The sequence below is a fragment of the Lycium barbarum genome, chromosome 8 (genome assembly GCF_019175385.1).
Source record: "Lycium barbarum isolate Lr01 chromosome 8, ASM1917538v2, whole genome shotgun sequence".
Taxonomy (NCBI): Eukaryota; Viridiplantae; Streptophyta; class Magnoliopsida; order Solanales; family Solanaceae; genus Lycium; species Lycium barbarum.
The window spans coordinates 28,162,011-28,234,099 of NC_083344.1; positions in this window are offsets into that span (position 1 = coordinate 28,162,011).

Consider the following 72,089-nt stretch of genomic DNA (forward strand, 5'->3'; position numbering starts at 1 on the left):
CATCTGTCCATTGAAACTTAGCTGACTTCTGAGTCAACTTGGTGAGTGGTGCAGAAATGGAAGAGAAATCCTCAAAAAATCTTCGGTAATAACCTGCTAAGCCCAAAAAGCTACGAACCTCCGTAGGGGTCGTGGGCCTTGGCCAAGTCTTCACTGCCTCAATCTTTTGGATATCTACTCGAATACCGTCAGCTGCAACAATGTGGCCCAGAAATGCCACTTAGTTCAACCAAAACTCGCATTTGGAAAACTTCGCGAATAACTCTCGAGTTCGAAGAACTCCAAGGACAATACGCAAGTGATCCGCATGTTCTACCTCGGATCTAGAATACACTAGGATATCATCGATGAATACAATCACGAATAGATCCAGAAAAGGCCTGAATACATTGTTCATTAAGTCCATAAACCCTGCCGGTGCATTAGTTAGCCCAAACGACATTACTCGGAACTCGAAATGGCCATATCTTGTTCTGAAAGCTGTCTTAGGGATATCTTTCTCCCTAAATCTTACTTGGTGATACCCGGACCTCAAATCAATCTTTGAAAACCATTTGGCACCTTGCAATTGATCAAATAAATCATCAATCCTCGGGAGGGGATACTTGTTCTTAATCGTCACTTTATTCAATTGCCGATAATCAATACACATTCTCAAGGAGCCATCTTTCTTCCGGACGAACAATACGGGTGCTCCCCACGGGGATGAACTAGGCCTAATGAAGCCTTTTTCAAGCAAGTCTTTTAATTGCTCCTTCAACACTTTCAACTCTGCGGGTGCCATCCTATAAGGAGGAGTAGATATGAGTTTAGTGTCTGGCAACACGTCAATAGGAAAATCAATCTCCAGCTCGGGAGGAAGGCCTGGAAGCTCTTCTGGGAACACATCCGGAAATTCATTCACTACCGGAACTGACTGAAGAGTCGGCGACTCAGCTTCTACATCTTGAACTCGCACTAGGTGATAAATGCACCCTTTCGTGATCATCTTCCTTGCCTTTAGATAGGAAATAAACCTACCTTTTGATGACGCCGTATTTCCTTTCCATTCTAAGACTGGTTCTCCCAGAAATTGGAAACAAACCATCTTCATTCTACAATCAACATTGGCATAACAAGAAGCCAACCAATCCATGCCCATAATGACATCAAAATCTACCATCTCTAGCTCATGCAAATCAAGCATGGTACGACGATCACAAATCACAATCACACAATTCCTATATACTCGGCTAGCTATTACCGATTCACCCACGGGTGTAGACACCTTGAAAGGTTTGATAGACTCCGGCTCAATTATAAATCGACCCGCAATATTTGGAGTAACATATGATAATGTGGAGCCCGGATCAATCAAAGCATATACATCATGAGAGAATACCGATAATATACCTATGACCACATCAAGAGAAGACTCAAGATCTTGGCGTCCAGCCAAAGCATAAATACGGTGCTGAGGACCGCTAGTACTGGGAGCTCTGCCTCTACCTCTACCATGGCCGACTGGCGTATGTGAACCTGGCCCCGTAGGGCGTACAGATGCTGATGATCCGGCTGCTGACCCTGCTGGCTGGGTCCTACCTCTACCCTGTACTGAAGGGCAATCACGCATGATATGGCCTGGTTGACCACATGAATAACAACCATCCGAGCCCAATCGGCATCGACCCCAATGCAACCTCCCACACTGGGAACATCGTGGTACATGTGGCCTTGACTGGCCTGAATCACCTCTAAACTGAGACCCCGAATAACCATGACTCGGCTCGGAACGAGTAGATCTGTCAAATATCTGCCCCGTGAACTGTGTTAATGGAGGAAGAAAATGGGTTGAATGTGTGTGTGTTAATGGAGAAAGAAAATGGGTTGATGGATTTCTTGAAATTAAGAAGAAAAAGGGTTTAGTGATGAAGAAGACAAAATTAATGGAGGGTTTAATGGTTAATTAGAGTTTAATTAGTGTAAATATAATTAATAAAAGAAAAAATCAAATGAAAAAAAAAAGGAAAAGTGGCACTGACGTGGCACTGACGTGGCGCCAATGTGGCGGAGAGTGTGCAACACTCTGCACTGTGCAATTGGACATCAAATTTTGATTGTGCCACATCAGCCGAAAAATGGTACAAAAATACAGAAAAAATAAGGCCAGGGAGGTAATAGGTCGCCCGCAAAGGTTGGGTGCGTCATAATTAATCCGAGTATACGTTGGCGGGTTTTTATGTATTTTCCCGAAGTATTTTGAAGATTACAAAAGATATTAGCGATAAACTCGTAAAATGTTTGTTAAAACCTAAAGTGTTTATAAGCTGTAAAAGAATAATTTAGGGTGACCAATTTACAACTTTTGGTTGATTTTAGCTTATAAGAACTTTCAGCAATTACCTAACGCATAAATAAGCCAAACAACACTCACAAGCTAGTTAGAGCAGCTTATAAGCTTAGTCAAACATCTTCTTACATTCTTAGAAACTCATACCTTTGAGATTTCATTACTTTTTGTTCATTGTTATTGTTGTATATAAACCTCAATTGCTTAGCGTAACTAACTTGTCACACCATATTTATTTGGGAAAAGGGTCAAATTTGCTCCTATACTATGGGAAAAGGATCGATTTTATCCTTTGTTATACTATCAATTCAAAAATACATTCATAGTTATCTAAATGTTTAAATGTATCCCTCCTCCATTGGGGCTGTCTTAGATAGACACCCAAGATAATATAGCACTAACATTTTGACGAGGCGGATGCCACGCGCATGCCACCACAATGCCCAAATTAAACAGAATGATGCTTAAAAAATGTTAGTCTCAATTTTATAATTCTTTATGCATTAATATGCTGTGCCACTGAAAACAGAAAGCTTTAACTTTGAAATTGTTAACAGCGTTGAGGAAAGCCTTTCAAAAGGTACTCTGATTTGGAAGTGAACTAACGGGACAAAATTATGGTAATGCATTTTACCCTTCTTAACTAGCTTAAAGGAGTAGCTTGTTTCAAAGTCATCAGTTGTTCGATTTTTATCCAGAGAGCTTCTGGCTGTAATTTGCTCAGCGGAACAATGGCTAGAAAGAGAAACCAATCACCTAAACTACATATCTTGTCAAAGCCTTCAATTTTAATCCAATTTCAGCCATCAATTGGTATATCCCCGCTCTATTTTTGCTCTAAATAAACTACACCCTTCTGAGGTAATCAAGAATAGAACATTGACCAAGTCAGTATCGTCTAAAAAGAAGTTCAAATTTGAAGCAAGAAATCAAGATGGCTTGGAGAGCTGAGGTGGCATGCCATGTGGGATCCATCTCATCAAAATGAACCCGAAACTTTTTTAACCCAAAAAATAACTTTTGGAACCAAACTAACACTTTAAAAAAAAAAACAACTAGCCTTCACGCACATAATCTATACGTGAAAGAGGGTAACAAAAACCCACCAAAAGCCTCCCATTTCTAGCATACTCTTCTCCTTCATTTCCTCCATTTTCACCCTTTCAACACACTTTTGCACCCCTTCAAAGTTTGCTATACAACCCGATATCTGTGAATGCAGTTATTACACATAAAGGACCGATTTGACAAGACGCCATGCATGCCAATTTCAGCTTTTTTATGACACATAAAGGACCAATTTGACAATACAATGCTGCATTATTTGACCATTTTATTAGACATTAATTCATATTGCGCAACATTAAATGCACAATACAAGTGTATTTACACCCCATGCTTGATTTGACTACACGCCATGCATGCCAATTTCAGCTTTTTTATCACACATAAAGGACCGATTTGACAATACATCATGCATGCCAATTTCAGCTTTTTTATGACACATAACAGACTGATTTGAAAATACAATGCTGCATTATTTGACCGTTTTATTAGACATTAATTCATATTGCGCAATACAAGTGTATTTACACCCCATGCTTGATTTGACTACACGCCATGCATGCCAATTTCAGCTTTTTTATCACACATAAAGGACTGATTTGACAATACAATGCATGAAATGACGAAAATAATGACTATTGCGCAACATTTCAATGCGCAATAGCGATCAATATGAATCTATTTAAGAAGAATGTTGGACGACGTAAAAACTCATCCATTTCATATGTTTAAGTCTATTAAGTCATTCAAAAAAACCTCTCTTAAGTCATTCAAAAAAAGAATCAAACTTCATACATAAAATGGCTCAAGATATTTATCAGTTAGGGTTTCACTATATTGGGATGGTATTATCCTTGATGAAAATAGTTCTTACGGGGCATTTTGAGTGGCCTAGTGCCGCTGGAGAATCTAACCCAACAATTTAATCAAACTTGGTAAATATGCATTCTTATATTATTATTTTGTGTAGTAGCACGTGTTTATTCCATGTATTGGTAAATAACCATTTTTAAATCTTTGTAGGGGTTATTGACCTAATACGAGTAATATTAGGCAATCATCTCAATTTAGTGGAGCAGCTCATTATTATCAAAACTCTCAGTTCAGTGGAGCTGATTATTATGATAATTCTCAGTTCGGTGCAGCTGATTATTATCAAAACATGCCAGTGGTACCAACTGTGGATGTTGGGCAATCCTCTCGGTTTGGTGGAGTTGATCATTATCCACACCATGCTCATTCTCAATATGTATAGGCTCATCACCTTGATGTTAAATAATTAATATGTATATATATATATTTGAATTTGGAATTTAACATATGCTTTTTATAGTGTAGGAGGAAGCCTTTCTTAGATGGCGCTGATTGTCCAAGTTATGTGGATACATCAAAGAGTGATGGCGATGAACCAGCTAATAATGTAGAGGTAACCGATGATGAAGATAGTGAAGGGGATGAAAAAGATACGCATTTTAGTCCCCCGAACCAACCAGAACCAACTCACCACCACGTACCACCTCCGATGGCAGAAAACCCAATTCCTGACAGCCCAATGCAGTGGCATTGTGACTATATTCCATATCTTGACAGTCTACAAGGTCATGAGGATGCATTTGTCTTCACAAGAGATGATTATCAAAGTCGCCAAAAAAGGTGCATTGAACCAAAAAATCTCATGACTGATAAATGCGTCCTTGTAAAAGGAATGATGTTTGCATCAAAAATGGCATTGCAATGGGCTGTCAAAATTTATTTTATACAGGATATGAGGGAGTTTAAGGTTGATGACTCAAACAAATCGGTATAGAGGCTGGTTTGTAAGCGAAAGTCTCAAGGCTGTCGGTGGTTGTTTCGGGGAATTGTTAAGCCTGATGGTCCGTGGGAAATCACAAAATTCCACCCAAAACACGCTTGTAATATGGGAAAAAGTCGAGCAGATCATTTTAATTTAGATATAAACCTGATTGCTAATGTGTTACTTAAAGACATGGAGGACTCCAAGGTAACTTATCTGACCTAGTACATTATACATCTTATAGAAATTAAAATATCATTGCTAAATGTTGTTTGTTTAAACTTATGCAGGATGCCCATCATAACTTGTATTAGCATGGTCCACTCCAATTATGGTAAAATCATAAGGAAGAGAAAGGGATTTCTCGGGTGTAAATGTGCTTTTGATATAATCTTTGGAACTTGGGAATCCTCTTTTCAGGCGTTGTCGAGTTATATGCTGACTCTATAACATGCTAATCCTGGCACTGTTGTACAGTGACGGCTTTTAGAGGGCAGAATTTTCGACTTCTTCTTTTGGGCATTCAAACCAAGTATTGATGGTTTTGCTCACTGCCGGAATGTGATATCGATAGATGGGACACATGTATATGGCCGATATGATATCAAGCTCCTAATTTCAGTAGGTATGGATGCCATTGGATCATTATTCCTTCTTGCTTTCGCAATTGCTGCCAACGAGAGCAACGAGACATGGGGGATGTTCTTGACTCATCTGAAGACTCATGTTATTAAGGTTTGTCAGGGAATATGTGTCCTATTGGATCGTCATAAAGGCATATTGCACAATATGCATACTCTGGAAGGGTGGCAGCCTCCACATGCTTACCATCAATATTGTTTAAGGCACTTAAAGGCTAATTTGCAAACAAAGTTTGGAAATGACACTGTAAACAAATTAATGTGGAGGGTTGCGATGCAGCATCAACAAAGAAAATGTGTTGCAAAAATGGAGCTGCTAAGAAAAGTGAGTGAAGAGGCATATGTTTGGTTGATGAAATTAGAAGTTGAAAAATGGACGATTTATGCTGATGGAGGAAGGAGATGGGGCATGCTCACAACGAACAGCTCGGAGTCTTTCAATGGACTCCTCAAATCTACTAGAGGACTACCTGTCACCGCAATGGTAAGACTAACTTTCAGGTAGGTCGTGGAGCGATTTGCGTATAAGACAAGGCAGGCCAGAGCCATATTAGCCGAGGCCGGAACATGGATGCCAAAGCCCTACAAAAAGATGGAGCACCATAGAAGAAAGGCAGAGGGTCACCAAATGACCGAGTATGATGTCGTTCAACGAGTGTGTGAAGTTATAACGAGTTATTACGACGGTAAAAAAGGAAACAAACATATCGTTACTGAACGTACAAGATCATGCACTTGTGGTAAGTGGCAAACCTACCACATGCCATGTTCTCATGCAGTTCTTTGAGAGAAAGGCCAGAAATGTAACTGATTATGTGGCGGGGGAAGATAAGGTCGTAAATTAGCTTAAAGCATATTCCGGCCACTTCCATCCCCTTGGTAATCAAGCTTATTGGCCAGTAGCGCGGTTTACTATGGTTGTGAACAAGAAGCATATCCGTAAATTAGGAAAAAACAAGCTAACCCGTTATTCCAATCAAATGGATATTAGCGAAAAAATATACTCTCGCAAGTGCTCGACATGTAAGAAATTTGGCCATGATAAGCGTTCATGTGGGAAAACCTCCCATGGTGCCAGCACATCTGGAAGTAGAAGAGTATCTAGAACTTGATTTTTTTAAAAAAATCTATTGTAATTTAATGATGTATTTCGTTGTTAATGGAATGAAATATTTTTCAATTATTATGAGCCTCTCGTATTGGATGAATTATTTTTAAATATTATATTTATTTTTGCACTTTCAAAAGGTGCGGATTACACAATACAATAACAAAATAAAAAAGACAAAAAAGAAAAAAACAACCTAATACAAAGCAGAGTAATTTTTTATTTTCTATCTTTCTTGAACCAGAAAAGTGCTTTCATAGCTTTGGGAGTAAAACAAAAGAGATTAATCAAAATCCTATAAAATATGACACTTAAACCTAAACATAAAAAGTTTTCAAACTTACGTCGGAACACTTTACAACCCCTAAAACGAAGATCCAAATATATATGTATACTTGATGTAATGAGCCGATATTATTGTACGCTAAAAAAATATTAAGTTCTATATAAAATATTTATATTCCGACGTTTTGAAACATGACTAATCTTCGGTCAAAGTAAGAAAAAAAACGTAAAGATAACAAGTTTCCAAACTTACTTCGAGGCACTTTACAACTCCTAAAGCGACGATCCAAACATGTATGTATACTTGATGTAATGAGTTGACATTATTTTACGCTAAAAAATATATTAAGTTCTATATAAAATATTTATATTCCGGTGTTTTGAAACGTTACTAATCTTCGGTCAAAGTACGGAAAAAAGCTTAATTTTGAGTTTGATTTCCAAACAACAAAGGTTGGGCTAGGGGAAAAGAAGATTACCCTCTTTCACGCACAGATTTTGTGTGTGAAGCCTAGCTTGGTTCTTTTTTTTTTAAAGGTTAGTTTGGTTCCAAAAGTTATTTTTTGGAACTACTATGATTTGAACTCTCATCATCACTGCTATTTGGTTCTTTTGTAAGGAGTAAAGACCAAGCTAAGTTTCTACTACTCGACATTGATACGTTGTAGTCTAACAACAAAAAAATGGCTACTTATATAGTTGCAAACCCCTAAGTAACCTCGGGGGGGGGGGGGGGGGGGGGGTATTTATGACCCTACCTTATTATAAGAAAAATATTAATCTTCATCGAACATTTCACAGTCCGAATCCCACTTGGATCTAAATCTTGTGCTACCATGTATACCATATTCTACCTTATGGTAACGTATTCGCATCCGATTCTTCTCTTCGCGAAAATGATTACGAGCAAAATTAAACTCTTGTGGAGTTCCACAAGGCATTGACATAGCACATTTTTTTAAGTGTTTAAGCCCTACTGAAGTTAACTTTTGCTCTAGTGCTTCAGCCTCCCTAACACGCCAACTCCACTCCTCTCTCATTGTTTTATTGTATTCTCGACTGAATCTTTTGTTAGGGTTATTTGAGTAATGAAAATCATCATCATCTAGTTCCCATGTCGTACCCATTGCTTCAAATATGTTTGCTGGGTAAAACATGTAATAGAATCAAGATTACCAAATTGGGTGTAGAATGTCATGATAACTCGTTTTAAAGTGAATACTAGTTGTTTGTCAATCATGTTATATATAGTACTACATTTTTTGACCGTTTTATTTGAATTTAATTCATATTACGCAACATTTCAATGCACAATAAAACATGATTTGACAACACATCATGCATGCCAATTTCAGCTTTTTTATGACACATAAAGGACCGATTTGACAATACAATGATGCATTTTTTGACCGTTTATTTGAATTTAATTCATATTACGCAACGTTTCAATGCGCAATAGAACATGATTTGACAACACATCATGCATGCTAATTTCAGCTTTTTTATGACACATAAAGGATCGATTTGACAATACAATGCTGCATTTTTTGACCGTTTATTTGAATTTAATTCATATTACGCAACGTTTCAGTGCGCAATAGGTGTCAATATGAATCTATTTAAGAAGAATGTTAGATGAGGTAAAAACTCATCCATTTCATAAGTTTAAGTCATTCAAAAAAACCTCTCTTAAGTCATTCAAAAAATAATAATAATCAAACTTCCTACAAAAAATGGCTCAAGATATTCCACCAGTTAAGGTTTCAATACATTGGGATGGTATTATCTTTGATGACAATAGTACAATTTATTACAATAAAAGACCAAACGTTCATGCTAAATGTCCACTTGAAATGTCTTATGAATCACTAGTCACTTACATATATGAAAAAATGAAGGTTAGTCCAGATGAGTATGAAATCTCTATAGCAGACAAATATCCACAATTAGTTTCCCATGGTATGGTACCTCCGGTGGTAGAGGTTAGGAAAGACAATCTTTCTCTCTCCTTTGCCCTCCAACACTCCACCCCACCCGCCACCCCGTCAGGCGACCAGACCGCATCACTGGTCAGGTAACTCCGACGACCAGGTAACGTTGGCCACTTTTCCAGCCAGACCTACTTTTTTCCGGCCAGATCTACTTTTTTCTCTCTTTCCTTTTCTTCTTCTCCTCTTCTTCTTCTCTTCTCCTTTTTTCATTTTTTTAGCTGCTTCTGCCACTGCCAAAACACAGCTGCGTCATCGCCGGAGACTTTTTCCGGCACCATTTTCCGGCCAGCCCTCTCTCTCTCTCTCCTTTTTTCCTTTTCTTTTCTTGTTCTTTTTTTTCTTTCCACCCCCCCCTCTCTTCTCCCGTTTCAGGTCTCTGTGACCAGAATTACGGCAGTGAACAGTAACTCAACAGTGAATAGTGTGAACAGTACTCGGACGTTGAACAGTGTTTTCCGGCGGCGACCAGGTTCAGTTAAACTGGAGTTAGTACCTCCGGTTGCCACATCCATTATTTGTCCATACACTTGTAGTTACATTTTGCTAAATTTAGACTTTTGAATAATTTATTAGTTCATACTCATTTTCGTGGCTTTGCTTAGTGATGGTAGACTAGGGTCATGTTCTCGTTCGGGGATGGAGGCGAGGGTTAGGAGGGGTAAGTGGGTTAGAGGAGCGTCTAGGTTGAGAGTAGGATCTTGGAACATTGGGACGTTAACGGGGAAGTCCATAGAGCTAGTTAAGATTCTTAAGAAGAGGAAGATTAATATAGCTTGTATCAAAGAGACCAAATGGGTAGGTCCTAAAGCTAAGGAGGTAGACGGGTATAAGCTGTGGTTCTCTGGTAGGTCGAAGTATAGAAATGGGGTGGGCATTTTAGTAGATGGTGAATTAAGGGATAAAGTGGTAGAGGTTAGGAGAGCCACTGATAGGATGATGTCGATTAAGGTGGTCGTTGAAGGACTCACTGTGAACATTATTAATGCATATGCGCCGCAAGCGGGTTTAGGTGACGAGGAGAAGAGGCGCTTTTGGGAGGATTTGGACGAATTAGTGGGAGGCATACCGCCTACTGAGAAGCTATTTGTGGGAGGTGATTTCAATGGACACATCGGGCCTATTTCGGGAGGTTATGATGTTGTGCATGGAGGCTTTGGCTTCGGGGACATGAATGGAGGAGGAGTCTCACTTTTGGATTTTGCAAGAGCTTCTGGGTTGGTGATAGCCAATTCAAGTTTCCCAAAGAAGGAGGAACACTTGGTAACCTTCCGTAGTTCGGTGGCTAAGACTCAGATAGACTTTTTACTCCTTAGGAAGGATGATAAAGGTCTGTGCAAATATTGTAAGGTCATTCCGAGCAAATATCTTACAACCCGACATAAGCTCTTGGTGATTGATTTAACGATCAAGATGACGAGAAAGAAGAGGTTCGTGGAGGACCGACCTAGGATCAGATGGGGGAGTTTGACCACGATTAGTGCCCTGGAGATGGGAGAGAAATTGAAGGATATGGGTGCCTGGGATAGTAGTGGGGATGCGACCAGTATGTGGGATAAGACGGCTAGTTGCATTAGGGTGGTAGCAAGGGAAGTGTTGGGGGTCTCGACAGGTAGTCGTGGTTAGCATCGAGGGGACTGGTGGTGGAATGGAGAAGTTCAAGGGAAGGTGGAAGCAAAGAAGTTGGTGTATGCGAAGTTGATAGAAAGAAAGGATGAGGTGGAGAAGTGGACAAATACAGAAGTTTATAAGATGGCGAGGAAGGAGGCGAAGTTGGTGGTTTCGATGGCAAAAACGGCAGCTTTTGAACGCATGTATGCTGAACTAGAAGAGAAAGGAGGGAACCAGAAATTGTTCAGGATAGCCAAGGCGAGGGAGAGAAAGGAACGTGATGTGGATCAAGTAAAGTGCATCATGGACGAGCATGTCAAAGTATTGGTAGAGGAGACTCTCATTAGACGGAGATGGCAGTCATACTTCTGCAAACTCTTGAATGAAGAAGTGGACAGAGACATTATGTTGGGAGAATTAGAACATACAGGAAGGCGTCACGATTTTGGGTATTGCAGGAGTATTAAGGTTGACGAGGTTAAGGGTGATGTTCGTAGGATGCGCAGGGGAAGAGCGACCGGACCTGACGAGATTCCTCGGGAATTCTGGAAGAGTGTGGGCCCGGCAGGTTTGGAGTTGCTGACTAGGTTGTTTAATGTCATCTTTAAGACGGAATTGATGCCCGAAGAATGGAGGGAGAGTGTAATGATCCCTCTATACAAGAATAAGGGAGATATCCAGAGTTGCAACAACTATAGAGGTATCAAGCTGCTAAGCCATACTATGAAAGTGTGTGAAAGGGTGGTGGAGGTGAGGGTGAGGAGAGGTGTGTCTATTTCAGAGAACCAGTTCGGATTCATGTCGGGACGCTCAACTACAGAAGCCATCCATATTGTGAAAAGGTTGGTGGAGCAGTATAGGGAGAGGAAGAAGGACTTACACATGGTATTCATCGACCTAGAAAAGGCTTATGACAAAGTTCCAAGACAGATCCTATGGAAATGCTTGGAGGCTAAAAGTGTACCTGTGGCGTACATTAGGGTGATCAAGGACATGTATGAGGGAGCCAAAACCAGGGTAAGGACAGTAGGAGGAGACTCAGAGCACTTTCCAGTTGTGATGGGGTTGCATCAAGGATCAGCTCTTAGTCCGTTTTTATTTTCCTTGGTGATGGATGAATTGACACGGCAAATTCAAGGTGAGGTGCCATGGTGTATGTTGTTCGCGGACGACATAGTCCTGATCGACGAGACCCGTAGTGGAGTTAACGCTAAGCTGGAGAGTTGGAGACATACTCTGGAGTCTAAAGGGTTTAAGCTGACTAGGATCAAGACAGAGTACTTCGAGTGTAAGTTCAGTGAAGCACCTCAGGAGGCTGGCTTGGAAGTGAGACTTGGTACCCAGACCATCCAGAAGAAAAGTAGTTTCAAGTACCTTGGGTCTATTCTGCAAAGCTGCGGGGAGATTGACGATGATGTCACACATCGTATTGGGGCAGGGTGGATGAAATGGAGGCTTGCTTCCGGAGTGCTATGTGACAAGAAGGTTCCACCAAAACTTAAGGAAAAGTTCTACAAAGTAGTGGTTAGACCAACTATGTTGTATGGGGCGGAGTGTTGGCTGGTTAAGATCTCTCACGTTTAAAAGATGAAATTTTCCGAGATGAGAATGTTAAGATGGATGTGTGGCCACACCAGGAGTGACAGTATTAGGAATGAGCATATTCGGGATAAGGTGGGGGTGGCCTCGGTGGAAGATAAGATGCGAGAAGCGAGATTGAGATGGTTTGGGCATGTGAAGAGGAGAGACACAGATGCCCCAGTGTGAAGGTGTGAGAGGTTGTCCATGGATGGTTTCAGACGAGGTAGGGGTAGACCGAAGAAGTATTGGGGAGAGGTAATTATACATGACATGGCGCAACTACAGCTTACCGAGGACATGACCTTAGATAGGAGGGTTTGGAGGACCCAAATTAGGGTAGAAGGCTAGTAGATAGTCTCATTTTCCGTTCTTATTAGTAGTCGCATTATCGCAATATAATTTCTTCTGCTCAGATTTCTGCTATTATTTGTTATTTCATGTGCTTTGATTATCCTGTGTTATGTGTGTCGCTTGCATTATTTCATTTCATATCGCTTTGATTCTATTAACCTTATCTGACTTCTTTTTTTGCTTTTATTGAGCCAAGGGTCTTTCGGAAACAGCCGTCCTACCTTGGTAAGAGTAAGGTCTGCATACACTCTACCCTCCCCAGACCCCAAGATGTGGGATTTCACTGGGTTGTTGTTGTTGTTGTTTTTGTAGTTTCCCATGGTATAGTACTTTATGGTAGGCATTATATCAATAATGATGATTCTTTGAGGGATTATTTGAATGCGCCAGAAGAATTAAAACATTTAGTCGCCCCTAATGTTCTTGAGATGTATGTTGAAAAGATACCCCGAGAGGTCCCGCAAGGATAGCCCAGTCAAGTTAACACGTATGGAGATATTAGTTCTTACGGGGACATTTTGAGTGGCGAGATGCCGCTGGAAAATCTTACCCAACAATTTAATCAAACTTGGTAAATATGCATTCTTATATTATTATTTTGTGTAGTAGCACGTGTTTACTATATGTATTGGTAAATAAGCTTTTTTAAATCTTTGTAGGGGTTATAGACCTGATACGAGTAATATTGGGCAATCATCTCAATTTAGTGGAACAGCTCAAATTATTATCAAAACTCTCAGTTAAGTGAAGTTGATTATTATAATAATTCTCAATTTGGTGGAGCTGATTATTATAATAATTCTCAATTCAGTGGAGCTGATTATTATAATAATTCTCAGTTCGATGCAGCTGATTATTATCAAAACTCGCCAGTGGTACCACCTATGGATGAAAGGTAGTCCTCTTAGTTTGGTGGAGTTGATCATTCTCCACACCATGCTCATTCTCAATATGTGTAGGTTCATCACCTTGATGTTAAATAATTAATATATATATTTGAATTTGGAATTTAACATATGCCTTTTATCGTGTAGGAGGAGGCCTTTCTTAGATGGCACTGATTGTCCAAGTTATGTGGATACATCAGAGAGTGATGGCGATGAACCAGCTAATAATGCAGAGGTAACCGTTGATGAAGATAGTGAAGGGGATGAAGAAGTTACGCATTTTAGTCCCCAGAACCAACTCACCACCTCCGATGGCGAAAAACCCAATTCCTGACAACCCAATGTAGTGACATTTTGACTATATTCCATATCTTGACAGTCTACAAGGTCGTGAGGATGCATTTGTCTTCACAAGAGATGATGAACAAAGTCGCCAAAAAACGTGGATTGAACCAAAAATCCCATGACTGATGAATGCGTCCTTACAAAAGGAATGCAGTTCACATAAAAAAAAGATGTTGCAACGGGCTGTCAGAACGTATTGTATAAAGGATATGGGGGAGTTTAAGGTTAATGACTCAAACAAATTGGTATGGAGGCTGGTTTGTGAGCGACATACTCAAGGTTGTCGGTGGTTGCTTCGGGGAATTGTTAAGCCGGATGGTCTGTGGGAAATCACAAAATTCTACCCAAAGCACAGTTGTGATATGGGACAAAGTCGAGCAGTTCATTTTAATTTAGATATAAACATTATTACTTATGTGTTACTTAAATACATTGAGGAAACTCCAAGGTAACTTATCTGACCTAGTACATTATATATCTTATAGCAATTAAAATATCATTGCTAAATGTTATTTGTTTAAACTTATGCAGGATGCCCATTAAAACTTGTATTAGCATGGTCCACTCCAAATATGGTAAAATCATAAGCATGAGAAAGGGATTTCTCGGGCGTAGACGTGCTTTTGAGATGATCTTTAGAACTTGGGAATCCACTTTTCGGGCGTTGCCGGGATATAAGGCGGCTCTACAACATGCTAATCTTGGCACTGTTGTACAGTGGCGGCTTTTAGAGGGCAGAATTTTCGACTTCGGCTTTTGGGCATTCAAACCATGTATATGGCCAATATGACATTAAGCTCCTAACTGCCGTAGGTATGGATGCCAATGGGTCAATATTCCCTCTTGCTTTCGCAATTGCCGCCAACGAGAGCAACGAGACATGGGGGATGTTCTTGACTCATCTGAAGACTCATGTTATTAAGGGTCGTCAGGGCATATGTGTCCTATCGGATCGTCATAAAGGCATATTACACAATATGCGTACTCTGGAAGGGTGGAAGCCTCCACATGCTTACCATCGATATTGTTTAAGGCACATAAAAGATAATTTGCAAACAAAGTTTAGAAAATGGCATTGTAAACAAATTAATGTGGGGGGCTGCGATGCAGCATCAACAAAGAAAATGGACTACAAAAATGGAGCTACTAAAGGAAGTGAGTGCAGAGGCATATGTTTGGTTGATGAAATTAGAAGTTTAAAAATGGACGCTTTATGCTGATAGAGGAAGGAGATGGGGCTTGCTCACAACGAAAAGCTCGGAGTCTTTCAATGGACTCCTCAAATCTACTTGAGGACTACCTGTCACCGTAATGGTAAGACTAACTTTCAAGTAGGTCGTGGAGCGATTTGCTTATAGGAAAAGTCAGGCCAGAGCCATATTAGTCGAGGACGGAACATGGATGCCAAAGCCCTACAAAAAGATGGAGCACCATAGAAGAAAGACAGAGGGTCACCAAATGACCGAGTATGATGTCGTTCAACAAGTGTATGAAGTTAGAACGGGTTATTGCAATGGCAAAGGAGGAAAAAAAACATATCGTTACTGAGAGTACAAAATCATGCACTTGTGGTAAGTGGCAAACTAACCACATGCCATTTTATCATGCAGTCAAGTGCTTTAAGAGAATGGACAGAAATGTAACTGATTATGTGGCGGAGGAATATAAGGTCGTAAAATACCTTAAAGCATATTCTGGCCACTTCCATCCCCTTGGTGATCAAGCTTATTGGCCAGCCGCGCCATTTTCTATGGTTGCGAACAATGAGCATATCCGTAAATTGGAAAAAAAACAAGATAACCCCTTATCACAATCAAATGGATGTTAGCAAAAAGACTTACTCTCACAAGTGCTCGACATGTAAGCAATTTGGGCATGATAAGCGTTTATGTGGGCAAAACTCCCGTGGCGACAACACATCTGGAAGTAGAAGAGTGTCTAGAACTTGATATTTTTTTTAAGTCTATTGTAAATGAAATATTTTTCAATTATTATGAACCTCTCGTATTGGATGAATTATTTTTAAATATTATATTTATTTTTGCACATTAAAAGGTGCGGATTACAAAATACAATAACAAAATAAAAAGGACCTAAAAGAAAAAAAAACTAATACAAAGCAGAGTAATTTTTTCTTTTCTATCTATTTTAAACCAAAAAAGTAATTTCATAGCTTTTGGAGTAAAACAAAAGAGATTAATCAAAACCCTATAAAATATGACACTTAAACCTAAATATAGCAAGTTTTCAAACGTACTTCGGAGCACTTTACAATCCCTAAAACGAAGATCCAAATGTATATGTATACTTGTTGTAATGAGCCGATATTATTGTACACTAAAAAAAATATTAAGTTCTATATAAAATATTTATATTCTGGTGTTTTGAAACGTGACTAATCTTCAGTCAAAGTACGAAAAAAAAGCTTATTTTGAGTTTGATTTCCAAGAATAAAGGTTGGGATCGCGGGGGGGGGGGGGGGGGGGGGGGGGGGGGAGAAAGAGTCTTCACGCACAGAATCTGTGCGTGAAAGGACCAAAGTGTACAGATTATGTGCGTAAAGCCTACTTTTGGTTCTTTTTTTTGGGTTAAAAAAGTTCCGGGTCCGTTCAGAAGGGGATAATAAATGCACTCTGCCTTCACAAAGTTAAAGTGTCTTTTTCAAAAAAAAGTTATAATTTAGGGGGTTCTTATGTATTTTTCTCTTATAAAAACAGGGGGGGAATATGGTGACAGAGTGTTATATCCCGTATTTTTGAACCTCGGAGTATCTGCTGGGGTGGGGCCCACACACCGAGATTTTTTTTGGAACATCTGAAAAGTCATATGAATCACATATGTAAAGTTAAACACAACTCATGAAGTACCCTTGGACCAAATCAAAGTGGAAACCCTCCAAACGAATATTTTTAAGAAAACGTTTTCGGGTGACCTGACTTTGGGGGGCAAAAACTGTATTATAAGTTTGGAATTTCGAAAATACCTTGAAATAGAAGTTGTAGATAATTGAATTAGCTTTCCATCCATAGGTCGTGGGTTCCCAGGTGACGTCGGTACAAGGAGTTATGAACGTTTTAAGGTCGAAAGGTCAGTGGGCTAGGCCCAACTCGGGACCAACCGAGTTGGCCCAAAAAAATAAAATAAAAATTTACGCCCAATGTTTAAGGGGTGGCCGGCCAAGTGAGGCCCAACCCATGGCTTTAATGAATATTTCCATGTGCTAATTAATTATAAAGGGATCACTATCCCTTAGAAGGTTCAAGAGACTTAGAAGAGAAAGAAGAGCAAAACAAGAGCAAAAAAAAGAAGGCATTTCGGGTTTGGTGTGGAAAATTCACCACCAAAAATCTTGCTCCTAAAATTTTTCTTTTGTGGTTTTCCTACTAAGTTAAGGTTCCTTTGTAACTTGGTATAGTTGGATTGGAGTGGGGAGCATTAGAATCACCAAAGTGATCACATCTCCAAGTGAAGAAGACTTGAAGAAAAGGTAAGAATTTCTACCTTTTTATTGTGTTATGAAGTTTTGATTGTGTTGTAGTATATAGAAATGTGTTGATTGTATGAAAAAATGGAAGTTTGCAAAGTGGGTGTGTGTTGTAGGTGTGTAGTCGTGGGTATGCACAATTGTATAGCCACAATGTGTTGAATTTATGTTATATTCTAGTTGTGATTGTGATGAAATGCATATGGTAATTGAAAGTTGGATGAATTTAGTTGATATTGGAAAAAATAGGCATATGGCCGTAGGGTGTATATGGTTTGGGATAGAAAGGAATTGAGTTGTTTAGTGTGTTGAAGTGTTGTTGTGATGTTTGTAATGTAAATGAAGTTAGAATGATATAAGTTTGTATTGAATTGGAATGTAGAAACTTATGTCGTTTTAGTATGATTTTCCGACATTAAGGAAATGAAGTTGTTTGGTTGCTAATAGTGATGATCATTGATGAATTTGGAAGTTGGAAACTTGTTATGAAGTTGTATGCCAAAGATTTGATGTTTTGCATAAGTTATGACTTTGGCGGAAAGTTGTATATTATGTATATCGAGTGTATATCTTGAGGAAAACGATATGAAATGTTTCTAGAACTATATGGTGATGATCATGATTGTTGTTGAATGTGAAATTATTGATCTTAGTTGAAAGTTGGGTTGAATTGAAGATTATGTCAACTTGTGAGAAAAATGACTAGTTGAAGGATATTTATGTTTTTAATGTTCATTGTTGATATTGATGTTGTCGTTTGGGTTGTTGTTGATGATTTCTAGCCGAGTTGAATTCTCGGGGTGCTATATGTATAGGGGAAGTGCTGCCGAAATTTCGGTAGCCAAATATGCATTAAGTTGAAACTTTGGTATTCATAGCTTACAATTGGTAAACTTGACCAATTGCAGTTTTTCGACGAAACGGGAAGTGAGTTTGGAAAGGCTTAAGGAGCGTGAAAGGTATGTAAAGCAAACCCAATTCTTCCCTTGGCATGCCCCTAGTGTGTTAGGGTCGGATCCGGGCCTCGAAGGACCTCTTGGCCCTCGGAATCCGCAAGACAAAATTTCAGTTTTTCCTTCAGTAGAATTGAACCATTTTGATACGCTTTTTCTGAAATTATGCAATTGTGCTCTAAGTTACTCAGAAAGTCATAGAATGTCTGTATAACCTTCGTAGATGATACTATATGTTTAGAGGGCACAATTTGAGCCCGCCACCATATTTTTTCTGAGGCGGGCCCACTATTTACGTTTTTGCCCCTAATGTGTTAAAGCTTCCTTTTTAAGCGATTTTTGAAAGAAATGTTTTAATTACCCTACAAATCTCTTAACGAATATTATTTTAAATATTCTGTTAAATATTATAAACTATTTTGACACTCGGAATGACTTCGGGAAAGTTATACTTCTGTAATTTATTATGATATCCGAAATACATTTATTATGATTCCGTCCGACTCCATTGGATTGGTTTGTCTTTGATACGCTTCATCGAGTCTTTGAAAACATTTATGATATTTTTAAATTGCATTAGTCTCTCACTACTCCATTCGTGGATGTCCCAATGTTTCCCACACTGAGCCCGGGCCAGGATATGTTGTCAAGCGTAATTCTCTGCATTGTTCGCCGCGTCCCGATGTGAGGGGGCAGGTATACGCGTACATGGGTCTGTGGAGTATGATGTGCCATGTCCGCCTATTCTGATCTGATCTGTATGGCCATTTTGATATGACATTATATGATACGGGGCCACGCCCCTTTTTCTGATTCCTCTGTATAGTGGCACCAGCGTCGGGAGGGTGGCCACATTCTGTCTGCCGAGTCCCGTGTAAGGGACCGGATATGATATGATATGACATATGTTTCTGTACGCATTCTGTCTGTTTTGGAAATATGCATTTGACACTCTGGATTCTGTACTCATTTTCTGTAACCATTATGATTTGACTTCTGTGATTCCGCTTTACATATTCAGTACATATTTCGTACTGACCCCCTTTCTTCGGGGGCTGCATTTTCATGCCGCGCAGGTACTGACGACAGGTTCGCTGATCCACACGTTTAGGATCCTATTTCTGCTATTTGGGGCGCTCTCTTCTACAGAGCCCATCTTTTGGTACAGTCTGTCACTGCTATCTGGATATGTACTTTGTTCAGGGTATGACGGGGCCCTGTCCCGTCTTATGATTATGATATGTTCTGTAGAGGTCTGTGGATACATCTGTGTGGGTTCTGTACATATGTTTGGGATGTTTTGGTTTTATGACAACCTTATCGGCTTCTGTGTGCCAAGTCTGCTTTTCTGCTAAATTCTGTAGCATGCACTAATGTTGCTATTATATTACATTATTTTGATAATATGCTAAATTGGGTATCGGGTACGTATAGGTGCCCAGCTAGGGCACTGGTCGCGGCCCACGGAGTTGGGTCGTGACAAAAGTGGTATCAGAGCAGTTCGTCCTCGGAATGTCCACAGACCGTGTCTAGTAGAGTCTTGTTTATCGGTGTGTTGTGCACCACGCCTATAAACAGGAGGCTACAGGGCATTTAGGATACTACCCTTCTTTCTGTCTTAGATCGTGCGATAGAGCTGTGTTATCAGGATGACCCCTTCCTAACGAGTGGCTATATTTGCAGATATGCCTCCAAAAAAAGCGATAGCGGCCCAAAAGGCCAAGTCAGCAGCCTTGGGAGAGACTAGCCGGGTCCAGAGGATTACCAGGGCCCAGGCACATATTGCTCCGGGGACTTTGCCCCAGACAGAGGGTTCGTCTACACCGCCACTTGTGGAGGAGATTGGGGCGGCCGCAGCCGCAGATCGGGGGGCGGCTCCACCGCCAGCTCCCGCAGTTCCAGTACCTGAGCCTCCAGCTCCACGGCCAGGCACTGAGGATCAGTCTATGAGGGAGGCAGTCCAGTTGCTGACGAGACTTGTGGCAGGGCAGGTTCAGGGGCATGGACTGGGAGGTGACCGGGCAGTCAGGCGTGATAGTTCGAGAGCCCGTGAGTTTTTGACTTGTAACCCTCCAGAGTTCTTCGGGACAAAGCCCGAGGAGGATCCTGAGGAGTTTATCAGGAAGATGCGACGCACTCTAGATTTGATTAATGCTTCCGAGACAGAGTCAGTCGCGTTAGCTTCGTACCGGTTATACGATGTGGCGGCAAACTGGTACGAGTCATGGGGGCTATCCAGGGGGGACGGCGCTCCTCCAGCAGTTTGGGGCGATTTTTCTCAGGCATTTCTTGGACATTTTCTGCCCCCAGAGTTGCGACGAGCCAGATCTGATAGATTCTTATTATTGAGGCAGAAGGGTCGCAGTATCCGGGACTACAGTTTGGAGTTTGATTCCTTGGCCCGATATGCACCTACTGTGGTGGCTACTATGGCGGACCGGATGCACAGATATATTATGGGGCTCGATCGGTACTTTGTTGATAGCTGTTTAGTATTGGCTGCTCAGCCCGGTATGGACATTGCCCGTATTCAGGCCCACGCCCAGGGCATGGAGGATCGGGGCAAAGGGGGACACCAGCCTGACAGGGGCCAGGATCGGAGACATCCCAAGAGGGCCAGGTCATCTGGAGACTTTCGGGGCAGACAACCCCAACAGCCGCAGCAGCCTAGCAGATTTTCATCTCAGCCGGCGCAGAGCGCGCCTCCCCAGCCTGCAGGTCGCAGATTCGATAGCCCAGGGTATTCAGGAGCAGGCCAGAGCTCCAGGGCTTCAGGTTCGCGGACAGATAGGGGTTCTGGTCAGATGAGGCCACCCAGGGTTCAGTGTCCTTTTTGCGGCAGATACCATACGAGAGAGTGCTACAGAGCCACCGGTGCATGCTTTTCTTGTGGCCGTCAGGGCCATTCTATGAGAGATTGCCCGTATAAGGGTAGTTCGGGTGGTGCAGCGCAGCCTACCGGATCAGCCGCTGGGTCTTCATATTCGTCAGTGGCTATGCGCCCTACGGGGCAGGGTTTTCCAGCACCAGCAGGTCGCGGCAGAGGCCGTGGTGGAGCTTCTGGTATTAGCGGTCCTTCGAACCGCATTTATGCTTTGGCCAGCCGCCAGGATCAGGAGGCTTCTCCTAATGTCGTTACAGGTACTTTATTGGTCTTCTCTCGGTCTGTGTATGCATTAATTGATCCAGGTTTGACTTTATCATATATTTCACCCCTTGTTGCCGGTAAAATTGGTATTATGTCTGAACCTATAGAGCCATTTGAGGTAGCCACGCCGATAGGGGATTTTGTTGTAGCGAAACAGGTTTATAAAGACTGTTCTGTGATCGTTTGTGACCGTGACACTAAGGCAGATCTGGTAGAGTTAGATATGACTGAATTTGATGTTATTATGGGTATGGACTGGCTAGCTTCCTGTTACGCTAATGTTGACTGCCAGAATAAGGTAGTTCGCTTCCAGTTTCCCGGGGAGCCAGTTATAAATTGGGCTGGTAATACAGCATCGCCGAAAGGTAAGTTTATTTCATACCTTAAGGCAAAGGAAATGATCAGAAAGGGTTATATCTATCATCTGGTTCGGGTGCAAGACTTGGACGCCGAGACGCCGACACTTCAGTCAGTCCCCGTGATTAATGAGTTTCCAGATGTTTTTCCCGACGAGCTTCCAGGTCTTCCTCCAGAGCGGGAGATAGACTTCTCTATTGACTTACTCCCAGACACTCAGCCTATCTCTATTCCTCCGTATAGAATGGCGCCTGCAGAGTTAAAGGAGTTGAAGGAGCAGCTGAAAGATTTGTTGGATAAGGGCTTCATCAGACCCAGTACTTCGCCTTGGGGAGCCCCGGTATTATTTGTGCGTAAGAAAGACGGGTCGCTGCGTATGTGTATTGATTATCGGCAGCTGAATAAGGTAACTATAAAGAATAAATACACCCTCCCCAGGATTGATGATTTGTTTGATCAGCTGCAGGGCGCTAAGTGTTTTTCGAAGGTAGATCTTCGATCCGGTTACCACCAGGTGCGAGTACGAGAGGCCGATATCCCTAAGACAGCTTTCCGGACCCGATATGGGCATTATGAGTTTAGGGTTATGTCTTTTGGGCTTACTAATGCCCCCGCAGTATTCATGGATTTAATGAACCGGGTATTCAGGCCATTCTTGGATATGTTCGTGATTGTATTCATTGATGATATCCTGGTTTATTCTCGGTCGGAGGCAGAGCACGCAGATCACCTGAGATCGGTATTAGGGGTACTCCGGCATCAGAAGTTATATGCGAAATTTTCTAAGTGTGAGTTCTGGCTGTCTTCAGTGGCTTTCTTGGGGCATGTTATTGCAGCTGATGGTGTCCGGGTGGACACACAGAAGATTGAGGCCGTGAAGAATTGGCCCAGACCTACGACGCCCACAGAGGTACGTAGTTTCCTGGGGTTAGCAGGTTATTACAGGAGGTTTGTGGAGAAGTTTACTTCGATTTCAGCGCCTTTGACAAGGCTGACTCAGAAGGGAGCTAAGTTCCAGTGGTCTGACGCTTGTGAACGGAGCTTCCAGTTGCTGAAGGAGAAGCTGACTACAGCCCCAGTTCTGACTCTTCTAGAGTGACCGGACGGGTATGTTATTTATTGTGACGTTTCTGGCATGGGGTTGGGCTGTGTATTGATGCAGCATGGCAGAGTTATAGCGTATGCTTCCCGGCAGCTCAAGAAGCATGAGAAGAATTATCCTACCCACGATCTGGAGCTCGCAGCGGTGATTCATGCTCTGAAGATATGGAGAAACTATTTATATGGCGTTCATGTGGATATCTATACTGATCATAAGAGTCTCCAGTATATTTTCAGACAGAGAGAGCTTAATTTGCGGCAGCGGAGGTGGCTGGAGCTTCTGAAAGATTATGATGTAGATATTCTGTATCATCCGGGCAAGGCTAATGTTGTTACAGACGCGCTCAGTCGGAAGTCTATGGGCAGTTTAGCCGATTTACAGCCAGACAGGAGAGAGATAGCCCGTAATGTTCAGCAGTTGGCTAGTCTCGGGGTTCGTCTGGCCGATTCTGGAGATACCCAGATTTCTGTTCGAGGGGTTTCTGAGTCATCCATCAGGGACGATATTAAGCGGCATCAGTTCGAGGATCCTGTCTTAGCTCGGTACAGGGACACAGCCTATGATAAGGAGAGGACTTCGTTCGAGTTTTCACCGGGCGGCACTATGTTATACAGAGGCAGGTTGTGTGTACCTGATATTGCAGGCCTTCGGCAGCAGGTCATGAGCGAGGCACATTATGCTCGCTACTCGGTCCATCCTGGGTCTACGAAGATGTACCATGATCTCCGATGCTTATACTGGTGGGACGGTATGAAGCAGGATGTTGCAGAGTTCGTCACCCAGTGCCCTAATTGTCAGCAGGTCAAGATTGAGCATCAGAAGCCGGGTGGACTATTGCAGGAGATGGAAATCCCGACTTGGAAGTGGGAGGTTATTAATATGGACTTCATTACAGGTTTGCCTCGCACTCCACGGAAGTATGATTCCATCTGGGTCGTCGTTGATAGGCTGACGAAATCAGCCCATTTTCTTCCCGTCAGGACTACCTATTCCGCCGAGGATTATGCCAGGCTCTATATTAAGGATATTGTGAAGCTTCACGGAGTTCCTATATCTATTATTTCTGATAGAGGCGCCCAGTTTACGGCGCATTTCTGGAGATCTTTTCAGGAGGGACTAGGGACTCAGGTGAGTCTGAGCACCGCATTTCATCCTCAGAGCGACGGGCAGGCCGAGCGCACTATACAGACGCTGGGGGATATGTTGCGGGCCTGCGTTATTGATTTCAGAGGCAGCTGGGATGATCACCTGCCGTTGATTGAGTTTGCATATAATAACAGTTACCATTCCAGCATCCAGATGGCTCCGTACGAGGCTTTATATGGCAGGAAGTGCAGATCGCCGATCGGCTGGTTTGATATTGGCGAGACAGAGTTGATTGGCCCAGATATGGTCCAGCAGGCCGTGGACAAGGTGAAACTTATTCGAGAGCGACTGTTGGCAGCCCAGAGTCGACAGAAATAATACGCGGATAAACGGCGTCGACCGTTGGAGTTTCAGGTAGGCGATTGGGTATTTCTGAAGGTATCGCCTATGAAAGGCGTGATGCGGTTCGGCAGAAAGGGTAAGCTCAGTCCGCGTTATATTGGGCCTTATCAGATTGTTCGGAAGGTTGGAAATGTCGCCTATGAGTTAGATTTACCATCTCATTTGGAAGCGGTACATCCGGTATTTCATGTCTCTATGCTTCGTAAATGCGTCGGTGACCCTTCCAGAATATTTCCTGCTGATGATATTCAGGTGACGGAGCAACTATCGTACGAGGAGCAGCCCGTATCTATTTTGGATCGTCAGGTAAGGAGGCTTCGGAATAAAGATGTAGCCTCTGTTAAGGTACTGTGGCGGAACGATAATAGGGAGGAAATGACATGGGAGGCCGAAGAGGAAATGAAGAAGAAATATCCTCATTTGTTCCCTATGCCCACAGGTAATCTAAAATCCTTGCTTAATTATATTCAATAATGAATGTGTAACATATGTGCTGACCATAAAAAGAAACTCCCCCGAAGCATTTTCAGACCCTATAAGATTAATTTAACATTCGAGGACGAATGTTCTAAAGGGGGGGAGGATGTTATATCCCGTATTTTTGAACCTCGGAGTATCTACTGGGGTGGGGCCCACACACCGAGATTTTTTTTGGAACATCTGAAAAGTCATATGAATCACATATGTAAAGTTAAACACAACTCATGAAGTACCCTTGGACCAAATCAAAGTGGAAACCCTCCAAACGAATATTTTTAAGAAAATGTTTTCGGGTGACCTGACTTTGGGGGGCAAAAACTGTATTATAAGTTTGAAATTTCGAAAATACCTTGAAATAGAAGTTGTAGATAATTGAATTAGCTTTCCATCCATAGGTCGTGGGTTCCCAAGTGACGTCGGTACAAGGTGTTATGAACGTTTTAAGGTCGAAAGGTCAGTGGGCTAGGCCCAACTCGGGACCAACCGAGTTGGCCCAAAAAAATAAAATAAAAATTTAGGCCCAATGTTTAAGGGGTGGCCGGCCAAGTGAGGCCCAACCCATGGCTTTAATGAATATTTCCATGTGCTAATTAATTATAAAGGGATCACTATCCCTTAGAAGGTTCAAGAGACTTAGAAGAGAAAGAAGAGCAAAACAAGAGCAATGTGTGTGTATGGAAAAATGGAAGTTTGAAAAGTGGGTGTGTGTTGTAGGTGTGTAGCCGTGGGTATGCACAATTGTATAGCCACAATGTGTTGAATTTATGTTATATTCTAGTTGTGATTGTGATGAAATGCATATGGGAATTGAAAGTTGGATGAATTTAGTTGATATTGGAAAAAATAGGCATATGGCCGTAGGGTGTATATGGTTTGGGATAGAAAGGAATTGAGTTGTTTAGTGTGTTGAAGTGTTGTTGTGATGTTTGTAATGTAAATGAAGTTAGAATGATATAAGTTTGTATTGAATTGGAATGTAGAAACTTATGTCGTTTTAGTATGATTTTCCGACATTAAGGAAATGAAGTTGTTTGGTTGCTAATAGTGATGATCATTGATGAATTTGGAAGTTGGAAACTTGTTATGAAGTTGTATGCCAAAGATTTGATGTTTTGCATAAGTTATGACTTTGGCGGAAAGTTGTATATTATGTATATCGAGTGTATATCTTGAGGAAAACGATATGAAATGTTTCTAGAACTATATGGTGATGATCATGATTGTTGTTGAATGTGAAATTATTGATCTTAGTTGAAAGTTGGGTTGAATTGAAGATTATGTCAACTTGTGAGAAAAATGACTAGTTGAAGGATATTTATGTTTTTAATGTTCATTGTTGATATTGATGTTGTCGTTTGGGTTGTTGTTGATGATTTCTAGCCGAGTTGAATTCTCGGGGTGCTATATGTATAGGGGAAGTGCTGCCGAAATTTCGGTAGCCAAATATGCATTAAGTTGAAACTTTGGTATTCATAGCTTACAATTGGTAAACTTGACCAATTGCAGTTTTTCGACGAAACGGGAAGTGAGTTTGGAAAGGCTTAAGGAGCGTGAAAGGTATGTAAAGCAAACCCAATTCTTCCCTTGGCATGCCCCTAGTGTGTTAGGGTTGGATCCGGGCCTCGAAGGACCTCTTGGCCCTCGGAATCCGCAAGACAAAATTTCAGTTTTTCCTTCAGTAGAATTGAACCATTTTGATACGCTTTTTCTAAAATTATGCAATTGTGCTCTAAGTTACTCAGAAAGTCATAGAATGTCTGTATAACCTTCGTAGATGATATTATATGTTTAGAGGGCACAATTTGAGCCCGCCACCTTATTTGTTCTGAGGCGGGCCCACTATTTACGTTTTTGCCCCTAATGTGTTAAAGCTTCCTTTTTAAGCGATTTTTGAAAGAAATGTTTTAATTACCCTACAAATCGCTTAACGAATATTATTTTAAATATTCTGTTAAATATTATAAACTATTTTGACACTCGGAATGACTTCGGGAAAGTTATACTTCTGTAATTTATTATGATATCCGAAATACATTTATTATGATTCCGTCCGACTCCATTGGATTGGTTTGTCTTTGATACGCTTCATCGAGTCTTTGAAAACATTTATGATATTTTTAAATTGCATTAGTCTCTCACTACTCCATTTGTGGATGTCCCAATGTTTCCCACACTGAGCCCGGGCCAGGATATGTTGTCAAGCGTAATTCTCTGCATTGTTCGCCGCGTCCCGATGTGAGGGGGCAGGTATACGCGTACATGGGTCTGTGGAGTATGATGTGCCATGTCTGCCTATTCTGATCTGATCTGTATGGCCATTTTGATATGACATTATATGATACGGGGCCACGCCCCTTTTTCTGATTCCTCTGTATAGTGGCACCAGCGTCGGGAGGGTGGCCACATTCTGTCTGCCGAGTCCCGTGTCAGGGACCGGATATGATATGATATGACATATGTTTCTGTACGCATTCTGTCTGTTTTGGAAATATGCATTTGACACTCTGGATTCTGTACTCATTTTCTGTAACCATTATGATTTGACTTCTGTGATTCCGCTTTACATATTCAGTACATATTTCGTACTGACCCCCTTTCTTCGGGGGCTGCATTTTCATGCCGCGCAGGTACTGACGACAGGTTCGCTGATCCACACGTTTAGGATCCTATTTCTGCTATTTGGGGCGCTCTCTTCTACAGAGCCCATCTTTTGGTACAGTCTGTCACTGCTATCTGGATATGTACTTTGTTCAGGGTATGACTGGGCCCTGTCCCGTCTTATGATTATGATATGTTCTGTAGAGGTCTGTGGATACATCTGTGTGGGTTCTGTACATATGTTTGGGATGTTTTGGTTTTATGACAGCCTTATCGGCTTCTGTGTGCCAAGTCTGCTTTTCTGCTAAATTCTGTAGCATCCACTAATGTTGCTATTATATTACATTATTCTGATAATATGCTAAATTGGGTATCGGGTACGTATAGGTGCCCAGCTAGGGCACTGGTCGCGGCCCACGGAGTTGGGTCGTGACACAGAGCCCCTAGATAGTTTTTACTAGTGTACTTGTCACTTCGCGCAGTCTAAAAAATAACTTTCTTAAAAATATAAAAGTCATAGATTTAATGGAAGAGAATGGAAAATACCAAAAAAAAAAAAAAAAAAAAAAAAAAAAAAAAAAAAAGAGAGAGAGAGAGAAAACATTAGCTAAAATACTCCCCCTTTTCATTGTGTGGAGATATTATTGTTTGAGAAGTCAAATGGCTTTTTTACTATAATTTTCTCAATTATTTTTAAATATTATAAATCATTAGCTATGTTAACTTGTAATACGTTTTTTTTTTTTTGTATTTTTTAAACATGTAAATTTTATTTTAAGAAGAGGGAAAATACATAACCCCCCCCCCCCCAAATGTATACTCGGATTAATTATGACACACACAACCTTTGCGGGCGACCTATTACCCCCCGAACTTATTTTTTCTGTATTTTTGTACCATTTTCGACTGGCGTGGCAAAAAGAAATTATGGCGAGTGAAAGCAGTAAAAATATTTTTTATATTTTAATAAAAATTAATTTATATTTTATCCTCTCACCCACCCCCACCCTCCCTTTCTTCCACATTTCAATTGTTAAATGCAATTTATTTTTCTCTTTCTGCTTCTTTCTCCTTTTTCTCTTTCTTCTTCTTTCTCCTCAACCGCCGCCGCCACACCGCAGCAGCAACAACAGCAATATGAAAATGGGTCTGACCCATTAAAACATAATGCCATTTTGGTGGAGGAGATATTTTGGTGTTTGATTTGCCTTCAAATGAATGTGTGTGTTAATGGAGGAAGAAAATGGGTTGAATGTGTGTGTGTTAATGGAGGAAGAAAATGGGTTGAAGAAAATGGGTTGAATTTTTCTTGAAAATAAGCTCTTTATGATTGATGATTAAATTGAATGTGTGTGTTAATGGAGGAAGAAAATGGGTTGAATGTGTGTGTGTTAATGGAGGAATAAAATGGGTTGAAGAAAATGGGTTGAATGTGTGTTGTTAATGGAGGAAGAAAATGGGTTGAATGTGTGTATGTGTGTGTTAATGGAGGAAGAAAATGGGCTGAATGTGTGTGTGCTAATGGAGGAAGAATATAGGTTGATGGATTTGAAGAAGAAGAAGAAGAAGAAGGGTTTAGTGATGAAGAAGAAGATTTAGTGATGAAGAAGACAAAATTAATGATTTAATGGTTAATTAGAGGTTAATTAGTGTAAATATAATTAATAAAAGAAAAATCAAATGAAAAAAAAAAAGTGCCAGTGACGTGGCAGCAACGTGGCACCAATGTGGCGGAGAGTGTGCAGCACTCTCCACTGTGCAACTGGCTTCAATTTATTTATTTTTTGCCTCGTCAGTCAAACAATGGTACAAAAATACAGAAAAAAATAAGGCAGGGGGGTAATAGGTCGCCCGCAAAGGTTAGATGCGTCATAATTTATCCGAGTATACGTTGGGGGTGTTTTTATGTATTTTCCCAAAGAATATACACCCGTATGCACAGTAAAAATTAAATGTTTTATCCCCTAACCCCTTCACATGTATTGAGAAAGGTGGAGTAATATTTCTACCAAGAAAATGAACCTTTACGATATATATAAATGCACAAAAATATAAAACTAACGTGCTATAAAGCATAAAAATTGTTGAAAAGTAAGAGATAAATATCGGGAGAAAGAGAAAAAAATGGTGGGGTGGGGGCGGATAAGAACATAACATATATTCGTTAGCCTCAAACCTTTCTCCGAAAACATCGCGGGTACAAAAACAAAGAAAATCAATATCCCACAAGAATTACAATGGCAAAATGAAACTAACTTGTATTGGCGGAAGGGTATGTTTCTCCTAAAACATATTGGAGAAATATTGGAGATCTATTAGAATAACAATGCATCAAGACAGATGCTATTTTTTCATAAGACGATTAATTTCACACACATCCTCTCAAGGGACATGATATAAGGACCACCAACAACAGTTCCACTGTCCATTTTCTCTAACCACACGGAACTCAACCAATTATATGAGAAGTATAAACATCAAGCCCTTAAAATATTGGCATTCCTTGCAATCAATTTGATGCGCAATAACTTGCAGGGAGCAATGATTGTATACCGTAAAAATTGGACACGCGCTAAACCGGTGAGACCGGGAACCGAAGGAAGAAAGGGACAAGAACATGCACGAGGACTCGGAGGAACGCTTGGACCGAGGCCAAGGAAGGTCATCATTTGATCCGGTTTCTTCATGGCCGAGTTGGTCGTTACCGTTGTTCCGTTTGGTCGTGGCCGTTAGTCCATTTATTCGTGGTCGCTGGTCCAGGAGATCCGTTGCGCGATTTCCACGCGTCGATAACGTCCTACCATGCTCAATTGCCAATCGTACGGGTGTCAGACCGTACGGCCAACCTAACCCAACCTAATCCAAGTCAGAGTTTTTCTTTATTTTTAGTTTTCTCTTATTGTATGGAGCCCATGAGGCAACACTATAAATAAGGGTCATTGCCCACTTTTAAGGGGTTGGCTCCTGAACATCAAGAACATTCTTTTGTACTAGAAATATATACAAATCTCTCTCATTATCGTGTTGCAATCCGAATTCATTGTGTTCATCTCTATTACATCTCTTCAATCAAGTAACACTCATATATTAGTAAACATACAAGTATATAGCAAACCACCGATTATTAGTTACTTCTTCATAGTATATACATATATTTATCTTCTCTATCAACTAGATTCAAGGCATAACCACATATCCTATACCTCACCCACAAATTTAATTGGTTATCCAAATTCGGGGTAAACAGTTTGGCGCCCACCGTGGGGCTAGGATAATAGTGGTCTTTTATCTTGATCTCTACCTTACCCATCAAAATCGAAAACATCTTATGTTCGTCACTGAAAGAACGGACTAAATGGCTGATAGTGGGCAATCCGGTCACGTCAACAACAACCAGATCGTGGCTGAAAACGAAGGCAGCGGTCCACGAGGATTACCAAACCCCGCTGATTCTAACCCCGTTAATTCGAGGGAGGGCCTCAACCATCAAAACACCGTGGACCAGGAGAATGCCGCCCAACCGGCTACCGACCCTTTAAATACGCACAATTCGATTACTTTGTCCCGGACTCAAGGCCAGAAAGAACCGGATACCCAAATGATAATATTGACTTACGTTTAATTTTAGAAATGTTGCAGGAACAGAGAGCGGCTATTGCCGAACAGGGGATCGCGATAGCCCGATTGCAAAATGGAAAAGATTAAACGACCTCGAAGGAGGCGAAGGGTGCTGCCGAACTCGGGAAAGATGAGGCAGGAATTGTCGAGAGAAATGGGTCGAGAGCTGGTTCCTCCACCGAGGTTCTGAAAATGCTAGAGACTTTGGCAAAGCGGGTAGACTCGACCAAAAAAATGGTGGAAAGGTACAACTCTCGGGTGGACCAAATCCCGGAGGCTCCGCCTTTACTGAAAGGGCCGGATTCAAAGAGGTACATCCGAAGGCCTTTTCCTCCGAGTGCAGCTCCGAAACTAATCCCGAAGTGGTTCAAAATGCCGGATATCTAGAAATATGATGGCACAACGGACCCGCACGAGCACGTGACCTCATACACCTGTGCTATAAAAGGCAATGATATGGAGGAAGACGAAATTGAATCGGTATTGCTGAAGAAGTTCAGGGAAAATTTTTCAAAAGGGGCATTGACATGGTACGACCATCTGCCCGAGCATTCGATCACTTCATTCGAAATGCTCGCCGATGCCTTCATAAAAGCTCACGCCGGTGCCAAGAAGGTGCAGGCCCGTAAGGCAGATATTTTCCGTATAACCCAGAGGGACGATGAATTACTACATGAAATTGTAAACCGATTCCAAAGGGAACGAATGGAGCTCCCCCCGGTTCCAGAAGAATGGGCTGCACAAGTTTTCACCAAGGGGCTCAATGTTCAGAGCTCAACGGCTTCGTTCAAGTTAAAGGAAAGCTTGCTGGAGTACGAGGTTGTGACATGGGCTAATGTCCATAACCGATACGAGTCGAAGATTCGGGTGGAGGATGATCAATTCGAACTTCCCCCGGGACCAATAAATGTGAACAAAAGTTTTGAGAGACCAAGGAAAGGTTACGAAACGAAGGTCGAGTCATCGAGGGAGAGGTATCGGCCATATTCTCATTCGGAGAAGCCAAGCTTTAGGTCGGAGAAATCAAGGGTTAGCCCAAGCCATTTCTCCGGTCGGGGTAATAAACGGGTCGAGCGCCCATCGAACAGTCAGGGTCTCTCGTTCAGGGGCGAGACCGGAAGCTTCGCCGGCAACAAGGATTTGCCAAAGATATCGGAGTACAACTTCAATGTTAGTCGGCTATTGGCCGTGTCCCGGATGCAACATGGCCGAGACCTCTAAGGTCGGATCCGGGCAAACGGGACCCGAGCATGGTGTGTGAATACCATGGAACCCATGCTCAAAGAACCGAGGATTGTCGCCAACTAAGAGAGGAGGCGGCCCGGATACTAAAGAACGGTCATCTTCGAGAATTGCTGAGTGAACGAGCCAAAAGTCACTACAAGGAAAGGGAGACTCATAAAAGGGACGAGCCAGTAAAATTCCAGCATATAATCAACATGATTGTTAGGGGTACCGATACCCCTCGAGGGCCGGTGATGAAACGGGCCAAGGTTTCTGTTGTTCGCGAAAAACGTAGCCGGGATTATTTACCCGAGGGTTCTATCTCTTTCAGCAACAAGGATGCAGAAGGCATCATTCAATCGCACAATGATGCATTGGTAATTTCTATTCTTATCTTCAAAACTTAGATTAAACGTATTTTGATTGACCCAGGTAGCTCAGCCAACATCATCCGGTGGAGAGTGGTCGAACAGTTAAGGCTACTCGATCAGGTCGTGCCAGTAGCCCGGGTCCTCAGCGGGTTCAACATGGTGAGCGAAACCACAAAGGGGGAGACATCGTTGCCGGTTAACATCAATGGCACTATCCAGCAAACGGTGTTCTACGTGATCGAAGGGGACATGAAATATAACGCGTTATTGGGCAGACCCTGGATACATAGCATGAGGGCCGTGCCATCGACATTGCATCAGTTGCTGAAATTCCCGACACCGGAGGGGATAATAACCATCCGAGGTGAACAGCCCGCTACAAGGGAGATGTTCACGGTCGAGGAAATGACACCTCAGCCCGAAAAATTAGATCAAATGGAGAAGGACTCAACCGGGGAAACAGACACCAAATAGCAATCACAGCATACAGGGTTGGACCCGGGGTGCGAAGAGGATGACTTCAGTGTACCGAGATCATTCTTCATGCCGGATGACTCGGACGCAACCAAGTCAACAGTAGAAGAGTTGGAGCAGATCGTCTAGTTCGAATATCTACCTGACAGAAAGGTATACCTGGGCACGGGGTTAACCTCGGAGCTCAGGAGCAAGTTAATTGAATTTCTTCGAGCTAACGCAGATTGCTTCGCATGGTCCCATATAGATATGACAGGTATATCACCGGATGTAGCAACTCACAAGCTCAGTTTCGACGGGAAGTTTCCCCCGGTGAAGCAGAAGAGAAGGCCCATGGCGGAAGCAAAACACGCCTTCGTAATGGACGAGGTAACAAAGCTTTTAAAAATAGGTTCTATCTGGGAGGTAAAGTACCCGGACTAGCTAGCCAACGTGGTAGTGGTGCCTAAGAAAGGTAATAAATTTCGAATGTGTGTTGATTACAAGGATTTAAATAAAGCATGCCCGAAGGATTCATTCCCGTTGCCTCACATTGATAGAATGATCAATGAGACGGCCGGGCATGAGATGTTAAGTTTTCTCGATGCCTACTCTGGGTTTAACCAGATTCGGATGCACCCAGAGGATCAAGAGAAAACATCCTTCATTACCCGATATGGGACTTACTGTTATAATGTCATGCCTTTTGGATTAAAAAATGCCGGTGCAACTTACCAACGCCTAGTTAATAAGATGTTCGAAGAACAAATAGGGAAAATAATAGAAGTTTATATTGACGACATAGTGGTCAAGTCCCTGGAAACAGAGGACCATTTAAAACATTTGTAGGAAACCTTCGACGTGCTCCGCAAGTATAACATGAAGCTCAACCCGAAAACATGTGCCTTCGGGGTAAGGTCCGGCAAATTTTGGGGTTTCATGGTGTCAAACCGGGGGATCGAAATCAACCCGGACAAGATCAAGGCCATCGAGGATATCGGGGTGGTAAATAACGTCAAAGGAGTACAGAGGCTCACTGGAAGGATAGCGGCGTTGAGTCGCTTCATATCGAGATCCTCGGACAAGAGTCATCGTTTCTTCTCCTTACTAAGGAAGAAGAACGACTTCGTTTAGACAATGGAGTGCCAAAGAGCCTTATAAGAATTGAAGAGATATTTGTCTAGCCCCCCGCTGTTGCACACACCAAAGGCGGACGAGCCGCTTTTTCTCTACCTTGCTGTCTCCGAGGTAGCGGTAAGTGGCGTTTTGGTTTGAGAAGAATCAGGTACGCAATTCCCTATCTATTATGTAAGTAGAACTTTGGGAGATGCGGAGACCCGTTACCCCAACTTGAAAAAATTGGCATTGGCACTGGTAAGTGCTTCTAGAAAGCTCAAGCCCTACTTTCAATGCCATCCAATATGTGTAGTAACTACTTACCCCCTGAAAAACATCATGCATAAACCGAAATTATCGGGTAGACTAACTAAATGGGCTGTCGAAATTAGCGGATATGATATCGAGTACAAACCTCGAACGGCCATCAAGTCCCAGATCTTGGCCGATTTTGTGGTAGATTTCACCCCAGGTATGGTCCCCGAGGTTAAGAAAGAGCTTCTGCTAACCTCGGGGGAAGCCTCGGGTATTTGGTCGCTACATACGGACGGAGCCTCGAACCTCCAAGGTTTCGGGCTAGGGATCGTCCTTAGAACCCCGGCCGGGGATGCCGTCCGACAGCCTATTAGAACCGCTAAATTGACTAACAATGAAACCGAGTATGAGGCTATGATTGGAGGTTTGGAATTGGCCCGAAGTGTGGGAGCCAAGACAATCGAGGCAAAGTGCGATTCGGTCTTGGTAATAAACCAGGTGAACGGCGTCTTCGAGGTCAAGGACGAACGGATGCAGAGGTATCTTGAAAAAATCCAAGTGATACTACATCAGTTTAAAGAATGGACCATGCAGCATATACCGAGGGAGCAGAACAGTGAAGCCGATGCATTGGCAAATTTGGGATCCTCGGTCGAAGGGGACGAAATCAACCCCGGGACTACGGTGCACTTGTTGAACACGGCGATAGAAAACGGACATGCCGAAATAAACACAATGGGTTTAACTTGGGATTGGCGCAACAAGTACATCGACTACTTACATGATAGAACTCCCGAATGACCCAAAAGAATCACGGTCATTAAAGACCTAAGCTGTGCGTTTCTGTTTAGTGGACGGCCAATTGTATCGACGATCTTTCTTCGGCCCCCTAGCTAAGTGTTTGGGTCCCGGAAAGACGGAGTATATGTTAAGAGACGTGCACGAAAGAACCTGTGGCAGCCACTCTGATGCTGAAACTCTGGTCCGAAAGATCATCAGGGCCGGTTATTACTGGAACCGGATGGACGAAGACTCGAAACATTTCATCCGGAAATGTGACGAGTGTCAGAGACATGCTCCAATGATTCACCAGCCCGGGGAGTTGCTGCATTCGGTTGTTTCACCTTGGCCTTTCATGAAGTGGGGAATGGACATTGTCGGTCCGTTACCATGGGCACCAGGTAAAGCCCGTTTCATTCTGTTTATGACTGATTATTTCTCTAAGTGGGTTGAAGCGCAGGCCTTTAAAAAAATCAGAGAGAAGGAAGTCATTGACTTCATATGGGACCACATCATTTGTCGCTTCGGCATCCCTGCTGAGATAACCTATGATAACGGACCCCAGTTCGTGGGTGGAAAAGTCAATGATTTTCTCGAGGGATTGAAGATCAAGAAAATTGTATCGACCCCGTATCACCCGTGTGCAAACGGACAGGCGGAATCCACGAACAAAACAATAATCCAAAATCTGAGGAAAAAACTTGAAGCGTCAAAACTTTACGGGAGGGAAATATTACCGGAGGTGTTGTGGGCATACAGAACCACATCAAAATCAAGTATGGGAGAAACTCCTTTCTCGTTGTTCTACAGGGCTGAAGCCCTTATTCCCGTAGAAGTTGGTGAACCCACTCTCCGGTTCAGCTATATTACCGGGGAGTCAAACGAGGAGGCCATGGCCGTAAAACTCGACCTCACGGATGTACTTCGCAAAAACGCGTTAGTCCGTATTGCAGCCAAGAAGAAGAGAATGGAAAGGTACTACAATCGAAGAGCCAATTTTTGGCATTTCCAAGTTGGGGACTTAGTGCTTCGAAAAGTTACCTTGAACACCAAGAATCCCAACTAAGGAAAACTGGGTCCGAACTGGGAAGGTCCGTATAAGATAACCGGGATAACGGGCAAAGGATCGTATCAGTTGGAGTCCATGGACGGGCAACGGTTGCGCAACAATTGGAACGTGGCTCATCTGAAAAGATACTACTGTTAAGGTATGGACTCCCCATGTTTTCTATTTAATAACCTTTCTCATTTGCAGAAAAATCGAGAGGCGGATAGAGTTAGAATTTAGGCTTGAAAACACGTGTTGCACTTTCTTCCTTAGTGCGGTTTTGTCCCAAAACGGGTTTTCCGACAAGGTTTTTAATAAGGCAACAAGTACAACGTGTTACTCAATGAAGACAAAGACAGACGCCCGGAAACTCGGGGTCACACCCAATGAATGGGGACTCAATAGCACTCACCTGATCTTGCAGCTCGGATGAGCACTAGATGACTATAATACCCACTTCGAAGTTTATCCCGATTAGCGAAAATTGGAGGAGCTCAACAAGCAAAACCGGACCTAAAATATCAGGTTTCGATGTAAGGACCAAAACGATCAGAATGAATCGTGTCCACGCAATATTTGCTACGGCAAAACCAAGAACCGGACCTTCTACATTAGGTTCCGATGTAAGGACCAAACGATCAGAATGAATTGTGTCCATTTAGTATTTGCTACGGCAAAGGCAGGAGGAAAAAAGTTCATTCTAATGTATATAAATACTTGCAATGCAAAAATTATCGAAAGTTTGGATAACACTATCTCAAGATGTCTTACTGGTAAAGCATTTTACCCCGATGATTACTGCCGTATTTCGGCAGTACTTCATTCATATACCTGATACCGGGCGCTACGGTCGAAATTCGACAAAGGCAGCAAGATAGTGATCCGAGCCAAAGTCATTAATCCCACGAATGGGGACTTTATATCAAAATCTAGCTAAGGCTGAGATTCGGGTGTCCGCAAAATACCGGCCCTAAAAGATAAAAATAGCCGAAAAATTCCGGCCCTAAAAATGCCCGTCGTGATTCGGAGACGTCCGAATTCACAAAGCATAAAATAAGTGTCACGACCCGACTCGGGGCCGCGACGAGCACCCGGTGCTAAACCACCCGAGCACCCTCTTAGCTTACTCTTATACTTACATCTAGGTGATCCACATAATTATACATGCATTTCCATTCATTCGTCAACTAGTCCCATATGGACAACCGCACATTTATATCATCATAGGCATTTATGCCACATCAATGTACATGGGCCAACGTGGCCGACAAAATGATATACAAAACATAGGACGAGAAGGCCAAACACATCTACCCACACACACATGTGTCTACGAGCCTCTAAGAGTATAACATATCACATTAGCGGGACAGGACCCCGCTATACCCATAATTATATACACAAAAGAATGAGTACCCAAAAGATATGGCTCCGAAGGAAATAAAGCTCTCTATGTAATCTCCGAATAGGCAGCTAAGGATCTGTTATATCCCGTGTTTTCACACGTTTGGAGAAACTTGAATTTTATTGGATTTTTGAGATATAAGGTCAAATTTGATATTTTGTTGAACATAGGAGTTATGCATGAAAGAATAGAGTCATGAAAGTGTGGGACAAGGCTAAGGGTAATTTTGGAATTTTGGAAATTAGTTTCGGGAATTACAAAATGTGATCCATAAGTATTGGGCTCAAAAAAAAATTGAAGCAAAGTGAGGCCCAAAATGGGGTGCTTGGCCGGCCACTTTGGCTTGGTCCAAGCCCATTTTTATGGGTCATGTGCTTGGTCATGTGACCAAGCACTTCAATTATATACACATTAGAAGACTTGTGATAAGTATGAAACAAGATAAACAAGAGCAAAAATTAGAAGCAAGAAAGTGAGGCTCTCGGCTTGGAGAGCAAAATTTGACCCTAAAAAATATTGCTCCAAAAATTTATTTCTTGTTGATTTCCTACTAAGTCAAGATTCCTTTGTAACTTGGTATAGTTGGTTTGGAGTGGGGAGCATTAGAATCACCAAAGTGATCACATCTCTAAGTGAAGAAGACTTGAGGAAAAGGTAAGAATTTCTACCTTTTTATTGTGTTATGAAGTCTTGATTGTGTTGTAGTATATAGAAATGTGTTGATTATATGGAAAAATGGAAGTTTGCAAAGTGGGTTTGGAATTTGAGGTGTAGCCGTGTGTATATATATGTTGTATAGCCAAAATGTATAGAATTCATGTTATATTCTAGTTGTGATTGTGATGAAATGCATATTGGGATTGAAAGTTGAATGATTTAGTTGAAGTTGCCAAAAGAAGCTTATGGCCGTGTGGTGTATTGACTTGGGATAAGAAATGAATTAAGTTGTTTAGTGTGTTGGAGTGTTGTTGTAATGTTTGTAATGTAAATGAAGTTGGAATCATGTTATGAAGTTGTATGCCAAAGGTTTGATGTTTTGCACAAGTTATGACTTTGACGGAAAGTTGTATATTGTGTATATCGAGTGTATAACCTAAGGAAAACGATATGAAATGTTTCTAGAATTTTATTGGGATGGTTTTGAATGTTAATGAATGTGAAATCATTGATATTAGTTTGGAAGTTGGGTTAGAATGAAGGTTATGTCAACTTGTGAGAAAAATGACTAGTTGAAGGATATTTGTGTCTTTAATGGTTGTTGTTGATATTGATGTTGTCGTTTGGGTTGTTGTTGATGATTTATAGCCGAGTTGAATTCTCGGGGTGCTATATGTATAGGGGAAGTGCTGCCGAAATTTCGGTAGACAATTATGCCTTAAGTTGAAACTTTGGTATTCATAGCTTACAATTGGTAAACTTGACCAATTGCAGTTTTTCGACGAAACGGGAAGTGAGTTTGGAAAGGCGTAAGGAGCGTGAAAGGTATGTAAAGCAACCCCAATTCTTCCCTTGGCATGCCCTTAGTGTGTTAGGGTCGGATCCGGGCCGCGAAGGACCTCTTGGCCCTCGGAATCCGCAAGAGAAAATCTCAGTTTTTCCTTCAGTGGAATTGAACCACTTTAGTATGCTTTTTCGGAAAATTATGCAACTTTGCTCCAAATTACTTGGAAAGTCATAGAATGTTTGTAGAACCTTTTTAAGTGATACTATAAGCTTAGAGGGCACAATTTGAGCCCGCCACCTTATTTGTCCCGAGGCGGGCCCACTATTCCCGGTTTTGCCCTTAATGTGCTAAAGCTTCCTTTTTAAGCGATTTTTGAAAGAAATGTTTTGATTACCCTACTAATCGCATAACGAATATTGTTTTAAATATTCTATTAAATCTTATAAATTATTTTGACACTCGGAATGACTTCAGGGAGGTTATATTTTTGTAATTTATTATGATACCCGAAATGCATCTATTATGATTCCGTCCAACTTCATTGGATTTGTTTATCTTTGATATGCCTCTTCGAGTCTTTGAAAACAATTATGATATTTTTAAATTGCATTAGTCTCTCACTACTCCATTCGTGGATGCCCCAATGTTTCCCACACTGAGCCCGGGCCAGGATATGTTGTCAAGCGTGATTCTCTGCATTGTTCGCCGCGCCCCGATGTGAGGGGGCAGGTATACGCGTACATGGGTCTGTGGAGTATGATGCGCCATGTCCGTCTATTCTGATCTGATCTGTTATGGCCATTTTGATATGACATTTTATGATACGGGGCCATGCCCCTTTTTCTGATTCCTCTGTATTGTGGCACTAGTGTCGGGAAGGTGGCCACGTTCTATCTGCCGAGTCCCGTGGCAGGGGCCGGATATGATATGACATATGTTTCTGTACACATTCTGTTTGTTTTGGAAATATGCATCTGACACTCTGGATTTTGTACTCATTTTCTGTAACCGTTATGATTTGACTTCTGCGATTCCGCTTTACATATTCAGTACATATTTCGTACTGACCCCCTTTCTTCGGGGGCTGCGTTTTCATGCCGCGCAGGTACAGACGACAGGTTCGCTGATCCATCTGTTTAGGATCCCACTTCTGCTATTTTGGGGCGCTCTCTTCTTCAGAGCCCACTTTTGGTACAGTCTGTCACTGCTATCTGGATATGTACATTGTTCTGGGTATGACGGGGCCCTGTCCCGTCTTATGATTATGATATGTTCTGTAGAGGTCTGTGGATATATCTGTGTGGGTTCTGTACATATGTTTGGGATACTTTGTTCTATGATGGCCTTATCGGCCTATGTGTGCCAAGTCTGCTTTTTATGCTAAATTTTGTAGCGTCCACTAATATTATTATTATATTATTTTGTTAATATGCTAATTTGTGTATCGGGTACGTATAGGTGCCCAGCTAGGGCACTGGTCGCGGCCCACGGGGTTGGGTCGTGACAAAAGTGGTATTAGAGCGGTTCGTCCTCGGAATGTCCACAGACTGTGTCTAGTAGAGTCTTGTTTATCGGTGTGTTGTGCACCACACCAATAAACAGGAGGCTACAGGGCATTTAGGATACTACCCTTCTTTCTGTCTTAGATCGTGCGATAGAGCTGTGTTATCAGGATGACCCCTCCCTAACGAGTGGCTATATTTGCAGATATGCCTCCAAAAAAGGCAACAGCGGCCCAAAAGGCCAAGTCAGCAGCCTTGGGAGAGACTAGCCGGGTCCAGAGGATTACCAGGGCCCAGGCACATATTGCTCCGGAGACTTTGCCCCAGACAGAGGGTTCTTCTACACCGCCACTCGTGGAGGAGATAGGGGCAGTCGTAGCTACAGATCGGGGGGCGGCTCCACCGCCATCTCCCGCAGTTCCAGTACCTGAGCCTCCAGCTCCACGGCCAGGCACTGAGGATCAGTCTATGAGGGAGGCAGTCCAGTTGCTGACTAGACTTGTGGCAGGGCAGGTTCAGGGCATGCACTGGGAGGTGACCGGGCAGTCAGACGTGATAGTTCGAGAGCCCGTGAGTTTTTGACTTGTAGTCCTCCAGAGTTCTTCGGGACAAAGCCCGAGGAGGATCCTGAGGAGTTTATCAGGAAGATGCGGCGCACTCTAGATTTGATTAATGCTTCCGAGACAGAGTCAGTCGCGTTAGCTTCGTACCAGTTATATGATGTGGCGGCAAACTGGTACGAGTCGTGGGGGCTATCCAGAGGGGACGACGCTCCCCCAGCAGTTTGGGGCGATTTTTCTCAGGCATTTCTTGGACATTTTCTGCCCCCAGAGTTGCGACGAGCCAGATCTGATAGATTCTTATTATTGAGGCAGAAGGGCCGCAGTGTCCGGGACTATAGTTCGGAGTTTGATTCCTTGGCCCGATATGCACCTGCTGTGGTGACTACTATGGCGGACCGGATGCACAGATATATTATGGGGCTGGATCGGTATTTTGTTGATAGCTGCTTAGTATTGGCTGCTCAGCCCGGTAAGGATATTGCCCGTACTCAGGCCCACGCCCAGGGCATGGAGGATCGGGGCAGAGGAGGACACCAGCCTGACAGGAGCCAGGATCGGAGACAGCCCAAGAGGGCCAGATCATCTGGAGACTTTCGGGGCAGACAACCCCAACAGCCGCAGCAGCCTAGCAGATTTTCATCTCAGCCGGCGCAGAGCGCGCCTCCCCAGCCTACAGGTCACAGGTTTGATAGCCCAGGGTATTCAGGAGCAGGCCAGAGCTCCAGGGCTTTAGGTTCGCGGACAGATAGGGGTTCTGGTCAGATGAGGCCACCCAGGGTTCAGTGTTCTCTTTGTGGCAGATATCATCCGGGGGAGTGCTACAGAGCCACCGGTGCATGCTTTTCTTGTGGTCGTCAGGGCCATTCTGTGAGAGATTGCCCGTATAAGGGTAGTTCGGGTGGTGCAGCGCAGCCTACCGGATCAGCCGCTGGGTCTTCATCTTCGTCAGTGGCTATGGGCCCTACGGGGCAGGGTTTTCCAGCACCAGCGGGTCGCGGCAGAGGCCGTGGTGGAGCTTCTGGTATTAGCGGTCCTTCGAACCGCATTTATGCTTTGGCCAGTCGCCAGGATCAGGAGGCATCTCCTAATGTCGTTACAGGTACTTTATTGGTCTTCTCTCGGCCTGTGTACGCATTAATTGATCCAGGTTCGACTTTATCATATATTTCACCCCTTGTTGCTGGTAAAATTGGTATTATGTCTGAACCTATAGAGCCATTTGAGGTAGCCACACCGATCGGGGACTTTATTGTAGCGAAACAAGTATATAAAGATTGTTCCGTAATTGTTTGTGACCGTGACACTAAGGCAGATCTGGTAGAGTTAGATATGACTGAATTTGATGTTATTATGGGTATGGATTGGCTAGCTTCCTGTTACGCTAATGTTGACTGCCAGAATAAGCTGGTTCGCTTCCAGTTTCCCGGGGAGCCAGCTATAGAATGGGCTGGTAATACAGCATCGCCGAAAGGTAAGTTTATTTCATACCTTAAGGCAAAGAAAATGATTAGAAAGGGTTATATCTATCATCTGGTACGGGTGCAAGACTTGGACGCAGAGACGCCGACACTTCAGTCAGTCCCCGTGATTAATGAGTTTCCAGATGTTTTCCCCGATGAGCTTCCAGGTCTTCCTCCAGAGCGGGAGATAGACTTCTCTATTGACTTACTCCCAGACACTCAGCCTATCTCTATTCCTCCGTACAGAATGGCGCCTGCAGAATTAAAGGAGTTGAAGGAGCAGCTGAAAGATTTGTTGGATAAGGGTTTCATCAGACCCAGTACTTCGCCTTGGGGAGCCCCGGTATTATTTGTGCGTAAGAAAGACGGGTCGCTGCGTATGTGTATTGATTATCGGCAGCTGAATAAGGTAACTATAAAGAATAAATACCCCCTCCCCAGGATTGATGATTTGTTTGATCAGCTGCAGGGCGCTAAGTGTTTTTCGAAGATAGATCTTCGATCCGGCTACCACCAGGTATGGGTACGAGAGGCCGATATCCCTAAGACAGCTTTCCGGACCCGATATGGGCATTATGAGTTCAGGGTTATGTCTTTTGGGCTTACTAATGCCCCCGCAATATTCATGGATTTGATGAACAGGGTATTCAGGCCATTCTTGGATATGTTTGTAATTGTATTCATTGATGATATCCTGGTTTATTTTCGGTCTGAGGCGGAGCACGCAGATCATCTGAGATCGGTATTAGGGGTACTCCGGCATCAGAAATTATATGCAAAATTTTCTAAGTGTGAATTCTGGCTGTCTTCAGTGGCTTTCTTGGGGCATATTATTGCAGCTGATGGTGTCCGGGTGGACACGCAGAAGATTGAGGCCGTGAAGAATTGGCCCAGACCTACGACGCCCACAGAGGTATACAGTCTCCTGGGGTTAGCAGGCTATTACAGGAGGTTTGTGGAGAAGTTTGCTTCGCTTTCAGCGCCTTTGACAAGGCTGACTCAGAAGGGAGCTAAGTTCCTATGGTCTGACGCTTGTGAACGGAGCTTCCAGTTGCTGAAGGAGAAGCTGACTTCAGCCCCAGTTCTGACTCTTCCAGAGGGACCGGACGGGTATGTTATTTATTGTGACACTTCTGGCATGGGGTTAGGCTGTGTATTGATGCAGCACGGCAGAGTTATAGCGTATGCTTCCCGGCAGCTCAAAAAGCATGAGAAGAATTATCCTACCCACGATCTGGAGCTCGCAGCGGTGATTCATGCTCTGAAGATATGGAGACACTATTTATATGGCGTTCATGTGGATATCTATACTTTCATAAGAGTCTCCAGTATATTTTCAGGCAGAGAGAGCTTAATTTGCGGCAGCGGGGATGGCTGGAGCTTCTGAAAGATTATGACGTGGATATTCTGTATCATCCGGGTAAGGCTAATGTTGTTGCAGATGCGCTCAGTCGGAAGTCTATGGGCAGTTTGGCCGACTTACAGCCAGACAGGAGAGAGATAGCCCGTGATATTCAGCAGTTGGCTAGTCTCGGGGTTCGTTTGGCCCATTCTGGAGATACCCAAATTTCTGTTCGAGGGGTTTCTGAGTCATCCATCAGACACGATATTAAGCAGCGTCAATATGAAGATCCTGTCTTAGCTCGGTACAGGGACACAGCCTATGATAAGGAGAGGACTTCGTTCGAGTTTTCACCGGACGACACTTTGTTATACAGAGGCAGGTTGTGTGTACCTGATATTGCAGGCCTTCGGCAGCAGGTTATGAGCGAGGCACATTATGCTCGCTATTCGGTCCATCCTGGGTCTACAAAGATGTATCATGATCTCCGATGCTTATACTGGTGGGACGGCATGAAGCGGGATATTGCAGAGTTCGTCGCCCAGTGCCCTAATTGTCAGCAGGTCAAGATTGAGCATCAGAAGCCGGGTGGACTGTTGCAGGAGATGGAAATCCCGACTTGGAAGTGGGAGGTTATTAATATGGACTTCATTACAGGTTTGCCTCGCACTCCACGGAAGTATGATTCCATCTGGGTCGTTGTTGATAGGCTGACGAAATCAGCCCATTTTCTTCCCGTCAGGACTACTTATTCCGCCGAGGATTATGCCAGGCTCTATATTAAGGAGATTGTGAAGCTTCACGGAGTTCCTCTATCTATTATTTCTGATAGAGGCGCCCAGTTTATGGCGCATTTCTGGAGGTCATTTCAGGAGGGCCTAGGGACTCAGGTGAGTCTGAGCACAGCCTTTCATCCTCAGAGCGACGGACAGGCCGAGCGCACTATACAGACGCTGGAGGATATGTTGCGGGCCTGCGTTATTGATTTCAGAGGCAGCTGGGATGATCACTTGCCATTGCTTGAGTTCGCATATAATAACTGTTATAACCCGTATTTCGTACGTTCGGAAAATTCAAGATAATGGGGAGAAGTTAAGAACAAGACTATGTTTTAAGAATTATTTTAATATACGAGTTGTTGAAAATATTATTTATGAATATTGTTAGTGTGGAAATATTGAGGAAGACCAAGGGCAAAAAGGGAAATTGGCAAAATGGCATTATGTCATTTTGTGGAAAGGCTAGGGGCAAGAAGGTAATTTCACGAGATTCAAGAAAAGAAAAGAAAAAGAAGAAGAAAATTCTAGAAAAAGGAAAGGAAAAAAAAATTAATTAATTAGTCTTCTTTTAACAAGACCAAGATTTGGCCATCAAAAAAATTGATTCTCCAAGAAAACCTACTAATTGAAGGGTGCTCATTAACATGGAAGCGTTATTGGAAGCGTTAGATTATCCGTTTTCATCCATGGCCAACTTTAGGCAAGTTGTGAAGTGAAGAAGAAAGGTAAAAGTTTAATCTTATTTCTCATATGTTATGGAAGTTTTAAACATGTTGGAATATGTAGAAATGAATAAAAATTCATGGAAGTGTGTATGTTGATGCGGCCGTGTAGGTGTATGTGTGTAGGAGTGATGAACTAGCTCTATTTAGCATGTTTGGTTGTTGTAGTGTGTGAAAATGAATGAAAATCATGAAGCTTGTATATGGGTGTGGTGGCCGAATATGGTCTCTTTGTGTGGTTATGAGTGAACAAATTTTAGTTAGTATTTTGGAGACACCTTAATGTGATTCTTATGTAATTTTTGTATTTATGGAAATGAAATTGTTATGGTGTGGGTTGATTTGGAGGCTAATGTGATTTTAATGTGGTCCTTGTGTTGATGAAAATAATGTTGCTAACGTATAGATTGTTGGTGTGGTTTATGAATTTGGAGGAAAAGAAATGTGTTGTTGATATTCCCTTGGACTTGGAAGGTTTCGGGTTGCCTTATGTTTTGAGTCGGGTTGTGTTGGAAAGTTTTGTGGATTGTTGGAAATGTTATGGAATCATGTTTGAATGGTTTTGGATTGATTATATATCTTGATTTGAACGTAATTGGAATGTCGTCGCATATTGCGAAAGAAGGTTGTTGAGGTTAAAGTGCGTTTACATTAATGGCCGATGTTGTTAGAATGTTTGTTGTCATTGTTGTTGATATTGTGGCCGGGTCAAATTCCCGGATTTGCAGTTGTTGATTTGGGGCCGAGCCGTATTCTCGGGGATGGTACATTTACAGGGGAGATGCTGCCGAAATTCCGACAGAATATAAGCAGATGTGTTTGAGAGGTTAAGGGAAGTATATGACCAAGGATCTGAATGAATGGATGAATTCTTTTGAATGAAGACTAACAAGTTGCACAAGTAAGCGTAGCCAGTTGGTCGCGGCACAGGTATGTAAGGCTTACCCTTTCTTTCTTTTGGCATGCCCTAGAGCCAAGTAAGGTATGATGTGATAAGCTGCCTTGGGGTAACCCTGTTCTGTGATTCTGAGTCTGATTATGTTTCTAACTCAATTCTTGATACGAGTTTATGATTTTTTGCTCACCCCTTGAGATAAGTATTTTGATACGAGTTTTTGATACAAGCATTTTGGTATAAGTAATTCCTGTGAGCTTTAATGTCTCTAACTTCTGTATACGATCTCGGATTGCCTTGAAATGTCCGAAGAGGTTTCGGTACTAAGATGTCCATGACCTTCCTATACGTACATATGATTCTGGGAGTTATATTTGATTTGATCCATATGATATTCGGAAGAGATTTGTTTCTGAAGTCCTATTGAATATGTTCCCGAGTCTGTTTACGATCCTGATTCGATTCTGATTTGTTTCTGATATAAGTATGTCTGATATGATCCAGTTTGTTATACGATTGAGTAACGAGATAGGTATAAAGAGTTTTGTTTCTGAAAGAATTTTGTAGGACATAATGTTCTTAACTGTCGGAAAAGATCGCAGAATTGCTCTAAAATGCTTATAGCAGGTTCTGTACTTTATACGTTTGTAACTTTCTCATACGACGTCGGATTGGCCCGAAACTTGTTTCTGAGCTGTCAGATGTTGGTAAGTGCACGTATCTATCGGTTCTTGATTTGTGTGCATATGGTTTCGCACTACTCTGTTCGTGCAAGTTTGATATGTCTATCCACTGAGCCCGGGCCAGGACAAGTTCTCGTGCGTATTCCACTGCATTGTTCACCGAGTCCCTCTCACTTGCGGGCCGGGACACGTTATATGTATATGATGTTATGATGATATGGAGATGGTGGCCAGGATGGCATATGATGTTTTACTCACCGAGACCCGCAAGGGAGGGCCGGGACACGTTATATGTATCTACCGAGTCCCTCAATAGAGGGCCGGGACACGTTATATGTATACATGATATATGACATTGACATGCATGATTCTATTCACCGAGTCCCTCACGTGATGGCCGGGACACGCTATGCATACATGATATATGATCTACCGAGTCCCTCATTAAAGGGCCGGGACACGTTACATGCATATATGATTTATGATCCTGACATGCATGATCTATGTTTGGAAAGTAAGCATCTTGATATTCTAGTTAACGTACTCAATTTCTTTGTACTGTCTGTTTCGGTTATGGTTCTGTTTTCTGTGATTCATGCTTTACATACTCAGTACATATTCCGTACTGACCCCCTTTCTTCGGGGGCTGCGTTTCATGCCGCGCAGGTACTCCCAGATGAGTTGAAGACATTATAGAAGATGCTCCAGCGAAGATGGCAAACTCCAATTGCTCCTGGAGGACTGCCGAGTCAAAAGTATATGTGATATGGTTTCTGGTTAACGTTAGAGACTTTGCAGACAGCGTCGTGGGTAATGGTTGCTAGTCTGTAAGCGGCTCCATCAGCCGATATGTCATTTTGTGTTATGTAGTAAACTTTATGTGATTACAGATTTTTGTTTAATCTTGAACGGTAAGAGGAAAATTTTGACAGCTTAATATGTATTTTACTTGCATTTGATTTTCTGGATCCCAAGGAATTAGGTGTGTAATCAGAGTCTGCTGGTTCGCTCGGCTCCGTAGGTGGGGTCGGGTGCCCATCACACCCTAATAAGGTTAGTGTGTGACAAAGTGGTATCAGAGCGAGGTCTGTCCGTGGGGTTGTCTGCAAAGTCGTGTCCAGTAGAGTCCTGTTTATTGTGTGAAGCCGGCCACATATATAAACAGGAGGCTACAGGGCATCTAGGGATTGTTGACCTTCCTTCTGTCATAGATCGTGCGATAGAGCTAAACTATAGGAAATGAAATTCCTTATGTGAGCCTTACATACGACGGAAAAGGTAAGTAGCGATATGGAAAGTCACCAGGATAAGTATTGACGCATTTGATCTGTTATTTGGAATTAGCAGTTCCGGATGGCCAGAATGTGGCATAGCTGTATGTTCTGTAAGGTGTCATTGGTATTTGCTGTGTACAGGAGGATAGTATAAGAAAAACAAGGTCGGATGGAGGATTCAGGAAGTTGACAATTAATTTTACTACAGGTTACTATGTAAAAGTGGTGAGTAAGAAATTCGAACGGACTGATATCGGGGCATCCATAAAATAATGGCAACGAAAGTGTATCTGTTATCGGCAGGGTCTGGGAACCCAGGATGAAAGGTAATTACACAAGAAAGCGAAAGGTGAGCACTGAGGGCCGAAAAGGGGAAAATGGTAATTGTGAAAGAAAAGGACGTGTTACGAGGGTGTCCCGGGAACTGTAAGGCCTCGATTAGTCTCAAATTATGTAATAAAGGTCGTGTGTGAAAGTGGAGGCAAAAATATCTGCATTAAGGCACTGGATCCCAGCAAAGTTTCAAGGTTAAGCGTGCTCAGGTGGGAGCAATTTCAGGATGGGTGACCCCCTGGGAAGTAATTGGGAAAATTTTGTAAAGTTAAAATTTACAGGAACGAATGGAAAACTAGAGTAACCTAAGTGAAACAATGGTATATGGGATGACCGGAGACCATAAGAAGACGCATAGGACAAGATAGATTAGTTGGTGAAGGGACAAATGGTGTGTCACAGCTCGAGAATTAGGATAGGCTTGAATAACGTTTGGAACCATTTTGTGGGATAGTTGATAATAATTATGTGTATGTATATGAATATGTATGATGGCTTATTTGGGATGGTATCAGTGGGCACGTGTGCCCCAACAACCTATGCTACGGTAAAAGAGGCCTCAATTGAGTAAAGGATACCGAAACCGGAACAGTGGTAAGAAAACAAATGGCGAAAGTATTACAAGATAAGACACTATTTTCACAATAGATCAAGGACAGAAAGGTCTTAACAGTATGGTATTTGAGAAAGAAGTGAGTAAGTAAATGAGGAGTAAGGAAATCAAGATATCGGGAAAAGGTGAGAGACAAGAAAACCTCGATGGATGGAACCCCTGAAGGGAAATGAAAAGGTGGACAAACAATGATATAAGTAGGAAGTAAAGGGGGAAAACTTGAGCTGAGAAGTTTCGATACGTTATGCATAGAGCTAGAAAGAGAGACGGGGGATGAAAAATAATTAAAGGTAAGGCCACTCGAAGATCGTGACTTACAAGGAACCCCTAAAGGGGGGGAGGCCATATTAGGCTAACAAGGAATAATGATGAATGAAATGAGCACCAACACATGAAGTCAAAAACAAGTATATCTGTATCGAAGGACATGAGAGAAGGGACTAAAGAAGAATTGTAGTAAGAATCTAAGAGTGTAACTTTTGTTAAGATATGGTCACGAAACAGTAAAAAAAAAAAAAAAAGATGACCTGAGAAAGACAAGGATAATATGTCGGCCCAGCAGATTAGAAAACCGATGACACAGAGTAAGGACCCATATAAGGACGAAGAGGTTCGATTATATGGAATGGGCATGGATAAACGGGCAACTATAAAAGAAACCCCCTCCCGAAGTGCCATGAGGCCCCATAAGGTCAGTTGAACATTCGAGGACGAATGTTCCAAAGGGGGGGAGGATGTTATAACCCGTATTTCGTACGTTCGGAAAATTCAAGATAATGGGGAGAAGTTAAGAACAAGACTATGTTTTAAGAATTATTTTAATATACGAGTTGTTGAAAATATTATTTATGAATATTGTTAGTGTGGAAATATTGAGCAAGACCAAGGGCAAAAAGGGAAATTGGCAAAATGGCATTATGTAATTTTGTGGAAAGGCTAGGGGCAAGAAGGTAATTTCACGAGATTCAAGAAAAGAAAAGAAAAAGAAGAAGAAAATTCTAGAAAAAGGAAAGGAAAAAAAAATTAAATTAATTAATTAGTCTTCTTTTAAGAAGACTCTAGAGAAAGAAAAGTCAAGAGAGGGGCATGTGCCCCTCACATGCTTGGATACATATATATATATATATATGAGCTACCTTCTAAGGGAAGAACAATCAAAAAAAAAAAAGGGGGGCCATTTTCGGCCAAGAGCTATGGAAAACAAGACCAAGATTTGGCCATCAAAAAAATTGATTCTCCAAGAAAACCTACTAATTGAAGGGTGCTCATTAACATGGAAGCGTTATTGGAAGCGTTAGATTATCCGTTTTCATCCATGGCCAACTTTAGGCAAGTTGTGAAGTGAAGAAGAAAGGTAAAAGTTTAATCTTATTTCTCATATGTTATGGAAGTTTTAAGCATGTTGGAATATGTAGAAATGAATAAAAATTCATGGAAGTGTGTATGTTGATGTGGCCGTGTAGGTGTATGTGTGTAGGAGTGATGAACTAGCTCTATTTAGCATGTTTGGTTGTTGTAGTGTGTGAAAATGAATGAAAATCATGAAGCTTGTATATGGGTGTGGTGGCCGAATATGGTCTCTTTGTGTGGTTATGAGTGAACAAATTTTAGTTAGTATTTTGGAGACACCTTAATGTGATTCTTATGTAATTTTTGTATTTATGGAAATGACATTATTATGGTGTGGGTTGATTTGGAGGCTAATGTGATTTTAATGTGGTCCTTGTGTTGATGAAAATAATGTTGCTAACGTATAGATTGTTGGTGTGGTTTATGAATTTGGAGGAAAAGAAATGTGTTGTTGATATTCCCTTGGACTTGGAAGGTTTCGGGTTGCCTTATGTTTTGAGTCGGGTTGTGTTGGAAAGTTTTGTGGATTGTTGGAAATGTTATGGAATCATGTTTGAATGGTTTTGGATTGATTATATATCTTGATTTGAACGTAATTGGAATGTCGTCGCATATTGCAAAAGAACGTTGTTGAGGTTAAAGTGCATTTACATTAATGGCCGATGTTGTTAGAATGTTTGTTGTCATTGTTGTTGATATTGTGGCCGGGTCAAATTCCCGGATTTGCAGTTGTTGATTTGGGGCCGAGCCGTATTCTCGGGGATGGTACATTTACAGGGGAGATGCTGCCGAAATTCCGACAGAATATAAGCAGATGTGTTTGAGAGGTTAAGGCAAGTATATGACCAAGGATCTGAATGAATGGATGAATTCTTTTGAATGAAGACTAACAAGTTGCACAAGTGAGCGTAGCCTGTTGGTCGCGGCACAGGTATGTAAGGCTTACCCTTTCTTTCTTTTGGCATGCCCTAGAGCCAAGTAAGGTATGATGTGATAAGCTGCCTTGGGGTAACTCTGTTCTGTGATTCTGAGTCTGATTATGTTTCTAACTCAGTTCTTGATACGAGTTTATGATTTTTTGCTCACCCCTTGAGATAAGTATTTTGATACGAGTTTTTGATACAAGCATTTTGGTATAAGTAATTCCTGTGAGCTTTAATGTCTCTAACTTCTGTATACGATCTCGGATTGCCTTGAAATGTCCGAAGAGGTTTCGGTACTAAGATGTCCATGACCTTCCTATACGTACATATGATTCTGGGAGTTATATTTGATTTGATCCATATGATATTCGGAAGAGATTTGTTTCTGAAGTCCTATTGAATATGTTCCCGAGTCTGTTTACGATCCTGATTCGATTCTGATTTGTTTCTGATATAAGTATGTCTGATATGATCCAGTTTATTATACGATTGAGTAACGAGATAGGTATAAAGAGTTTTGTTTATGAAAGAATTTTGTAGGTCATAATGTTCCTAACTGTCGGAAAAGATCGCAGAATTGCTCTAAAATGCTTATAGCATGTTTTGTACTTTATACGTTTGTAACTTTCTCATACGACGTTGGATTGGCCCGAAACTTGTTTCTGAGCTGTCGGATGTTGGTAAGTGCACGTATCTATCGGTTCTTGATTTGTGTGCATATGGTTTCGCACTACTCTGTTCGTGCAAGTTTGATATGTCTATCCACTGAGCCCGGGCCAGGACAAGTTCTCGTGCGTATTCCACTGCATTGTTCACCGAGTCCCTCTCACTTGCGGGCCGGGACACGTTATATGTATATGATGTTATGATGATATGGAGATGGTGGCCAGGATGGCATATGATGTTTTACTCACCGAGACCCGCAAGGGAGGGCCGGGACACGTTATATGTATCTACCGAGTCCCTCAATAGAGGGTCGGGACACGTTATATGTATACATGATATATGACATTGACATGCATGATTCTATTCACCGAGTCCCTCACGTGAGGGCCGGGACACGCTATGCATACATGATATATGATCTACCGAGTCCCTCATTAAAGGGCCGGGACACGTTACATGCATATATGATTTATGATCCTGACATGCATGATCTATGTTTGGAAAGTAAGCATCTTGATATTCTAGTTAACGTACTCAATTTCTTTGTACTGTCTGTTTCGGTTATGGTTCTGTTTTCTGTGATTCATGCTTTACATACTCAGTACATATTCCGTACTGACCTCCTTTCTTCGGGGGCTGCGTTTCATGCCGCGCAGGTTCTCCCAGATGAGTTGAAGACATTATAGAAGATCCTCCAGCGAAGATGGCAAACTCCAATTGCTCCTGGAGGACTGCCGAGTCAAAAGTATATGTGATATGGTTTCTGGTTAACGTTAGAGACTTTGCAGACAGCGTCGTGGGTAATGGTTGCCAGTCTGTAAGCGGCTCCATCAGCCGATATGTCATTTTGTGTTATGTAGTAAACTTTATGTGATTACAGATTTTTGTTTAATCTTGAACGGTAAGAGGAAAATTTTGACAGCTTAATATGTATTTTACTTGTATTTGATTTTCTGGATCCCAAGGAATTAGGTGTGTAATCAGAGTCTGCTGGTTCGCTCGGCTCCGTAGGTGGGGTCGGGTGCCCATCACACCCTAATAAGGTTAGGGTGTGACAATAACAGTTACCATTCCAGCATCCAGATGGCTCCGTACGAGGCTCTATATGGCAGGAAATGCAGATCGCCGATCGGCTGGTTTGATATTGGTGAGACAGAGTTGATTGGCCCAGATATGGTCCAGCAGGCAGTGGACAAGGTGAAGCTTATTCGAGAGCGACTGTTGGCAGCCCAGAGTCGACAGAAGTCATACGCAGATAGACGGCGTCGACCGTTGGAGTTTCAGGTAGGCGATTGGGTATTTCTGAAGGTATCGCCTATGAAAGGCGTGATGCGGTTCGGCAGAAAGGGTAAGCTCAGTCCGCGTTATATTGGGCCTTATCAGATTGTTCGGAAAGTTGGAAATATCGCCTATGAGTTAGATTTGCCATCTGATTTGGAAGCGGTACATCCGGTATTCCATGTCTCTATGCTCCGCAAATGCATTGGTGACCCTTCCAGAATAGTCCCTGCGGATGATATTCAGGTGTCGGAGCAACTATCGTACGAGGAGCAGCCCGTATCTATTTTGGATCGTCAGGTAAGGAGGCTCCAGAATAAAGATGTAGCCTCTGTTAAGGTACTGTGGCGGAACGATAATAGGGAGGAAATGACATGGGAGGCCGAAGAGGAAATGAAAAAGAAATATCCTCAATTGTTCCCTATGCCCGCAGGTAATCTTAAATCCCTGCTTAAATTCACTTCAATACCAATCGTATGTCGTATGTGTTGCCTATAATCAGAAACTCCCCCAAAGTATTTTCCAACCCTATAAGATTAATTTTACATTCGAGGACGAATGTTCTAAAGGGGGGGAGGATGTTATATCCCGTGTTTTCACACGTTTGGAGAAACTTGAATTTTATTGGATTTTTGAGATATAAGGTCAAATTTGATATTTTGTTGAACATAGGAGTTATGCATGAAAGAATAGAGTCATGAAAGTGTGGGACAAGGCTAAGGGTAATTTTGGAATTTTGGAAATTAGTTTCGGGAATTACAAAATGTGATCCATAAGTATTGGGCTCAAAAAAAAATTGAAGCAAAGTGAGGCCCAAAATGGGGTGCTTGGCCGGCCACTTTGGCTTGGTCCAAGCCCATTTTTATGGGTCATGTGCTTGGTCATGTGACCAAGCACTTCAATTATATACACATTAGAAGACTTGTGATAAGTATGAAACAAGATAAACAAGAGCAAAAATTAGAAGCAAGAAAGTGAGGCTCTCGGCTTGGAGAGAAAAATTTGACCCTAAAAAATATTGCTCCAAAAATTTATTTCTTGTTGATTTCCTACTAAGTCAAGGTTCCTTTGTAACTTGGTATAGTTGGTTTGGAGTGGGGAGCATTAGAATCACCAAAGTGATCACATCTCCAAGTGAAGAAGACTTGAGGAAAAGGTAAGAATTTCTACCTTTTTATTGTGTTATGAAGTCTTGATTGTGTTGTAGTATATAGAAATGTGTTGATTATATGGAAAAATGGAAGTTTGCAAAGTGGGTTTGGAATTTGAGGTGTAGCCGTGTGTATATATATGTTGTATAGCCAAAATGTATAGAATTCATGTTATATTCTAGTTGTGATTGTGATGAAATGCATATTGGGATTGAAAGTTGAATGATTTAGTTGAAGTTGCCAAAAGAGGCTTATGGCCGTGTGGTGTATTGACTTGGGATAAGAAATGAATTAAGTTGTTTAGTGTGTTGGAGTGTTGTTGTAATGTTTGTAATGTAAATGAAGTTGGAATCATGTTATGAAGTTGTATGCCAAAGGTTTGATGTTTTGCACAAGTTATGACTTTGACGGAAAGTTGTATATTGTGTATATCGAGTGTATAACCTAAGGAAAACGATATGAAATGTTTCTAGAATTTTATTGGGATGGTTTTGAATGTTAATGAATGTGAAATCATTGATATTAGTTTGGAAGTTGGGTTAGAATGAAGGTTATGTCAACTTGTGAGAAAAATGACTAGTTGAAGGATATTTGTGTCTTTAATGGTTGTTGTTGATATTGATGTTGTCGTTTGGGTTGTTGTTGATGATTTATAGCCGAGTTGAATTCTTGGGGTGCTATATGTATAGGGGAAGTGCTGCCGAAATTTCGGTAGACAATTATGCCTTAAGTTGAAACTTTGGTATTCATAGCTTACAATTGGTAAACTGGACCAATTGCAGTTTTTCGACGAAACGGGAAGTGAGTTTGGAAAGGCGTAAGGAGCGTGAAAGGTATGTAAAGCAACCCCAATTCTTCCCTTGGCTTGCCCTTAGTGTGTTAGGGTCGGATCCGGGCCTCGAAGGACCTCTTGGCCCTCGGAATCCGCAAGAGAAAATCTCAGTTTTTCCTTCAGTGGAATTGAACCACTTTAGTATGCTTTTTCGGAAAATTATGCAACTTTGCTCCAAATTACTTGGAAAGTCATAGAATGTTTGTAGAACCTTTTTAAGTGATACTATAAGCTTAGAGGGCACAATTTGAGCCCGCCGCCTTATTTGTCCCGAGGCGGGCCCACTATTCCCGGTTTTGCCCTTAATGTGCTAAAGCTTCCTTTTTAAGCGATTTTTGAAAGAAATGTTTTGATTACCCTACTAATCGCTTAACGAATATTGTTTTAAATATTCTATTAAATCTTATAAATTATTTTGACACTCGGAATGACTTCAGGGAGGTTATATTTTTGTAATTTATTATGATACCCGAAAAGCATCTATTATGATTCCGTCCGACTTCATTGGATTTGTTTATCTTTGATATGCCTCTTCGAGTCTTTGAAAACAATTATGATATTTTTAAATTGCATTAGTCTCTCACTACTCCATTCGTGGATGCCCCAATGTTTCCCACACTGAGCCCGGGCCAGGATATGTTGTCAAGCGTGATTCTCTGCATTGTTCGCCGCGCCCCGATGTGAGGGGCCAGGTATACGCGTACATGGGTCTGTGGAGTATGATGTGCCATGTTCGCCTATTCTGATCTGATCTGTTATGGCCATTTTGATATGACATTTTATGATACGGGGCCATGCCCCTTTTTCGGATTCCTCTGTATTGTGGCACCAGTGTCGGGAAGGTGGCCACGTTCTGTCTGCCGAGTCCCGTGGCAGGGGCCGGATATGATATGACATATGTTTCTGTACACATTCTGTTTGTTTTGGAAATATGCATCTGACACTCTGGATTTTGTACTCATTTTCTGTAACCGTTATGATTTGACTTCTGCGATTCCGCTTTACATATTCAGTACATATTTCGTACTGACCCCCTTTCTTCGGGGGCTGCGTTTTCATGCCGCGCAGGTACAGACGACAGGTTCGCTGATCCATCTGTTTAGGATCCCACTTCTGCTATTTTGGGGCGCTCTCTTCTTCAGAGCCCACTTTTGGTACAGTCTGTCACTGCTATCTGGATATGTACATTGTTCTGGGTATGACGGGGCCCTGTCCCGTCTTATGATTATGATATGTTCTGTAGAGGTCTGTGGATATATCTGTGTGGGTTCTGTACATATGTTTGGGATACTTTGTTCTATGATGGCCTTATCGGCCTATGTGTGCCAAGTCTGCTTTTTATGCTAAATTCTGTAGCGTCCACTAATATTATTATTATATTATTTTGCTAATATGCTAATTTGGGTATCGGGTACGTATAGGTGCCCAGCTAGGGCACTGGTCGCGGCCCACGGGGTTGGGTCGTGACAGGTTCAAATCTATCTCCCTGTGCACCTGCGGGCATGACGCAGCGTCCACAACCAAAAGGACGTCAGTACGTAGAATGTACTGAGTATGTAAAGCATGATCAACATCAACATAGAAGCATAATAGATATCATATGAAGATAGCATAGGAGGGGAGACAGTAATATCATCATCATCATATCGCTTACTTGCATACATCGTCGTTCGTATCCCATAATAATACTCGTACCATACTTGTGTTCATATTCGTATACATGTCCTTATTCGTATTCTTATACATAGTCTTATCACATTCATATTCATATTATATACATAGTCATTTCATATACATAGCCTTTACATAGCATACCCGACCTTATAGGATCGGTGTTTCATGCATACTTAGCCAACCAAGGCTCAAGATCATACATACCTGGCCCTACCAAGGCATCAGGGTTATCCGTACCTTCTGCAGAAGTGCGCGCGCGTTACGTAATCATATACATACTTTATACATAGTTATATACATATAGTCTTACCCGGCATCATAAGCTCGGGGTCTTATCATAGCCCTTCATAGGCACCCATATACATATATCATAGCTCGTAAGCATCTCTAGTCTCATTTTACTCTCATCATCATTACTATCCTCATCATTATCGTTACATTTACATTATAGACTTACTCGTCATACGAGGAACGTAGTATAATCATAGTACATATCAAGGGTCGTGAGCTTATGAGCTCGGAATGTCAACCATGTGAAGACAACATACCCATATAGAGGAATTTAGGAATTTGGCCAAGAACCATGCCTTATGAAAGAAGGGTTAGCCTTACATACCTTTCCGTCGAACTATTCTACACTTGCACGTTCCCTTCCAATGCTAGCGTTTATACCTTCATTAATATCATAACAATGGCCATTAGTCATTCACATTAGCCACATTATCTAGATTCCTCAATTTGCCTCTAATTCACCCACATTCATGATTATAACACCCATCTTCGTCCATTCGTCTAAAGTGTTTAGTTCATGATCTTAATACCATTTATAACACATTCATATCACAACACAACAACATTCATAACTCAATTCAAACTATTTCTCAAAATGTCACTATTCATCATTCATGACCTAGTTGACCACATTTTCTATAATCCATGTATTTTAATTCTCCAATACCTTAAACATCTTGTAAAAATCATGAATCTTACCTTAGAAGTTGTAGGAACAAGCTTTGGTTGATAATACTCTTCTTTGAGCAAAACCCTAGTTTTTCTCCATTTGGATTTCTTAACTTGGATGATCCTTGATGATTCCCTTATCCTTGATTCACTTGTCTTAATGTTATGGATGACTTATAATCCTTGAAAACTCATATAATAAAGTCTTGATCCTCATATTTAATGAATTGGAAAATCTGTGCTGGGTGAACAGTGGTCGTCCATGGAGGTTTACGGTCCGTATTTCAGTTTACGGACCGTCCCTCGTGGTCGTTTTTAAGCTTAAGCAGAACCAGAAACTTTGTCCTGCATGCATGGTGATTTACGACCATGGTTTACGGGCCGTAAATCACTTTACGGTCCGTCCACCAGGTCGTATTTTAGCCATTTCCTCAGCTGGCAGAAAGTTGAAGTTGGACATGCCAGTTTACGACGTCAAGTTTACGGACCGTATTGCACTTTACGGTCCGTATTTTGCACTCTACGACCACTGGGCAGTTTTGTCAACTTTCAATTTTTCTCATTTCTCGACTTTTCATTCTAATCATCCACATCCCTTTACATACATTTCCCATGAAACATTATACACTCGCACTCCTCGCACACATCATTAGTTCATTTACTTGCGTACCAACGGAAAATTTTCCGAGGTGTAACAATAAGTCCCATGGGCAAAAACACAATAAAATTCTCGGACAAAATGTGCCGGATGAAGTAAGAAGCCGATATTCAGGCATAGTCAGAAATAGCGACTATTTAAACGAACCGACAATTCGGGCGAAAGTCATAACAAATAGTCATTTGAAGAAAAGAATCAAGAAAAACACATGTTCTATTTATACAGAGGATTTTACATCAGAGACCCCTATAAAGGCAAAAAAATAAAAAGCTAAGTACAGGCCCTAAATCTATCCGGAATGGCTGGAGCCAGAGTGTTCAGACATTGTCCGCTCGGAGTCATCCCCGAGGGCACCCTTAGCCTCTTCCTCGATTCTTCTAGCCTCGAGAATAAGGGCCGAAAGATCTGTAAAGCCATGCTCGGATTGCTCTAGGGTGATCCTCCGAGACTTCCATTTTTTTTACTCAGCAGCAATAGTGGCATGAGCCTCGGCGGCCTCCACGCTCTTCAGAGCTTCTTCCAAATTGGCCTCGGCCCGAGCTAACTTTGTCGCTAGAACATCCCGAGCCTCTCCGAGGACATCTTGCATGTGGATGGCCGACTTGAGCTCAGCCTTGAGGGCGTCACTAGCATCGGCCGTCTCCTTAAGCTCAGTTTTCAGATCATCACATGTCTGGGCCCTCTTCTCCGCCTTCTTCTCGAACACCCTCATGCGCTCTTTGTACCGGGCACTCTCAGATTCGAGCAGCCGGTTCCTCTCAGCCAAGCTCGCAGCATCAGACTTCACCGAATCCAGCTCCCCCCGGAGTTGAGAAAGGGTGGTTTCGAGCTCATCGAGCCTCGAGGAAAATTGAGCGTTATCTCGGCTAAGGCCGATCTTGTCCGCTTCGAGACTCCAGTTGTATTCAACCATCTCGGCCAGCTCACCCTTCAATCGATGGTTTTCAACCTTCGTTGCATCGAGCTCGGGTCGGAGGTTGGAGAGAGCAACTGCTCGGCTCAACTCATCCTCCTTCACCCGCAGAAGCTGCTGAAATTTTTCCGTCTCCCGACCTTGGGCATCCAGTTGGCCCTTAAGATCGTCCACCTCTTGCTGAGCACGGAAGAAAGCCTCGTTGACAAGCACCACACTTTGCAAATGAAGCAAGTCAAACACTTTTCATAAAACGAGACAGAAATTCTCAAGAAAAGCATACAGGGACAGTTGACAAAACTTACCCGATTGCCCGCGTGCATACCCTCATTGATGAGGCACTGCTAAGAGACCCCGTTCATCTTTCGTTTATCCGAGTCCGAGATAAGAGGCCTCAGGTAGCTCGCCACGCCCACCGGGCGAGAGAGAAAGATGCAATCCTCGGGAACGGTGATCACAGCCAACCTCGTCCTCGTCGGCTCCACACTTGGGGCCGGAAAGGTTCGGACCAAGCTATCCCTAGCACCGGACTCGGTGGCCCAACCAACCACCCTCGAGGCTCGAGGGATCTGAAGATGTCCGAAACCCGCGGCTTCGCCGATTGCAGGAGGAGTGCTCGAGAACATGTCCTCAAACTCATCCGGCCTCGAAGCCGGAGTTGGAGAACTTGGAGCGGTCTCAGCAGCTTCAGTAAAGACAGGGGGCTCCGTAGTTGCAGCAGTCTCGTAGTCGGGTAACGGGCCAGTGACCATTGGAGCTTCACTCTCGGGGGCTGGGTCGGTTCATTGATCAGCTTCGGCAGCAGCCGCCCCCCCCCCCCCCCAGATCTATTTGCCCTCTGCAGGGGGGTTTCTTCGGAAGAAGCTTCACCTGATGTCGACGAAATCAGTCGACCTTAGAGGAGTCGGGTAAAGAATTTCTTCCGCACCAGTGGGTAACGCCAGAATCAAAGGTCCTTCTACGGGTGAAGGAAGGGGTGAAGCGGTGATACCCTCTTCCAGAACAGGAGCCACGGAAGGGGCCATACTGATACTCCGGACGAGGAGCTCGGGCTCTGCTTCATCCCGTAAAGTCCTAACGACGCTCCTTGCCTTTTTCTTTATTTTTTGCCCTTTGTCCGAGGGCCTTTTTCTCTTGGCAGCAGCAGCACCGAGGATACGAGATGCACCTACTGGATCGAACTCTGGTGACGACGTTGTGGGTTCGGCTGCCGACTCCGGTCTGGGATCCACCGAGCCCTTGGGCAAACCTTAAAATCGAAGACGCAATGAATACGGGTAGTAGAAGATGCAGTGAACACGGGTAGCAGCAGAGTATTACCGTGGTTCTGGGCGACCCATCGGCCGCGTGATAGGTGGCCCCACGTCCGGTCGTAGTGGACATGCTGTCTAAGGAGTACAGTAACCTATTCGTTCAGATTCCGGACGACCGGGGGAATCCATCCGTTGGCTGATATAAATAAGAAAAGCAGTGAGAAAGTGCAACAAAAGTTCGATAAAACATACAAAAGAAATTACTTAGAGTTCAGGCTTACGCTTGTTATTCCACGTTTCCGGAAAAGGCATGAAATTGTCTGGAATGATGTCTGAGGTCCTCACTCGGACATATCGCTCCAACTAGCCCCTGTCTCTATCTTCGTCCATTTTCGAGAAAAATGGATTCTGCTACGCTTGCGAGTTTTATTACGCCACCCCGGAACAATCTCGAGGAATATAAGCGTATCAAGTGGGCCAGCATGAGATCCTTCCTGGCATTGTTGGCCAACAACCGGAGGCATGCCACGACCCTCCAAACGATCGGACCAATCTGTGCCATGGTCACATCATAGGTCCGGCACATGTCCAAGATGACCAGATCGACCGGAGGGTTGAGCTTGAGAGTGAAAGGGTAAGTATACACATATAAAAAACCTTCCCGGTGGTCAGTGACTGATTCACTTGGCCCGGGGGCAAAAACTTGAACTAGATGGGTGTCCCACCCGCAATCAGCCCGGACTAAGTCGAGTTTTTCTTCAGTAATGGATGAGGGATATCGCCTCACATCAAACCCCTATCGGACACCGAAGAAGGTTTTTCGACCTCAAAATCTTTGTTGAAGTTAGGCTTGGCCGGTATAATGTCCGAGGCAGTAGGCTCGAAGGTGCTCTTTGCTTTAGTTGGAGATACGGGTTCGGTTCCTTGAGATGAAACCGAGGGAATATCTTGGGAAGTGGTTTCAGACATTTGAAAATATGAAAAGAAGAAGTTGAGTGGATTCAGAAAGGAAGTTAAAAAAGAGTAAGGGAACAGACGGTTCAAGAAATGACAGATTAAGAAGCAGCAACACTCAAACAAGAGCAGCTAGTAAAGATGGTGGCAAAGCTGCTTCCTTTCACGTGGTATAAGCAATGGATCAGCAACAAACTTGATATGGAGGACAATTAGATATGGTTAAGATGAAGAAATGCAGTGACGAGTGAAGATGAAGAGAAATGAATCGTAAAAATATTTGAATGAAGAGGTGAAGAGCCTTATATAGGCATGGGAATGGAACAGTTACCGATGCCAGCCAACCAGGGGGAGCCACGTGTCCCATAATTAATGAGGAATGACCTGAAGCGACGTGCGTTACGGCGGTTGTCAGAGTTGACCATCCGGAATAAGACACGTGGCCGAAGAAAAGGGGACGTGACGCAACAGTTCCCGCTAAAATGAGGAGATAACAACGGACAAATGGAGTCGCCGATTTCTTGATGCATTCACTTCCCGTTACTCCGATAAATCTACGATCCGGGATGTGTTGGGATTAGCTGTATACGGTAAAAATCGGACACGTGCTAAACCGGTGAGACCGGGAACCGAAAGAAGAAGGGGACAAGAACATGCACGAGGACTTTCATTCTGAACCGAAGGAACGCTTGGACCGAGGCCAGGGAAGGGCATCATTTGATCCGGTTTCTTCATGGCCGAGTTGGTCGTTGCCGTTGGTCCGTTTGGTCGTGGCCGTTAGTCCATTTATTCGTGGCCATTGGTCCGAGAGATCCGTTGCGTGATTGCCACGCATCGATAACGTCCTGCCATGCTCAACTGCCAATCGTACGGGTGTCAGACCGTACGGCCAACCTAACTCAACCTAATCCAAGTCAGAGTTTTTCTTTATTTTTAGTTTTCTCTTATTGTATGGATCCCATGAGGCAACACTATAAATAAGGGCCATTGCCCACTTTTAAGGGGTTCGCTCCTGAACATCAAGAACATTCTTTTGTACTAGAAATATATACAAATCTCCCTCATTATCGTGTTGCAATCCGAATTCATTGTGTTCATCTCTATTACATCTCTTCAATCAAGTAACACTCATATATTAGTAAACATACAAGTATATAGCAAACCACCGATTATTAGTTACTTCTTCATAGTATATTCATATATTTCTCTTCTCTATCAACTAGATGCAAGGCATAACCACATATCCTATACCTCACCCACAAATTTAATTGGTTATCCAAATTCGGGGTAAACAATGATGAGATCTTAGAGTTTGCTTGTACTCGTTTCAAGTCAGAGTTCCTTATTTTTGGCTTGATTTTATTTTAGGAGTTTGTCCGTTATTTTCATTTAGTAATCTGAGAGGAACATATATCATGTAAGAGGTCCTCTTATCACATAGAATCTCTATAATGAAACATTGCGGAACATAAATTGGATGCTCTTTTGGAGAAGTTGAAACTTTATTTATTGTTTATCAATTCCTAAAAGGTAACAATTGTAACTTTGATAATGACTTTTGGATTCTGTAACCGATTATCTCTTTATTAATAATGGATTTTTTTTAAAATAAATAAATGAAAGAATGAGTGAAAAATTGCAAAAAGAAAAATAAACAATAATGTTGGTCATAAAGAGGTGCCACATCATCTTGTCTAGAAATTTACAAAATAACTGAGACAAAAATTATAGATATCTAGAAAAAATATTCATATATGTGCATACAAATATTAATTATATAAATTAATTAAACAATAAATTTAATTATTTCTTTCAGTTACCTTTAATTGAGGCAAGAATTCTGGCTGTTTCACTTTCTCAAAGCTTGTTGATTCCTTCAATTTGGAACTGGATTAAAATAAAAAAATGTGTTGAGCCAAGCTTTCAATCGTGTAAGAATAAATAACGACACTATAGGATTGATCCAAAGCATGCATAAATGCTTGTTCGAGCTCTCACGAACTATCACTGCAAATATTAGAGTACTGCATACGTGCTAGCTAGAGACTTTGGAGTACTGCATATATATTGTTACGGGCTGCCTTCGTTGTGCCTTGGCGCCCATAACCCCTGCGCGCCCAGGAGGGCCAAGCGAGTGTCAGTCGTGCAGGAGATGTGCGCAGATGAGTGTCAGCCGCGCGTAGGCAGTGTCAGCCGTGCGCGCAGGCAGTGTCAGCCGTGCGCGTAGGCAGGGTCGGCCGCGCAGGCAGTGTCAGCCGTGCGCGGGCGACGTGCATTGAAGAGGGGCTCCGACGGGCGAGAGTCAATAAGCATCTAGAGATGCTCTATGGCATATTATAAGAGTGCCAAGGAAGTTTAGCAAGGATCTGGGATGAGCCCATGGGCCGTCGGCGGACGAGGCCACGCGCGAGCCTGAGTGTCAGTCCCGTGTGTTTCCGAGCTATGGATGGAATCTTGGGATTTAGGGTGAGGTTACCCTTCCTAGGATGTTATGGAATGTGCTTACCAAGTTTGGCATCATTTGAAGATCGTTCACCTAAGGGCTTGACTTAGCCAAGGAGCAGTGTCAGTGATAAATCTCCCGAAGGCTATATCTCGTTCCACGAGTATGGGGATGAGACGAAACATCATGGAGGAGTGAAGGAAGTCAAGAGAAAGAGTTAGGAACAGACAGCGCCTCATTTGGAGTTCGGAAGAGTGAGAAAGGCCCATTGTGATTCTCTGGCAAAATGATGTCCAGTGCTAGAACTTGGGTTTTTCTTTTTAAAGCATATATAAGGGGGGCAGAGGTGTCTACAGCTCAGCCAGCCTCCCCCGTGCGTGCTGTCGGCCAGTCGCACTAAGTGAGCAACCTTGAGGGAGGACCTCAAGGGCCTGCCTAGGCATCTCATAGGAGTGTCCTAGGTATCCATACGAGTTAGGGGACTCTATGGACGGCGTCGTGCCTGCGGGCCGCGTTGGGCGCACAACATGTGCCGGAGGCTTGACGTAGGAACTGATTATGCCCCGCGGGCTATCTTTATGCATGTTAAAGACCTCCGTGCTGATTGAGTACTCGAGGCACCACTCAAGAGCCTCGTGTATTGACTTTGTGAGCTTGGCTTGGGTTCAGCCTTGCAAGCAAGGTTCCGTTGGCCTAGACGTGCAGTCGTGGGGTGACGCTGCACCACGAGGGATGGAAGTAAGTTGTGAGGGATATGTTTTCCAATGCCATGGGACAACCATAGGCATATGAAAGAGGACCGCACCTGACAAAGGCCAAGGATTGGAAGTTGCCCTACTCAGGCACGACACAAGGCAAGTGTCAAGCTTGAGGATAGGACTGTGCGCGCAGGAGCGACGCTCAGTGCCAGGCGACGGACATGCATGTCCGTAGCCAACCCAAGGGGTGCGCATAGACGAGACCCAGCATATGAAATGCGCCACAAGGGTATGATAGCAAGACAAGGCTGAAGCCTTGACATCAAACGGGCGGCACAAGGAATGCTAAGCCTCTGAGGCAAAGCTTCATCATAGGCATGGGGTCGTGCCAAGAAAACCTGGGATAAGGAAAGGTTGGCTTGTAGTCAGGTGGGACTACGGGCGCCGCACGGGCTATTTGTGTGCCGCTGCCGCTTAGGAGGAGTCGGCCCGTGACAATATACATGCATGTTAGGCTACTTTGGCTGGATGCAAGGAACAAAAAACCTTGTAATTGGTCAATTTACTAACTCTACACAATAAGATAATCTATGTTCCCTTTTTTTTTTGCGAAACCAGAGACACCTGTGGTTGACACAATCTTTCACTTAGACACCTTAACTAAACCTTGTACCAATTGAACACTCAGGCTGCATAGATTTTGTTCCAATTATACATTTTTTGCTGACATGGCATATTGAGTGTGGTACACCCACTACTGGCGTGTGAAAGGAGCCAATTTGTTTTTCATCTTCTTCTTCATTAACTCTCTTTGCCTGCTTCCACCACCATCCACCACCATACATCACCATTTTGCCACCCCAATGCTACCACCATCTCTAGTTATAAGAACAAGTAACGATTAATATTGGGCCTGATATAATAATTAAAATGTAGAGTATGAGAAAAAAAGTATTTAAAGCCAAAAAAATGAAGAAAAAAAATAATCTAAACACCCCCAACCTACTATCCCTCTTTGTCCTTTCCTTACCCATCAGAACCCCATAGTCGTCCCTTCCCCTAAACCCAAACTTTTCTTTCTCTTTTAGTTTGATCTTTATTAATTAGAAATTCAACATATCATCTAAGCTTGGTGTTTACAGAGACGTAGTGTTGCTATGGTGAGAGACGATTGAATCCGTTTTGTTAATAGCGGAGAGCTATTTCTCTGATCGAAACTTCAAACAGGTCCTCTAATGAAAAATATGACTTACTAACGAGAATGGGAAGATGGTAGCTATAGTGAGATGAGTGTGTGAATTTGGGGGGAGGGCGAGGGTCACGACAGAGCTTGTGTGGCAATGGGTGGGTCACGACAGAGCTCGTCGCTGTCCGGCGATCAGCTCTGGCGGCGAGTATTATTTAGAACATAGGGCTTTTATTTTTTATTTTTTTTGCTGAAAAATAGTTTTTATTTTCTTTTTCCTTTTTATTTATTTTTAAATTATTATTTTACACTCAAGAGCCATGTGTCCTCTTTTAATTAGTCATCATGCCACACCACCCGCAAGTGTATTACACATCCTTTTTAATTTTAGCTGATTGTCAAAAACATGTCTAATTGGAACAAATTGGATGTAGTCTGAGTGCTCAATTGGTACAAGGTTTAGTTGAGGTGTTTAAGTGAAAGGTTGTGTCAACTACAGGTATGTCCCGATGGGTTTGGCCTTTTCTTTTCCATAGGATACCCAATATATCTGGTCTAAGAGTTAAGTAATTCATAGGACAATTTTGTACATACTTTTGTATGCACAAATTTATCTTGATGATCATAAATTTGAACAAATAAGATGGATGGAGAAAATAATACCTCACACCTTTAATTTTGCTTTGTTGATCAATATTCTCTCTTCATATAAGTGATCCACATTGTAACATTACTTTCCACGCCATTCAGCAATACTAAATTTTAATTGTGCAAGCAAATGTACAATTACAGGGAATTTTTTTTATCCATTCTCAAAGAATTGATTATAAGAATAATTGCATTTCAAAAACCCTAGCTATCAGCATTCGACAAACAAATGCAACAAATGCAATGAAAAATAAAATACAGTAGTAAATTTGTCTGCGAAAATTGGAAACCAACCAGAAGCAGCGGAAGCCAATTGCTCGCTTCTGTTCCAAGTCCTTTGAGGAGCCAGCCAATAGACGGACAAAGTTCTGTTCAAACAGTTCTGCAAGTAATATTTATATTTAATCATGTTGTTGCTTTCATAAGGTATAAAAATTAAAATCTACTGTTTAAAAGAAATAAAATGAAACAAAGATAAAAGAGAGATGCAATGGTCATTATGCTAAATAGATTTCAGAGACTATTATGAGGAAAAGTTGAAAAGGGTGAGAACATAGAAGACAAATGATAATAGTAATACTTTGAGAGGGGAAGGGGAGAGGATTCCATTGACGGGAAACCTGAAGCAAAATAAGGAAAAAAGTGTCACTTTTGAAAAAGAGGTCAATAGAGTTTGCTACTTATTAAACAGCAAAAAAAGAAATTTGTAACGTAGAAAGGAAATAGAGGGTTGCTAGGCTACTTCTGATTAATGTCATGTTAAATTCTATAGAAGAATAAATATGCACGGTTATAGAGGTGGAGGAAAAGATGTAATTAATATAATTAAGAGGTGCAATTAAGAGAATTAAGAGAGTGGCTTTTGCATTATTTAATAGATAGCATATTAATTTTAAAATGAGAGAAAATCCAAAAAAAGGAAAAAAAAGATAAATGATCTTCTAGGCCATAGAGAGGTGCCACATCACCTGGTCTATGTCTAGCTTTATATGATATATAGATTTATATTATATATAGATTAGGGAAAATCACACAAATACAATTTTTTAAAATGGTAATTAAATAGATTAAAATACTTTCTAAAAATTACATAAATACTACTTATTCAAAATTTTAACTTTTTAATTACAAAAATACAACTTTTACATTTCTAAAATATCTATAATACTTAATTTTAGGAGTTACTACCATTAATGCATATCCACATTTTTATTTTTATTTTTATTTTCTTTCAAAATCATATCCCCCTCTCCCAAAATCTATAAAAAGTTCATGAGAGAGAATGTAATTTTTCAAATAAACAAAACAAAATCAACTTCAAATCTGATATTCCATCTACCGTTTTTTTTTTTAAAAAAAAGCTCTTTCATTCCCTCCTCTTTATTCTTCTTTTTCTATTTTTTTTTTTTTAAAATAAAGTCCACTAGGCTTTTGGCCTAGGGCTGATTTTATATATTTTTCTCAAAGCAAAAGGAGCAAAGTGTCTTTACAAATGTAGCCAAATTGGCTAATAAAAAGCAAGAAATAAACCTATTGATCAACTTAGGATATAAATATCCAAGGTTGATACTACAATATGCTAGGAATGATCTAAAACTTGTAAATAAATAACTAATGAAATAGCACATTATCCATGCAACTTGAAGTCCATGTATGCATCCCAACAACACCATCTCATAATATTGCACCAATTTTGTTTTCTTCTCAGAGTTGCACTGCATATACCATGTATAGCAGTGGTATATCTGAGTATATCAGCCTCTGAATGCTTGAAATATAGCATGTATATGTATGTGTAGCCTGTATTATCCCTGAATATCCAATATGTGCTGTATAAAGAGAATATACCACAATATACAATACTGTAGCACTGAAATCTGCATGCAACTAGCACCAGCTTCAACTTTGAGAACTATATCATATATACCCAAGAGATCTTCATGTATATTACTTATATCCATCTTGAGTACCAACTTTGCAAGAATAAAAGTGCAGTATACAGAAGATACACCACAATATACAAGAATTATACTGCAGTATATCTGATGACTGCACATTGCTTGATTCTTCTCAGCTGTCAATCTAGTATCATGTACTCGCAAATGGTGTCCCAAGTCTGGTCCCTCGGTGCACCTTTGTATCTACTTCCCTGACCATCTTACATTACCAATCCACAAATCAAAACACTTTCTGTATATTATCCTTTCCTCAGTAGAATGAGCACATAGTGCTAATACCACTACCTGAGAATTAGACAATATGCAGATCATGTTTGATCTTGCGATCTTCCATCCTAGTAGCCCTTCTGCAGCGTGTGTGAGCCCGCAACATTGTAGCATATCCTTTCCCATGTAAATATGATCAGTGCCACAAACCAAGTCCTGAAATCTGCACTGGTTCCTGTAGAAGCACCAGTCCTTGAGTCCTAATCCTGCACATCTCCTGATTTCACCTTTTAATCCAAGTCCTGAGCCTCCCAAATCATCTCCTAGGTGACTAGGATCAATAGGCCAAAGTATATGATCAACTTTGGTTTTAAGTTGAACCTGATCCTTTTCCTCCAAAGAAGAATCACATATCCTACTTATACTCAGAAGCCTAGAAATTCTGATGGTTGTATACCAGTGTCAAGAAACCATATCATCTCCTTTGTGACAAGGATCCATGAAGCAAAGTATTTGAATGACTTTGCAATGTATAGAATTGAAACAGATTTGCAATACTTCATTTCCAAATTGAATAGGATTAGTATAACATTTCTTTGCAAAAAATCCTGATTTCCTGCTTTTGTGACAACTCCATTCAATTTATGAGAATCCCATATCATTTCCTATATGAATAGGATCAATAGGCCAAAGTATGTGATCAACTTTGGTTACAATTTGTACCAAATCACTACTCCAGAGAGTAGGATCAAAAGGCCAAATTATACTAAAAAAAAGTGAGAGACTGATGTCTACATAATCTTCTTGTGAGGCCATGTCCTTTCCTAGGTGACTAGGATCAACGGTGCAAGGTATTTGAATAACCCTGCTTAAAATGGATTCAAACTAGGCTTGTACCACTTATCCAAACTGTGTAGGATTAGTGGTCCATTCCTTAGTAAAATTCCTATTTGCCTGGTGTTTTGTCAAGTCCATGCATAATAGGTGCCTGCAAAAAAGGTAGATGATGTTAGTGTAATAGATCATCATGTTCTCCTCCAATGGGATTTGAACATGATGGTACGAACCCTCCAAACCAGCACCAACAACAATCATCTTTAGAGTAGCCACTCATATACAAATGAACCAGCTTCCACCAGAAAGTTCAATCCACACCACCTTCCTCCTACTCATTATCAATCTATCAGCAGACTGGGCACCTAGTTCCAATACCACACACTGATAGAATGTCAATGAGTAGGTCTTGATCCAACCTCCATCCTCTACAACTACCACCAAATCTAATAACTCCAATCTTACATCATTTCCCTTCAAGCATAGATCAATAAGAAACCACCTAGTCAACTTCCTTAATAAATCTGTCCCATCCATATCACTTAGAACCATGAATGGGAATGAGCATATCCAGCCTTGTATTAAATCATTTCCTATATGAATGGGATCATTGATAACAAGCATGAATAATGCTGTTAATGAGTGCACCAGTCTGACTGTCTCAATATCATGTCTTGTGCCATAGGATCAATTAGACAGTAGTAATTATAGGCTTTAACCCCTACATGCATCTTATCATTTCTTAAGACAATATCAATGATGCAAGCAGTGTTTCTTGAACATGATTTCCTGGTAAATCTATTTCTCCATATGACAGGTTTTACATTTGTCACAATGTAATCTGCAAACCAAAAAAAAAGGTTAGTATGAAAAATTACAATTATACTCTCCTTCAGATGAACTTGAGTACATTGATAAGTATTTCCCCACATCAAACCACCAGGTCTCTTCATCAATATCTCTTTTTTTTCTTATCCTTAAATATAGACATAGGAGTTTGTCACTATTCAGGATTTTCTTTCCCTTTGGATCCAATTCTGCAAATGAATTGGCTGTCACCTCTCCATGATCAAGAGTAAAATTAGCCAAATGATCAGCCAACTGGTTTCCTTCCCTCATAATGTGCAAGACCTGGACATCTGCATTGTCAATTATATCAAGAATCTCCTCTACTTCAAAAGTAATGTTCCAAGGTGGTTTCCACCGTCTATCCAATATGTTTTTCATCAGTAATGAATCAGTTTCAAGTATGAATGCATAAACATGCCGAGACAAATAATATTTAGCAGCTTCAAGTAATGCCAAGGCCTCAGACTTAGTATTAGTTGTTTCTTCAATTTCCTTTACATTAGCAAACACCGGGTCACCCTCATAATTTCTCACACAAAAGGCAAATGAGCTTCTACCAGGATTTCCCCTAGTAGCACTATCAGTGTTGCATTTCAAAGTACCCTCCTCAGGTAAATTCCACATGACCTTAGTAACCTGCAATCATGGAAAAAAATGCTCCAAAAATTCTAAGTGTTTCAGACCATTTATGTGGAACTGTGTTGATCCCAGGCTTCCTCAATCTCACTAGTTGTTGAATAATGCTTGAAACTTGATAGATTACTCTACTAGTAGTTACCTTGTTTCCATACTTATCTCCATTCCTTTTCTTCCACAATTTCCACAAAATCATAAAAGGCACAACATAGAAAATAGGCTTGATTCTAGGTAGCACATCAGCAGTCCACCACTTTGTTATGACCTGATGCAAGTGTAACCCTTCAACATTGATCCCTACAACACCAAAGAAGTATGACCAGGTCCTTTGTGCAGTCTCACATCTCAGAAAAATGTGAGGAACAATGTCTTCTCTTAGTTGAGCACAACACAAGCACATAGATGGCATATGATAGCCCCAGCTCTAATTACATCATCCAAAGGAACTTTGAAATGCCAAAATCCCCACATCAGGAATGCAATTTTGAAGGGCAAACCTTTCACCCACATCTTCTTGTAAGCTTCTCTTTTCTCAGATTTAC